This window comes from Amblyomma maculatum, chromosome 5, assembly GCF_055883805.1.
Source record: "Amblyomma maculatum isolate TAMU_Amacu chromosome 5, ASM5588380v1, whole genome shotgun sequence".
NCBI lineage: Eukaryota > Metazoa > Arthropoda > Arachnida > Ixodida > Ixodidae > Amblyomma > Amblyomma maculatum.
In genome coordinates this window covers 24,375,839-24,447,927 of record NC_139348.1, presented here as the reverse complement: position 1 = coordinate 24,447,927, position 72,089 = coordinate 24,375,839, and the positions used below count along the sequence as shown (strand labels likewise).

The window sequence follows — 72,089 nt, the reverse complement described above, 5'->3', positions numbered from 1 at the left end:
ATGGCGGAACGAATCACTGCCACATCGGCGCAACTATTTGGGCCGTGACCCCTTTTCCCAAGCATTTCACCCCAGAAGAGCCGAGCACCAGGCCGGGGGAAAGCTTGTACCCATTTAAAAACCGGTGGGTACCCGGCGGCACTGGGGATCGAACCCTGTACCTCCCGAATGCGAGGCGGATGCTCTACCACAAGGCCACCGCTTCGGTGGCCTTGTGGGGAGCTAAAATCGACCCCTGGGGTACTCCAGCGCTCAACTGCCTAGGTTGGCTTTTAATATTTCCGAGAACTACTACTTGGATTCGACCGTGCAAATAATTCTCAAGGAAAGTTAGGAAAGGCCCTCGGAAGCCATAGCTATGAAGTTTACGAAGTAAAATTTTATGGTTTACGGAGTCAAAAGCTTTTGATACATCTAGAAATAATGCACAAGCGAATGCACTAATTTCAAGAGTACTGTTAAGGTAATCGGTTAATTCATCTAATGCAAATCTAGTGCCACGCCCACAAGTAAATCCATACTGATTAGGCGACAGTATGTTGTGCGCATCAATAAAGCTCTGCATTACGTGAAAAATATGCTTTTCAAGTATAAGAGCAATGCACGAAAGTATCGAAATTGGCCTGTAGTTTGTGACAACATTGACCTGTCCGCTTTTGAAGAGAGGAACTACAAGCGCTTCCTTGAGGCCAGGTGGAATTTCTTGCGTGGTTATAATGTTATTTATAATTGCTAAAAGAACATTCTTCAGAGCCTCAAAATTTCTGCGAAGGACGTCGACAGACACACCATCTAATCCAACCGAATTGTGCTGTTTTAAGTTAAATAAAATATAGCGAATATCATCCTCGGTACACTCAGGCAGGAAGGCAGACTCAACTACCGATTGTGGCATACAATAACTAGCCGTATTACCGGACAAACTTGCTGCAGTAGACGAAAAAAAGGAATTAAATTGGTCTGCTAACGTTATAGATGGTGGACCGAAATTCTTGGCAATAGTTACGTATGCGCCTTTCCGGGGACGATCCCTTAATTCGTTAACCACAGACCAAGCCTTGGACGGGTTATTTCTAAATTCAGAAAATTTACCTTGGAAGTGCTGTCGCTTGGCACCCCTAAGCACAGCAGTGACTTTATTGCGAGCCATCTTATAAGCTTCACGAAGATACTGATTATTAGGTGAGCGACGACAACGCGCCCAGGCTAGTTCTTTTTCAGCTATGGCGGTTAGAGCATTTCCATTTATCCACGGGCATCCCGGCTTTCGTTGCTTTAAGACGACTACGTTTTTGCAAGAGTGCACTGTCTGCGTATAAACGGCAATAAAAGATTTATAGAGGTGACTGACAGGAACTTCTGCTAGGAATGATTTCCAGTCGTAGCGTTGCAACAACGAGTCCAGCTTTCTTTTATCAACAACCTCTATCTGTGATACTGGGTTGTTAGCCGCAGCATGCTGAGACGTTAGAAAGCTACACCCAACATAGAAGTGATCGGATAGCTTTTGCTCAATAATAAACGGAAATACCTGGTCGTTTTCAGTGCGAACGTTGACGTGATCTATGCATGAAGACACAAGTGATGTACCCAAAATTTCGACACGTGTGGGAAGGTTGATAATAGATTCTATCCCAACGTCAGCAAGCGTGTTCAAGTAATCAGCTACAATGTGTCGTTCTTTCTTCAGCACGTCATAGTTAACATCACCTATCATGCATACGTGACCAGATGGAAAAGCAAGTAGACGCAATTCGTCCACAAACTTTCTGACACTTTCATTTGGCGGCCTATAAATAGCGAGCAATGTGATGGCGAAAGATTGTGTGTGAATACGAAGGGCTAGCGATTCAGCACTTGTGAAAATTATGTTTAGAGGACTTGAAATCCAACCATTTTTAATGAAAATGGCAATTCCACCGCCACCGCCGTCCTTGCGCGTCAAAAAAAGATTGTGATAACCTTGGAGTTGAAAGAGACCAGTATGTTCCTGCCCAATATTAATTTCAGTTAAGACGAAAACATCAGCTATATCACGTACTGCACCAGCGTGGACACAAAATTCATTCCAGTGCTTGCGAATACTACGCACGTTTACATGAAAAACAGTGAATGTGCCTTCACCTGGTTTTAAAAGAACAGAAAAAGAAGGAAAGTCTAGAAATTGTTCGCACGAAGCCATGAATCAAGGAAAAAGATTACAACGGACAAAGCAGGGAATAGAAGAGGTCAGACTAGCCGAGACAAGTCACAAGGGCTCATTATGCACACAACTGGGTCGCCCTCCTTCTTACGGGCATAAATTTTGCCATGTTTCACCCATACGAACTTGAATTCGGCCTCCTTGGCCTTAGTCTTTGTCTCCCAGAACAGTTCTCTGTTGTATTTCGTCAAGTTTTCGACAAAGAAAACCGAGGGCTCATTTTCCTTCGCCAGAGATTCCAGTTTCTTTCGCTTTGCCAGCCAGCTGTCACGTATGCCCGCCGAAAGGAAGCGCACTAAAACTGGAGCTGTTTTGCTCTTCCTGGGCAACCGGTGCACAGCTACTACATGACCTGGCAGGAATGAATCAATGCCCAGTTGAGCGGCCAGTTCAGCAACATGTATATTCCATGTTGACAAGCCATTCACATTGGCAGAACATTATTGCCCAACCTATGCAATTAGGGTGCAATGCTGGCTAGCCATCACAGTCCATCGAACAATTTTGAACAATATAATGCAATATGTATACACTGTTGGCAGGTCGCCATGATAGGCGGGTCACTATTGACGAATATATGCCAACAGTTATTTATTGCTGACAAGACAACCATAATGGCCAGACAATATAACCAATTTATGCCATTATATGTGCAATGCTGGCCAGCCATCACAGTCCATCAAACAATATTGACCACTATAAACCATGATATATGCAAAGTTCGGGATGCCACCAAAGCTGGTGGGGCAATATTGACCAATGCATGCCAAGATATATTCAATGTCAACAGGACCACCATAACGGCCGGGCAATATTAAGCAAACTATGCTATGATGTGTCCAATGCTGGGTAGCCATCGCAGTCCATCAAACAATATTAACCACTATAAGCCGATTTGTATACATTGTTGGCAGGTCACCATGACTGTCAGAACAATACTGGCCAATGCAAGCCAATATATATTCAATGTTGACAAGACAGCCATATTGGCAGAACATTATTGCCCAACCTATTCCATGATATCTGCAATGCTGGCCACCCATCAAGGCTCTTTAGACAATATCGACCAGTAGAAACCAAGATATTACAATGTTAGGAAGCCGCGAAAGTTGGTTGGACATTATTGAGCAACAGTGTTAGGAAGCCGCCAAAGTTGGTTGGACATTATTGAGTACTGTATGCCTAGATATATTCAATATTGAGAAGCCGTTGTTATTGGCCGGAAATTATTTACCAGGTTATACCATGGTGTGGAAGATATTTGCAAGCCATTGTAGCTGGTTGGCCAATAATCACCATGTTGTCTCATTGTGTTCAATATGCATGGGCATTATTGACCGCTGTTTGCCGGTTGAATGTCAATAACGGATATGGGTGAAGTTCACTGGGCCAAAAATGGTTGTTATAGCATGGCTGCGCATTATTGGTAGCTCATTGGCACCAATGGGCTACTTGTGGGCCAGTAATCCCCAATTAATGCCCAATATTGGGCCGATGGCTGGTGCTGCTTGCGAGCGTCGCTCTCACCACTCGAGCCACCGCTACAGCTCAAAACATGTCCTTGCGGCGCCGAGGCAGAAATGGCTAGAATTTTTGTTTGCTTCTGAAACAGGCTCTAGAAGTAATGTCTAGAGATAGGAAGCATGCAGTGTGGGTCAGAGAAATAACTCAAGTTACTGATATGCTAGTGTAAGTCAAGAAGAAGAAATTGCGATGGACCGACATGTAGTGCGAAGAGAGGATTACCGATTGTCGCTTAGGGTAACAATTCGGGTTCTAAGGGAAGGAAAGAGTGTCAGAAGGCAGCAGAAAGTTAGGTGGGTGGATGAGGTTAATAAGTTTGCAGGTTTCAAGTGGATGGAGCAAGCACAGGACCGGGTTAATTGAAGGAATATGGGAGAGGCAGTGGTTATAGTAAGGCTGAAGATGATGACGATGGTGATTATCTTTATCACTAACTTCTCCCATTCCAAGCCTCTGAGTACCTCCACTAAGCAAGCTTTGAATAGTGATACGAACCACCAGAGATGAGCTATGCCGCAGCACTGCCTAGATTGCCCCCGCGGCCTGAGATGCCAAGCTCTCTTCGCTTCTACCCTAAGCGCCAAAAAATGCGATGACTTGAAGTCTTCTAACAAAAACCTCTGTCCTTTCACTATGCTAAGGCCGGCCTCTTCTTTTACCACTGCCCGTACAGACGGATTGGCATGCGCGGTTTCGTCATCGACTCCACACGACCTCTTTCTTACGAAAGAAATCGAGAACTTCCAGCATAGCAGAGGTAATGCAAAGTCAAGCCCTATGTGTCAGTCCCCGTCGCCGCGCTGCCCATGAATAACATCGCCAGCAGCCTTTATGAGCTAGGAAGGTCCCCTAGCATCAGTAGGGCAAACTTTCGCTGTCATTGGATATGAGGTTGTTTCATGGCGAAAACACCAAGATCCTCCGCCGACGATGAGGAGTAACGACACTACCGCCATAACGCCAACTAATATTATGAAGGCGTCCACTATGATCACGCGGCCTGACTTCAAAGTGACACTGTGACTCAAAGACATTAAAATGGCATCCCTCGGCCATGGTTTCAGTACAAGACTAAGCTTATATAGAACACCAAAATCAACATATCGAACACACCGAAGAGAGGAGCAAGACACCTTGAAGTTGTTGCCGACCGTCGCCCAATTGCCGACTACTCTATCATCAGTGAATAGTGTGCCCCAAGGTCAAGCACTAGACCACCACTTGGGAATGGACTCTGATCACTACCGCTGGTAAGAACCTTATTACGACATCGCAACCATGTACTGCAAGGGCCAAAGAGCAATGGTTACTGTAAATGTATGTATTTATCTACCACCTTCGTCGTCCTACAGCAGTGATAGCGTGACATTATTTTGCATGAATTTTTTTATTGTGCATCGGGGGATTATCGACCGCTAATTTAAGTTTATTGGGCTCTCGAAAGGCACCTCCTACGACAACTTCGAAGCATCACGTCGCTCAAATTATGTTCGATGGAGATTCTGTCATACCATCCCGGTTGAGCGCGTCGTCTGCGTGAGTACCGATGACATCGAAACTAAAGGCGTCGCCGAGGGAAACAATCAGTTACTACTGGATAGAGGACTGGACACCGCAAAAGGTGCATGTCCACTTCCCGAATGAAGGTCGGGTGCTGTTAAGAAACCTCACTGAAGAATAATGGCATCTCAACAAGGGCACAGTGGCCAGTTTGCTCAATGAATTCGTAGACGTCCAAGACTAACCTGCCCTCTCCGATAAGCCCGCGGAAATCGAACCTCACCAAGGCCATCAGTTCACGGTAGGTTTCAATCTAGCACTTGCCCGTGGCAAGCAAGACCAGATGCCGACCAATCTTCAAGTAGCAACTAGCAGTTATTTTCGTCAGCTTTGAAAATACGATAATCTCCGCTGGCCACGCGACACATGGGCACAGACGAGCCCGCCATACGTTTGCACCAAAGTCCCAACCGTGTATCCCCGCGAGAATTCCGGACAATCCAAATTAATCGGAGGAAATGCTTCGCGACGACATAATCCAGCCATCATGATCACCGTGGTGGCACCAGTCATTCCTGTGAAGAAAGACGGCCTGCTTCCCTTCTGCGTCAATTACCACCGCTTGAACAGCATAGCGATGAAAGGCGGTCGACCCCTTATCATCGCATCGACGGCACACTTGAGGGATTACGTATAGCTGATTACTTAATAACAATAATATTAATAACAACAATAACAATAATAATACTCTATTTTTCCTTTACTACGAGGAAAAGAAAGGAGCAGCCGCTAAAAATCTGCTTCGAAGTGTGTGCTGATAGCGCCTGTGCCGCGTCTGAAACATTGTCTGTCCGTGACGTCACTGGTCACATGTGTGCTTGCTATATAAGATGCTGTTCGCGTGAAATAAAGGGTTGTTATCGTGCCGGGATCGGGGCAAGTCTCAGTTCCTTCCTGCCCGCTACACGGGCGCGCTCGGCGTCCGGCTAGGGACCGAACGCGACATGGTGTCAGAAGTGGGATCCTCTGGCGTTTGAGAGGCGTTGCCTTAACTTCGTCAACGGGCGCCATGTCAGAGGACAACGCAGCCAAGCCCTCCCACGGAATGTTCGCGGTTCCAGCTCCGCCAAGGTTTGACTTCGACCGGACGTCCGAATGGCCTTCTTGGATCCAACTCTTTGATGACTACCGCTTCGCCTCGGGCCTAAATGAATGGAATGAAGAAGCGCAGGTCCGGACGCTACTTTATACGATGGGCAGGCAAGCAAGAGAAATCTTCTCTACTTTTTCATTACCCGAAGAGGAACAGAAGCAATACGAAGTCGTCAAAAAGAAGTTCGACGAGCACTTCGTCGCCGCAAGGAACCTTGTTTATGAGAGCGCGTGCTTTCACCGTCGCACTCAAGAACCTGGAGAGTCAGTCGACCAATTCGTTACCGCGTTGCACACGATGGCGGACCGGTGCGACTACCAGGAAAAGGAACGCATGATTCGCGACAGGTTCGTGGTCGGCCTCAGGGACGCTAAGCTCTCTGAGTCGCTTCAAATGGATGCGAATTTGACTCTCGCCAGCGCTTGGCAAAAGCGCGTTTAAAGGAGACCGTCCAACGACAGCAGCTGCAACTGCGAGGAACCGGCGACGAACGCTTGGTAACGGCGACCGGCAATCTTGACGCGGTCAGCAACCAAGGGCAGCCCAGAAAGTATTCTTCAGGACAGCACTCGGACAGCTCGTCAAAGAACTATTCATCTGGAATACAAGGTCCGCGTCCCAGAGTCCAGTCCTACCGACCGGGCACCCCCGGGTCATGCCCCAACTGCGGTCAAGGAACGCACCCCAGAGCCTCGTGCCCGGCAAAAGCAGCCAAATGCAACTACTGCGGTTGTTCCGGACACTTCGCAGCTGTATGTCGAAAAAAGGCTGCACGTGATGGAAAGAAGGTACAGCTTTCTTCTCTCCATATGGACAAGGCGGCGTTCTTCGTTGGCGTAGTGAACGGGGAGTACTCTAATTCTCGGTATGTACAGGTCGTCATTAACGGCACTCCGGCGTTCGCTAAAGTTGATTCCGGTGCCGAAGTTTCTGTTGTGCCCTCGACGTTTCCCGGTTTACCTACCAGGCTAGAAAGGTGCGACCTAACCCTAACAGGCCCGTCGAATGAGCCACTGAATGTTTTGGGAAAGTTTCATGCCACTATCCAGTGGAAACAAAACACTGTACAGCAAATTGTGTACGTGGTCTCACCATTACGCTCCGTACTTTTGGGTCTCCCAGCGCTTGAGGCTCTGGAAGTTATTAAATTTGCGGACTCGGTCAGTAGCGCAACAGCCGTCGAAGCTTCCTACCCGCAGCTTTTCAGTTGTCTAGGAGCGATAAAAGGAGAATACAAAATTAGACTAAAGCCGAACTCGACACCTTTTGCAATTCATGTTGCGCGTCGCATAGCCTTACCCTTGCGTGACCGAGTTAAACAAGAGCTCGAGCGTATGGAGCGAGATGGCGTGATCCGCAAAGTAGAAGAACCAACCGAATGGTGTGCAGGAATTGTGCCAGTACTCAAACCATCTGGAGCGGTTCGTATTTGCGTTGACTTGACTCAATTAAACAAAAGTGTACTTCGCGAACGCTATGTCATGCCGACTGTGGATGATAGCTTCGGTCTTTTAGGTGGTGCGTCTGTGTTTTCGAAGCTGGACGCCAACTCTAGCTTCTTTCAGATTAAGTTGTCGCCCGAATGCCAGTTGTTAACTACGTTCATAACGCCAGTTGGGCGATACTGTTTTCAAAGACTGCCGTTTGGAATAACGTCGGCACCCGAGATCTTTCAGAGGAAAATGTCGCAGATACTTGAAGGAATCCCAGGCGTGATAAACCTAATGGATGATGTGCTCATTTTTGGTAACGACAAGGCTCAACATGACGAACGCCTGCGTCTAACTTTAGATCGTCTCGCCAGTGCCGTTGTTACGCTAAACAAAGAACAGTGTGCCTTTGGGGTAACTGAGATAAAATTTCTTGGCTTTGTGCTTAGTAAAGATGGCATCAAGCCGGATCCTGAAAAAGTTCGTGCTATCAAAGAACTGGCGACGCCAGCTAACGTGTCTGACGTTCGACGGCTGCTCGGTATGGCTAATCATCTGGCAAGATTCATACCAGATTTGGCTTCGAAAACGGCGCCTTTACGTCACTTGCTTTTGAAGGGTTCCGAATGGACGTGGGGACCAGCCCAAGAGCAAGCGCTGTCGTACATCAAAGACGTTATCTCTTCGAAGCGCGTCATGGCTAACTATGATGTAAATTACCCTACGATTCTTTCCGCTGACGCGTCATCATTCGGTTTGGGGGCCGTATTGATACAAGTTCAACCAAACAATGAAAAAAGACCTGTTGCATTTGCGTCACGCTCGTTGACGCCTGCCGAAACCAGATACTCTCAGATTGAGAAGGAAGCGTTGGCAATGACTTGGGCGGCAGAACGATTCGAAGGGTACATCAAAGGTCTTGAAATTGTGTTTGAAACCGACCACAAACCACTTGTAACGTTGTTGGGAAAATCACCTTTAGATCTTTTGCCTCCTCGTATTCAGCGCTTTCGCATGAGACTTATGCGGTTCAGCTTTACGGTTGTGCATGTCCCGGGTAAGAGCCTCGTTACTGCAGATGTATTGTCTAGAGCCCCGATTGAGGGAAACCAAATTGATGCTCATGCGCTGAGTGTTGGCGAAGTCGCGAAATTCGTTTCGGGCTGTTTGACAAATGCCGTCGAGGCTAGCCTTTTTGAACGAGTCAAAGCTGAACAAGCAGCCGATGAAGTTTGTCAAGCTCTCACAAAATTCAGCCTGGAAGGCTGGCCCAAGTTCTCATCGCTGTCGATGGTGTTGCGTCCATACTGGCAGGAAAGAGCAACGCTGACAGTCGCTGAAGGCGTGCTACTCAAAGGTGTGCGGTTAGTGATTCCACAAAAATTACGCGCAGAGGTCTTGAGGCGCTTGCACGAGAGTCACCAAGGAATCGAGAAATGCAGAGCTCGAGCCAAAGAGTCCGTATGGTGGCCTGGATTGAGTTGCCAGCTGAGAGCGTTGGTAACTGATTGCCCAGTGTGCGCGGAACACAGGCAACAAAAGTCGGAACCAATGATTCCGACAACCACTCCACAGCGTCCTTGGCAAAAGCTAGGTGTTGATCTCCGCCATATTGAGGGGAAATGGTATTTGGTTGTAGTAGATTATTTTTCTAGATACCCAGAGGTAGCCTTGCTATCTTCGACAAAAAGTGTCACTGTCATTATGCACCTCAAAAGTATCTTTGCAAGACATGGCATACCAGAGGTTGTCATCTCGGATAATGGAACACAATTTGTATCTCAGGAATTCCAGTCTTTTGCTCGCGACTATGGCTTCCGCACTGTGACGACGAGCCCCAGATACCCTCAGGCAAATGGGGAAGTAGAAAGGATGGTCCAAACAATTAAACGGCTGATTATAAAAGCTAAGGACCCCTATCTTTCGCTGCTAGCGTACAGGGACACCCCAGGGCCACTGGGAAAAAGCCCTGCAGAGCTTCTGATGGGCAGGCGGCTACGCACAACAGTCCCTGTCCCTCCCAAGAGCCTTCTGCCCCAGAAAGTGAGCCTGAAAAAGTTCAGAGATCGCGATGTAACCATCCGACAGCGGCAGCGTAGGTACTTCAATAGTCGTCATAGGGCTCTTCCGCTGCCAGCCCTCAAACCAGGAGCGGAAGTATGGGTGACAGACTGCAAAGTGAAAGCGCGAGTCCTACGTCCTGCACAACGTCCGAGGTCGTATGTAGTTAGAACTTCTACGGGTGTAGTTCTAGAAAGAAACAGGAAATTCCTGGTGCGCTTTGTTTCCCAGCAGAATGACTGCGAGGAAGGAGGAGGTAGCTATGAGTTTCCGCAGGCATATGATAGTCGGGTAGAAATGGAACAGGAAACTAATCCATCTAAACCGAAGGCACCTGCCGATCCATCCGATACCCCCTTGCCACAAACTAGCCTTCCTGGATATAGAACACGATTTGGCCGTCATGTCCGACCGCCAGACCGATATGGGTTCAATGACTGCCTGTTATTTTGTTTTGAGCATTGGTTGCATCCATTAAAAAGTGTTCATCCTTTGTTGGTGGCAGTGCTAAGTTTGTTGCAAATGCCAATGTATCTTTTCAGAGAAAAGGGGAGATGTGCTGATAGCGCCTGTGCCGCGTCTGAAACATTGTCTGTCCGTGACGTCACTGGTCACATGTGTGCTTGCTATATAAGATGCTGTTCGCGTGAAATAAAGGGTTGTTGTTATCGTGCCGGGATCGGGGCAAGTCTCAGTTCCTTCCTGCCCGCTACACGGCCGCGCTCGGCGTCCGGCTAGGGACCGAACGCGACAAAGTGAAGCTTGACGGGGCGGCTACCCCAGTATATGACGGCATTTCACAGCAGAGAAGTCACACCCACATAGTGAATAAACAATGAATGGAGAAATAATTAGACTACAAAAAAGCACTAGGTAAATCAGGAAAAACACATAAATATAACACAGACACGCCGCAAGACAGAACACCTAATTTAAAAAAATGCACACATGTGTTAAACAACCTGCCAGATAATGTATTATCTTCCAGCACGCGGAAAGAAGTAAAATCTTATATCTTTGATCTGTATGTGTAATTTTGTTTATTTCTTTCTTTGTTTTTCTTTTTTTTTTATTTTTTTCTTCCCCGTCATTTCTTACTGCCTTTCTTTAGTTTTTAGTTTGTGTTTTGTGCAATTGACTGACTGTGCCACCCCTGGGCTTGCTCCATTCTGCCGAGCGCTGCCCCACAAGCCCATTGTTGGCTTGGGCAGGCCCGTACTTGTATGTAATTTTTTGAAATAAATAATATATATATATATATATATATATTCATAAAAACATTTCGCGGAAACATTTAATGAGAGGAAGAGAGAAATCTTGACCACTATTATGAAAGTATTGCTTTAATATGGTAGAAAGCCTGATACGATGCTTCTACCTGCCATAGTTCGTCCGGCACGCTGTAACGTGCCAATGCTCCGACCGGGTTACGGGTGTCATATGTGTTTATGTTTTCTTGAAGCGCTGCTATAAGTGTTAGTGTGTTGTCTTCTTTACTAATGCCTTCTTTGTATAATCGCAAAAGCCTGTTTATACAAAAATGTTACGTTAACCATTTTTAGCTGCTTAAATATATTTAGCTGCTTCACATCGACGTGCCTGAATAGCGGGTATTTGCAAATTGAGATCGACGAAACTGATTGCGAGAAGACAGCGTTCATAACACTGTATGGCCTATTTGAGATTAAGGTGATGACAATCGGCCTTTGTTCCGCTCCAGCGACGTTTCAACGAGTAATGGACAACCTGGTAGGGGCCTTGAAATGTCATATTTTTCTGGTATACTTAAATGATGTCTTCTCAATCAGTCAAGTCCTGCGCCCTGATGGCAAATGTTAAGAGAAGTGCCACTTCGCCCGCGAGGAGCTGCCTTCCTGTCACATCGGTAGCTGGGATAGTGTTCGCCAAGACGTGAAACGAACACAACAGCCAAGGAACATTTTCCACAACCCGCCGATACGAAAGCCGTGCCGCAAATTACAAACGCTGATGTGACTTTTAAATGGGCCGCGCTAGCAGAGGCTTTCAAGAGCTTAGCCCATGTCCTCGGGCAGTGCGACTAGGGTTCTCAAACAAAACTTCGTACCGACACAAGCAGCGCTGGCCTTGGCGCTGTTCTCGTTAAGAAAATTGATTGATAGAAAAATGCTATCGCGCACACATGGTGTTCACTGCCGAAGAGTAAAGCTAACTATTCGATGAGAAAGAAACTCTTGCCACCGTCTGGGAAAGAGAAAATAACGCCCACTCTTGTACGGACTACCATACAGGGGAGTGAACGGTCGCCATGCTTTGTGCGGGCTCGCGAACATAGAAGATCCCTCCTACCGCCATGCTCGATTGTGCCTGCGCCTTCAGGAATTCGATTTGAGGGTGTTCGTCAAATCTGGCAAAAAGCATGCCATCGTAGACTGCTTATTATGAGCCCGCGTTGAAACGCCTCGGAACGACGACAACAGAGACGGCTTCTTGGGACTGTTAAGAGCCAGCAGCTTAGCGAACAGCAGCGCTCGGATCTAGAGCTGCGAAATCTAGTCGATTGCCTAGAAGGAAAGACTGATGCTCCTCTGGCTGTGTTCAGGTGCAGTTGTCGTCAATTGCTTTGCACAATGACGTTATTGAGGAGAAATTTTCATCCATCAGGACCACACATCTTGTGCCCAAAAACCTCAAAGATGATTGCGACCACTCCGCTACCATCCAACAGCAGGGCATCTGCTTGCAGGTACGTTGTATAGACGCCAAAAGTGTTATTGCCGACGGTCATCTGCCGACGTCATCTATTACGTTATAAAGTGCCATGAGTGTAAGCAACGCAAGACACCCTGATGAGCCCTGCCGGGCTACTGAACATCATACCACTCAAGACTAAGCCCTTTAAAAATATTGATGGACCTCCTCGGTCTCTCCCAAATTTTATCAACTGACAACGAATAGATCATTGTGGTTACCGTTCGCATGACAGTACGCTACAGCAGACTCACTACTTAATAATCACCAGAAGTTGCAAAGTTTTTTGTGGAAGGAATTTTTTTACGACATGGTGCTGACAGAGGAACAGCAGTTACGAAGCAGCTCACGCAAGCCGCCTTGAACTAACCTAAACGACCCATCGGGAAACAACCGCCTATCAACCGCAGACGAAAGGATTGACAGAACGTCTGAACAAAACCATCACACACGTGATTGCCACCTACGTCGACCCTGGACACAAGAATTAGGACACCATAGTGCAATATGAGATCTTTGTCTAAAATATTACCGTCCGGGAAACTACCAGTGTGACCACGTTCCAACTTGTCTTCCATCTTATGACCATATTCGACGCAATGTTTCGTACTGCGCTGATGAGACAACCGTGATGTCGCCACCCAGCTTCTGCGCGCCGATGAAGCTTGCCGACTCACCCGGCTGTGCATCAAGAGCATCAACGAACGGACTCCCGATGCTACAACTTCCGATGAGGAGATTCAGAGTACAAGCCAGGAGATCAAGTCAGGGTATGGATGCCGACTTAATGTCATGAATTGAGTGAAAAGCTCCTAAGGCCGCCCCTCATGGCGCGCTTTTCCCGCGGCAAACTTAGCGAAAAGCCGCCCGGTGACGTGTCGTGGATCGCCGATCAAACCCGAATCAGATATCTGGGACGGTGTTTGGGCGATCTGCTGCTCCCCAGAGCTGGCCAATGTCTTACCAAGATACTCTGTTGGGCGAGTTGGTACTTATTCATTATTAATATAACCAGCGCGAACACGAAAACAAGGGACAAGAAACACGAAAGCCACAGTACATGCGCTGTACTGTGGCTTTCGTGTTTCTTGTCCCTTGTTTTCGTGTTCGCGCTGGTTATATTAATAACTGGCCAATGTCGTCTGATGGTAGCACTTGCTGCATCACCGTCGCTCCGTAGTGCCGGCTGCAGCTCCAAGTAGTGGGCGGCGACAATACGAAAAACGGCATAAAAGTGTTAATATTTAGTTTTTTTCGTACATAATGAGCCGAATGTCAAAACTGAGTCATTCATGATCGCTGAGCAGTACCGGGTCGCTGGTGGAAACGAAAGCTGCAATACCAACAAGTTTCTGTTCACAGCCAGCTGCCGCCGTTGCGGCGCGGCTGGTCCGACCCGCTTGTGTGCCACCTCTCCTAAAATGTGCGGACAAAATTAGTCTTATTTTGCCATTACTCCCAAAGAATTCGATAGAACGTTAGGCAGTTTCATCCTTAAACTATTTCCTATTGCACTGATGAATTTCATAGCGCCGTTTCATGTGTAATCGATGCGCTGCAAAATAAGCCTAGCGACAACAACGGAGTGTTGTGCCTTGGGATTATAAAAATAATCTTGATTTAAGCTGGATGCATGTGCGAACGTTGATGCCGTTGTCGCGCTCTAACACCACACGAGCTGGTCGAGAGTTTGAGTTAAGTTACATTATATGTAGGGGGCGCTGGTGATGAGACAAATTTGAAACATGCCCTTTTTTGCTAGGACTGTGCAGTAGAGTTCTTGCATAAACACGTAGGCTTCAGCGATATCTTGCTGGAGGAACGATTCGCCTTCCAAAGCGTGTTGTGACAACTTGACGGGACACGTTGGTATCGCAATGCTGGTAAAGCTGACTACCGCAGGGAACGTAGTGGTAGTCCTCAGGTGTTGCGCAACGTGACTGCCAAAAATCTGGCCTAATATGGAACCGGTTTCTCCTAAAGTGGCCTCCATCCCTGGACTTTATTACGTACGATCGTGGTTGTGGGCCAACGTGGACCACAATTGGAGGCTTCCATTTGTTGTTTCGAAGAAAGTAGACATGTTAACCTTGAGTCAGGAAAGACAGTGATTTCATATGTTTGCCTCCATGAGGGCGTTACTGTCTTTGGCGAGTTTGAAGCATGTTTGGGCTGCACTGCAACCATCATACTTTTTAGTAGCTGGGGTTCCACTGGCTTGAGCGCTCATATCTTGCAGCCCATCAGAAGTGCTGCTGGAGAAATTGTTGTCTGTTGGCATGTCCCTCATTTCCATGAGAACAGGATACAGGTCACTGCCATATTTCAGTGCTTTGGTTAGACTGTTTAACTGTTTGCACGGGCCATTCTATTTGACCACTGGACTTTGGTATATATGACAAGCTTGGGTTGAAGGAAATGTCCCAGCTCCCGAGAAAGCGCTTTAACACTTCAGAGTTTAATCGTGGTCCACTGTAGCAGATTATTTCCTCTGGCGTAACAAACCGAGCAAATTCTTGTTTCAGTATGGTGATCACTTTGGCAGCTGAGGTATCTGTGATCTGTTAAACCACAATGTACGTGCTGAAACAATCAACTGTAAGCAAGTAGATACAATTATTGAAGTGAAAGAAATGAATGGCCACCATCCGCCAAGGCCTGGTGGGAATCTACCTGTTCATTAGAGGCCCTCGTTGATTTGAGCGCTGATGCTGCTGACAGAGCTCGCAACTGGTGACCATTTTATCAAAGACTGTTGATTGTAGGCCAGTGCAATGTTGCTCACGCTTTATTTTCATTGCAACAGTGCCTTGGTGTGCTGTGTGAAGTCTTTCAGGGTATCTTAGTGAAAGGACGTTGGAATGACAAGGCGTCTTCCACGTAAAAGGAGGCCATCTGATAGATGGAGCTCTTCTTTAGTCTATTAGATGCATCAACATTTTGATGCCTTGGTCACCAATTCTGATCATACTGGGTAACTTTCTGAAGAATTGGATCTTTTTCAGTTGTGACAGGAAGCTCTTGCAGCTTTGCAGTTGAAGCAGTGATCAAACTCACCACTCTGCACTCTTCAAAATCTGCTTTGTCAGCGTGAAGGGATGTGGCTAGGGTACGCGAAAAGACGTGTCCGACTGTAAGGCGCTTGCCTGGCACATGTACAAGATTAACGTTGTACCTCTGAAGACGCAGAGGTAGACTTTGCAGTCTTGGAGTGATTGCATTGAAATATTTCTTATAGAGACCAATCAGCAGTCTGTGGTCAGTGTGCACATTCACGGGTCGGCCATATATAGAAGTGAAAGGGTTCACAAGTAAACACTATTGCAAGAAGTTCTTTCTCTATCTGTGCGTAGTTTCTCTGGGCTGATGTCAGTGATGCGGAGGCATATAGAACTGGCTGTTGGGTTTAGCACCACTGCAATAAGTCCGTATGCACTAGCATCAGCAGAGACGATAACTGGCTCTTTTGAGTTAAAGTACTTAGGGACCGGTGCCTCAGCAAGAACTCTCTTGAGGTGGTTAAAACTCTGTTAAGGCTTGCGTCCCAGTACCGTGCTGCATTATTCTTTAGAAGGGCTCTGAGCTGGGCGGTTTCCGTGGCTGCAGTAGGAACAAACTTAGCTAAAAAATGTGACCATGCCCAGAAACCTGAATAGCTCTTATTTGTTATTTGGTAGTTGGTGCTTTCATCGAAGTAATAGCCTGGAGTTTAGCTGGATCAGTCATGTGGTGTTAGCAGGTGTCCCAGGTAGACAATGCTTGGAATAGCAGCTTATGTCTTTGATGCATTCAGCTTAAAGTTATGCTGTCGTGCTACCTCTAGTACCTTAGGAAGCTTTACATTTTGTTCTTCATTTTTCCTGGACGCAATAAGTATATCATTAAAGTAGGCTCGTACATTCTCAATTCTTGAGAAGATGTCCATGGCTCTCTTAAATAACTCTGGCGCACCCTTAAGTCCAAAGGTACATCGAAGAAACCTGTACCGTCTCTAATGTATGAATAATGTACACAGCTTAGAGCTGTGCTCATCGAGGGTTAGCCGACAGAAGGCTGACTTAGCATCGAGCACATTGCACCCGGTGCAGTTTCTCATGTTAGCAAGGAGCTCATCCTGCGTTTTATGCGGTAATACTCGCATTTGATTGCATCATTTAACTAACTTGGGTCTAAACACAATCGCAAGGTGCCATCCTTATTCATGACAATGACGAGTGGAAGAACCCAATCTGTTGGTTCTGTAACTTTTTTATGACGCCTTTTATTTCCATGTCATCAAGGTCATGCTTTATTTTGTATTGGATGGCGGGAATCTCCCTCGGAGCTGTGATGATAGGTACTGCTTTGTAGTTGAAGGTGATGCTGGCCATTCCTAGAAGTTGACCAATGCCCTCTAAAAAATCACTGTATGCGTCTAAAATATTTTGCATGCTGCACAGTGGTGAGCCTTTCTTGTCTAGAACATCGGGCTTGCAACTGCTTGCGTGCACACCACTTAGACGAGTGATCAACTCTAAGTGCTGGTATGCAGATGCCCCTAGCACTGCAAAAACGTCTTTCTGACATGGTATGCCAGAGTATGGACCTTGCCTTTACTGGTGAATCAAGTTGGCGCTCACCGAGTATTGGCATTTCTTTGCTATCATACGTTAAGACTTTAAAATTGGAAGAGGTGAGCTTTGAGTGTTGCTGACATCTTTTGAGCATACTCCAAGGAATGACATTTGCATCAGCTTCTATGTCCAGCTTGGAAACAACATTCAACCGATTGATGTTGACTGCTTCTGTCCATTCTGCGGCTGCATAACGTCTGTGCACTGTCAACATGCTAAGGCACACTGCATAGACGTCCAAGAGGAATCTGGTTAGATATTTAACAACGACACTCATTTCTTGAGGCACGCGTACGCACTTTCTGACGACATACAGAAGCAAAGTGACCAAACTTGCCACAACAGTAGCAATGGCTACTATATGCTGGTCAGTTCCTTGTTGGATGATTGGTGCCACAGCTTGAGGGCGTGCGGCAAGAAGTATGCAGTTTCCAGGTAGTTGCTGCATGCAGTGTAAGCTGGTGCGATGTAGATGGGCTTGCCTCGTGTTTGTGCGTAGTTATGAGATAGGCGATCCACTGTAACTTCTCCCTGCCTGTTTTGTACATCATGCACATACTGTTTTGAGATTTCAGCAGCTTTGCAGGTTGAAATTATTTTCTCCAGCATGAGTTTGGGCTCTCTGAAGAGTCATTCCCGTAGGGCATCGTCCATGATCCCCGCAATGATACGGTTGCCCATCATGCAGTTGCACTTTCGTGCCTGCAGTTTCAATGTGGTTGTACCCGGCTGCTGCACCATTGTGTTAAATAGCACGGTTGCTTGAGTGACGTTAGTGACGTTCTTGTGGTAGACGTAGCCGGTATAACAAGCAAAACTGTTTATTTATACATAACCGTTTTCGCCCTGCTTGGCGCGATCGCCCATGCCGGGGTCTCCCGGTGGTCCGCCTGGTTAGCTTGCCGCTTGGGGCGCTGTGTCAGTGGCGCCCACTGACACAGCGTACAGGTATTTAGGTACAGGTATTTAAATACCTGTACCTAAAAAGCATTGACTCACAATGGAGGAAAATAACTAGGAAACTAACTAGTAAGTATGCTAGTAACAAGGACGGAGTAATAAAGAGCATTAAGCAAGAGGTGAAAAACACAGAAGGTAAAAATTGGATAAATTCGATGGAAAAGAAACAGAGCGTAGAATTATACCGAAAGTGGAAAATGCAGATCAGGAAGGAAGATTTCTTTGATAACTCAAGAGGCAGTGCCCTACTTTTTGAAGCTAGATTAGGGTGCCTTAGAACACGAGGCTACAAAAAGAAATTTAACTATGGAGATGACGCATGTGCTCTATGTGGAAACTCCAGTGAAACAATTGACCATATTATACTCGAATGTAATGGTATCCATCCGGAAGTTGGTGCAGGCGCAATCACTGTTCCTGAAGCTCTGGGGTTTAGAGATAACAGTGGCCGGGTGAATAAACAGGCGGTGGAAACTAACAAAAAACGACTGGAAGATTGGTGGCTTAAAAGCAGAGAAGTGACATAATGTTAGTAATGTAGGAACAAAATTTAATAAATAGAATGGTGGTTTAGTTAACCATTCTAAATCAATAATTAAGATATAGCGAGAAAAATGAGCATGATAGCTACTTTCAAAGGGACGCTCCTATATTCCATCCATCCATCCCAACCCACAACAGTTCTTATACGGCATATACGAGTCATTAAATTGCTTTATGATGGCCTTCAGCGAATCTTCTGCCTGGGCCTCCAGAAGCGTTTGCTAGATAGGTCGTGCTTTTCTTGCGACGTCAGGTTTACCTAATATTCTATTGCGGTTTCAGACCAAAAAGGCTTCGCGCCATTCTTTCCATTCAGTTGCTGGGTTCTCGCCGGGCGTGAACGGTGGTGGCGGTTGAAAAAAGGGATGTAATGGCTGTCACAGGCGTTGTGGAGCTTACAGCTGCTGTTCTTGTTACTTCTGGCCTCTTCTGAGACCTTGTTATGACTTGGTATTTTAAAAATGGACTTTATTTAAGCTCTGTGCACGCGCGAACTTTGTTATTGCAGCTGCCGCATTCTAACACACACACGGGCTGGTAGAGAGTCTATTTAGTTACATTATATGCAGGTGGCGCTGGTGATCAGACACATATGTAACAGAGAGCAGCACACGGCGGGAGCGCTGCAGTCCGCCGCTCTAGCTGATGGCACCGCATTGGTAAGGTCGCGTCATGCGGTGCTGCGAACATTGCAATATTGATTACTTTGATGATGAATCAGAAGCGGGACCTCATTCGACGTTCTGCTCAACAACATTCAAAAACCTACTGCAAAGAGGAGACGCGCCTGTAGTACGCCGTTGCTGATCCGTCAGAGGTACTCGAAGGCTGTATACGTTCGCTCTCGGGTGCCATTTAGACACTGCATATTTGATATGCTGCTCTTGAAATATGACTTAGTGGGAAAAGTGCGCTGTTGAAGCGGACCAGCTCGTGCATATTTCTCACTTCGCCGCCAATACGCCTGGCACCAGTCGCTAGTTTTTTACTTCATGTTGTACGGCATGGCAACAGTGCATCGGTGATCCGTCGCGCCGCATGAAGTTCGGAAAGGAAGTTCGCTCGATGTGGGTGGCCCTTTACAGAGGTACGCCGAAGAATGTGGTGCTTGTAGGACAAATTTGCTTTTCTCGTGTCCTGGAAACTTTTGTCCGCAGTAAGGTAAACATTTTTCGTGAGCACGAAATCTTCAGTATATAAAGACAAAAATATTGCATTCCTTATTATTAGTTGAACAGAACGAGGTCGGTGGGGTCTAGAAGAAGTGGTCCTGAAGAAGCATCATGATTATTTTTGTCTTTGTATACTCAAGATTTCTTATTCACCTAAAATATTTAGCTTACTGTGGACAAAAGTTTCCAGGACACGAGAAAAGCAAATTTGGCCTACAAACACCACATTCTTTGGCGATTTCTTGATTTCACAAACTGATGTCACAACATATGAGTCAGACTTTCAGACCGTTTAGTATGGTCTCTGGACACCGGATAACAGCAGAGCTTTTGGCTTTGATTACTGATTACGCGTCCTGGAGACTTTTGTCACCAGTAGTACTTCAGCCCATGCAAAGTCCTACGTCGCATCAGTCAACTCCACAACGAGTAGACCCCCGACGGCAGGACAACCTTTCAGAGGGGCCACGCGCGTCCAGAGATCGTGAATTTTGTTCGCCCTAAGCCCTATTACTTGTGCTTAAGGCTAGTTATAATAATAATAATTGGTTCACAGGAAGGGAAAGCTGCAGTATCTTTCACACTTGTGTCTGTGGACACCTGAACCGCGCCGTAAGAGAACGGAGGAAGGTGGGAGTAAAAGTGGAAAAGGAGAGAAGGAGGAGCCGTAGTGGAAGGCTACAGAGTAATTTCGACCACCTGGGGATCTTTACCGGCGCTGACATCGCACAGCACACGAACGCCTCTTCGTTTCGTCTCCATCGAAACGTAGCCGTCGACTTCGGGATCGAACCCAGTTTTTTCCGGACAGTAGTCGGGCGCCTTACCAACCAGGCAGGGCACTTAAGGCTGGTTAACGTCTAAAATTTTAAGTTTATGTTTTGCCTTGCCTTTATTTTGTAACATCGGGGCGACGGTTTCTAAAGGGTGTGGGATTCTCTACGGGGCTGCGGCTCCGCTCTCAGAGCAAACAACGCTCCGCTAGCTCAGACCACAGTGGTGACCCCCAAAAACAACACGAACACCGAGGACCAAAGGGTAAACCGCTTTAATGATTTTCCTCGGCCGCGCACACGCGATCAACCAATTCAGTTCACCTGATGCCAGTGCCTGCTTTTCCGGACGCGTCCGCACTGCTGGCCCGTTCGGTCCGCCCTCCTGAGGCCACACACCACCACACCCACACACAGCGCACGCCTCCCTCGCCACAGCAGTCGAGGGAGAGAGGGGGGGGAGGAGGCTGCCACGAGAATTGGAGAGGAGATGCAGCGCCTCACCCTCGCCGCCTCGCTGTAGCCAGGAGGGGAAGGAGCGGTAATAAGTGCCTTTCCACACCCCTCCTACCTTAATCAGGACGCCTCTCCCGCACGCGATTACAGATCGGCCAGAAGGTCATCCATCTCGGCAAACTCCATGGCAGGCCCATGCACGGGGTCCGCGTCGTTCAGAAACACAGGGGCCCGTTGTTGCAGGCGGCGTCCACTGCTGGGCGCCCGTCGGTGTGGAGCTCTGAGGCCTTGTGGCGTCGTTTAGAGCAGCAGCCCTCCACACTGGCCGCAGTATCTGGCACCAGCATCAGGTGCATTCCCGAGTTCGGGAACGCCTCCTCGTGGTCCCGCAAGGTGCGCCCGCGGAAGGGATGGGGCACGGCGTGCAGGGGAAGCCTGGCTTCCACCTTTCGCTGCACCTTCCACGGGGCGTCGCTGCAGTAGGTCAGCGGCGGCGATCCCCCCTCCTGGGAGGTCCACGTAGCCACGCTGCGGTGGTCCCCAGCCCGGCGAGCGCCTTGGTGTGACGACGATCGTTCCTTCTGCTGGCGGTTCAAACCGGCGGGGTCCACCCGTTTGACCCGCGCTGGTGTTCTGCGAGCGTGGGCTGCTGCGGGCTTGCCCTGGCTGGGCAACCCGGCTGCTCTGACGGCACCGGCCATCCCTGGATCGCTGGCCAGAGGGACGCCGACTGCCGTCCACACAGGCCCTGCCGCTCTGCTCTCGAAGAGGTGCGTTCCTGTTCATCTCCAACCCGAGTCTAGCTGGCGGGCCTCCGTCTGCGAGCTCCGGGATTGCGCTGGGAGGGTCGAAGTGCACTAGCATTTTCTCGCCCTCCCAAATGTGATATATTCGTTCGATCTCGAATGCGAGCTTCTCCAAGAACGAGCTCGAATTTGAGCTGTTCCGGGAACCACCATATGACTGCGCAGACACTGGGCTGCCAGACTAAACATCACCTTCGCCGCTCATCGCCGCCTGAACGCAGACAGCGTGGCCCATGCGCCCGACAGCTCAACAGCTCGAATGCGAACTGTGCAAGCAAGGACCGCGTTTGAGGCCTGCATGTGCGCTCTCACGCATGCGGCTTCAACGATTTCGCTGGCTGCGGGTGTTATAGCGATGCCGCCGGTAGAGACTGCTCTCAGCATCGCCCGTCTCGGCGCTCTCCAGAACGCGAGGCGTTTCAGCTTCCGCAGCATTTCTCTGGAAATACTGCTTCAGCTCTCCCACATGAATGGGTCCGCTTATTCGGCCCGAGTGCGGGTCTTCCAGTCGGTAAATCAGGCGCGACTGTTTCTCTGCGATCACAAAGGGCCCGACCCATCGGGGCGCAAGACCTGCCGCGAATCCCGCGGATGCATCGCTGAGAACATGATTTCGCCTCAGAACCGTGTCTCCCAACTGGAACTCAAGGTCCCTGTGGGCTTGGTCGTAGCTCGCCTTTTGGCTTGCCCTGGCCTTCTCACGGCTGCGGCTCGCCTCCTTAATGGCATTTGCCAAACGCTCTCGTAATCGCCGTGCGTAGTCGTCGACATTGGCCTCGATTTTGCGAACATCGTCCGACCTATGGGTCAGGACCGTGTCCGTTGGCGTCTTCAGCTGCCTAACATGAGAAAAGCCGGCGTGAAGCCGGTCGAGCGATTTACACTCGTGCGCAGAGCGAACGATAAGGCGTCCAAGTGCTCATCCCAATTATTATGCGACCGCGCATATGCGCCCAGGAGCGGCTTGATATCCCGATTGCGGCGCTCGCTCACGTTGGACTGGGGATGATAGCACGTGGTTTTCTGCTGCCGTACACCCATTGCCGCGCACGTATTACGAAACGTCTTCGACGTGAAATACGTCGCGTTGTCAGTTATCAGTCACTCTGGAAAGCCAAAACGACAAAACACCTCCGGCAGCTTTCCCAAGATCTCCCTGGCAGTAGCTTCCCGCAGCAGGTACAGTTCTGCGAAAGTGCTGAAATGGCACGTAACGACGAGCACGTATTTGCACCCCTTTTTGCTGCGCGGCAGTGGCCCCATCAAATCGCACGCCAGGATTTGCCATGGCTTCGTGCTCATGATGGGTTTGAGTAAGCCAGGTGGTTTGACTCCTCGAGGCGTCCTCTCTTGGCAGATGTGGCATGTTCGCGCGTAACGACATACGTCAGCCTTCATTCCGAGCCAGGTGGCGAACCGACAAAGCTTCCGCCATGTCTTTGGGGCGCTCCCGTGACCGTCGGTGTCGTGATAGTGCAGTATAGCGGCGCGGCGCACTTTGCGCGGAATCACAACTTTAAAGCACTCACTGGAGGCTGCTTGTAATCGCACGGAAGGAACTCCTCCCTGAACAAGCGTCGAAAGTCCGACATAGTGCTCGCTTTGTGGCCTACCAATAGGTACCACCGGGCGGCTTGATCGACGAGTCAACTGGCAAAGCTCGTCTCAGAATATTGCTCTCGCTCAGGTCACTCGCAAGCTCATACCGGCGCAAGGCCAGTAGGAAGTCATTTGCGCTCTGCGTGTCGCTGTAGCCACTGTATGTCGGTATCGGTATGCCGATCCGAGGGCCAGGCGAGTGCGCCTGCTTCAACAGCTGTTGCAAAGCGGATGCGAGGATGTTTGCGGCGTCTCCCTCCGGGTGACATACTGCGCGCTCACTAGCCATCGGGTGTGATGCGCGAGCCGCTGTTGCGGGCGTTCTCCAATCGGGGCCAAGGGGCCATTCCGACTGAATACCGGGGGCAATAAAGCCTTCGCCAACAGGCGGTAGCTTGAGATGCAACTCGGGATCTCCCGAAGCTGCGTACGCTGCGTGCCTCTCCGTCAAAGTACGGGGAGCACTCGCCGCATTGGCGGTTGTATACGCAAATTGGCCACCGGGCCAGCCTGCGTGCGCAGCGGGTGAAAGGAGCGAAGAGTAGCCACCGCTGACGGGCGAGACTCGTTTGGCGAACTGCATTGGCAGTTGCACCTGTTACATGGCGGAGCAATTGGGCCTGGAAGCCACTGCCACTGGGCACGGGCTTCGGAAGCTGGCCGGGAGTTCCCGGCGCGAACATACTAGCGCGAGCAGCATCGGCGGGTGAGCCAGGGGACACGTTCAAAAGAACGGAACTTCTATATCCACAGCCATCGGACCGTTCGGGCTCGATGTGCTTACCGGGAATGCCCGGCGCAACGTTTCGGACGGTAGCCGCGCCTGCGGCATCATGCAACACGTCACTGACCTCCCAACATCGCATCGGCGGTTGGATTTGATGTAGCTAAATGGCTAATGCTCGAGATCTCCCGAGCTTGGCCGCATACGTCGGCCAACATCATTAGGTCAGACAGCCCATGGCGAGGGCTGGTCATGTTGTTCACACAGAGCTAGCTTTCCCCGCTGGAACGCCAACAGGGACCACCATTGGTGCGCCAAAATGCGGGATTCTCTACGGGGCTGCGGCTTCGCTCTCAGAGCAAACAACGCTCCACTAGCTCAGACCACAGTGGTGGTCCCCAAGAACAACACGAACACCGAGGACCAAAGGGTAAACCGGTTAAATGGTTTTCCTCGGCCGCGCACGCGTGATCAACCAATTCAGTTCACCTGATGACAGTCCCTGCTTTTCCGGACGCGTCCGGACTGCTGGCCCGTCCGGTCCACCCTCCTGAGGCCGCACACCACCACACCCACACACAGCGCACGCCTCCCTCCGCACAGCAGTCGAGGGAGAAGGGGGGGGGGGGGAGGAGGCTGCCACGTGAATTGGAGAGGAGATGCAGCGCCTCACCCTCGCCGCCTCGCTGTAGCCAGGAGGGGAAGGAGCAGTAATATGTGGCTTCCCACAAGGGAAGTATTGCCGCCAACACTAACATATATTTCTTGCAGCTAAGATTATTTGTTTATTTACGCTCAATGCGGGCACACATCAGCCCAATAGAGTTCGTTCAGTTGAACACCAGCCTTCGTTTGCTGTTTTCGTAATCTTCAGCAATAAACCTCTCCCTGTTCGCAAACAATATCACATCACGGAGGCACGTGACGAAGACGCGCGCTGAAGGAAAACCGGCTTGGTGGGCAAAAGCGTCCTTTCCAACCCGGTCTCCCTGCTGTAAGGAGCGTCGGGGAGCTGCCCGTTTGTGCAGTTTTTACCTCAAATTGTGCGTTAGCCGTATTCTGATCCGGCACAATATGCAGCACTAGATAGTCTCGGTAAGCATGCAATTATTGGGAAAACAATACTACTCTAGGTTTCGAGTCTTCAGCATAGCGCGGCCGCACCCACGTGAGGCTGTGACGTCACACCCCACGTGACACTAGGGTGAGAGCTGGACTATCAACTCAAGTGGTCGGCGTAGCGTGGTCGCAGCCGCAGCGCAGCGCGTGACGTCACATCCCACGTGACACAAATGCGAGAGATGGACTTGCAGGAGCTGCAAACTTGGGTCTCTCGTTTCACATGGGACGGTTATTTCAAAATCATCCTGCTATGACACTGGCAGTCACGTTACCCCTATAGGCCACTAAGGCACATTCATATGGCTTGGTTAAAGCTGGGCTTTATATGTTTGGTGAGCAAGAAGAAAAAGAGAAGAAGAAAGCTCGGTCAACCGTAGCTAATGCTTTCGCTCAATATTTGGTTCAGCAGCGTTGAACAATTGTAATTTTTTTTAATGTTCCTTGAACTGGCGCGCCCCGTTGCGGAAGATGTGAAGTCCTACTAAACGCTTGAAACGCATAGGACTTACGCATGCTGGAAAACGGGTCAATGCAGGCCTATTACAGGCATGGGTTTTTTTTTTAATATGTCCTTCATAAAATCGACTGCTGGGCCAACGAATCGTCAGCAGTTCTGAGTATAGTTCTGAGAAAAAACAGCAACGCACGCGCGAGATAATTTGTGTTTGGTTGGCTGACTTCCCTCCCAACTAAAGACACATTCAGTTTGTGTTGTGTTCGGCCAGATGAACAAAGTATATTATTGGTACTTTATAGTCGGTGAGCGTGCGGGAAAAATTATTTCTGCTTGTTGTGTAATTCAGTCGCCTAATCTGTGTTACGAAGAAGCATAAATTTTCCTTCCTGAATAAAACGCGAATGGGTCCCGCGGTATGGGAAGTAAGGAAGCGCGTTTTTATACCATATAATGATATTCATGCAAAGAATACTAATATTCATAAGTGCACGTAAATGATTACAGTAAAACAGCTTTTCGATTGGGACACGACAGCTTTTGAACGCGCTATATTCTGATTCCGTCTAGGTATGCGGCTGTACTTCAGCGATCATGCCGATGGCATGACCTCGCAATGGGAGCGGTATTGTGATAGAGCTAGCTCCTTCAACATTGCCTGCTGAACTGGAATAAATTCTATGGCGAGCGAGATTCTCTCAAAGCGCTACCATTGATCGCACACCGTCCGTGCCTTTTAGAGTGCGATCGGTTAGCATTCAGTACTACTCGCTCGGAAGGGTACTAAAGCCAGCTAACGAATGATTGTTCACTCTCCCAAATATGCTAGAACGCAGTAGTATACCCCCCAAAAAGCGTGCTTACTGTCAAGAACAGTACCAAAGCCTGCCAGCGCATGACGTTTGTCACTTCACTTTTCCACAGCTGAAAAACACATTTGGGCGCTTCTAGAACGGAAGAAACACATGCCGCTGGCCTTCTTCGGTTGAATATCGCATCACACCAGGCGAGGGCTTGACGGTATTGAAAAAAAAAAGACACAGCGAGTTGTCACGAGACGAGACGAATTCCTCCGCACCACGCCACCAGCAGCCGAATGTTTTGCCTACCAGGCCAAACCACACGGCGGCCAGTCCCTTCGCTCCTCCTCCGACACGTCATTCGTGCCGTATGCCAGCAGAGGTCCATAGGCGACAATATCAGTCTGGCATTGATACCTCATGTAAATTTAGGAGCTTTATAGGCATTGCCGTAGCGTCCGCAGGTAACGAGAAACAAGTCTTTCGCCTCTTTTCACACAAATTACAACTCACGCAGTGTTATCGTCATGAAACCTGGTACATGCAAAAACAACTGCATCACCCGCACTATCCGTGACGTATAGGGCTGAGGCAACTGCATGCCACTGTTGACGAAGCCACCTATCATGGCTTCTCGTTAGGTAACAAAGAGGTCGATCTCCACGTCGTTCACGTTGGTTCGCGAACCTCAGTTTCATACTTTTGCCTCAAAGAGAACTTGCCACGGCAGCCCTGAAAATCACGAACCTTGTACCGGACGGAGGGAGGCGGGTGGGTGGTGAGGTCCATATGCGCTAATCTGGCGCCTCCGAGAAGAGGAGGGCTTGCTTTATCAAATGGTAAAGAAATATTGCGTTTATGGTGCTAAAAGAGGGCTTTTGCCGAGAGTGGACTGAGAAAGTATTTGTATATTTAACACTTCTTGGAGTACTTCAACGACGATAGCAAAAATTTTACTACGAGCATTATTTTATTAAGACGCGCTGCCAAGTTAAGATTTTTGCACGCTGCAAACATTACCGACACCCTAACATTTCATTGTAATGTAGCCTATTTACGCTTTTCTCAGCAGACGGTTACACATGACTTTTTAAACCTTAGTGTAGTGTTTGTTGAACTAGCGAAGCCGAGTGTTAAAGTCGCACCAGGTCGTTCAGACATCCGGCGTTTATCGCACCATTTCACCGCTGTGGCTGAAAATGTTTTTTCATAATACCATTAATAGAAGACGACTTTGAAAACTCCTGGCAGTGAAACAGTTGCACAACGCCATTGGGCCATTAACGAATGACCATTTGTTACAGTTTTCTGTTTCAGATCGCTCTGAAGGAAGTGTTAATGATCGCAAAATTTTCCTATAACATTTCAGCCGTACCAGAAAGGAAAACTATGGTAAAAATATCCCGCTGCCAGTGATGATGCTTGCCGAGTTCTTACACATGCAAGAACCCAGTGTGCAACTGAGCGACTGAAGAAAACCAAACTAAATATTGGAAGAAAAAAACATGCGTCAAAATTTGAGTTGCCAAGCAATCTCGCGTTCCTCCACTGTCCTCTGCACTGCACTTGCTCCACAACACGCAACAAAGTCAAACAAAAACACGATAAGCACAGCTATGCTACGAATAGAAAAATAGCATGTCCAATAAAGTGTTTCCTTCAGCAAGCGCCCATTGAATTTTGGCTATCATAATCGATATGCGCATTTTTGCTTTCACTAACTTATGCAAGATGCGCCTTTAAACCACCATGCGTGTCAGGTGGCGTAGCAGTTATTTGGTGCATTCATTTGGGATTAGAGCATACAAAATATACGTTTGAAACTTCTCGCCAATACATTTTGAAGCACGTTGACTCATTACCTTAGAAGCTGTGCGATTATATAGAACGTGGTTATTATTACCTACGTTAGGTGGTGAATACAAATGGTTTGAATAAAAGCATTGCGGTACACACGCAGCGCATGGCGAAAGGCTGCGGACATATCTAATCGCCTTACCGCACTTGCACTTCTGAAGCTATAAAGCAGTAAGTTTACTTAGCCAAAGTATCCCGATAATCTAATGTTAAAAATCAAAGGGGCACAGTAACGAATATGCTTCTTACCCACGAAACATACGCGAAGCACTTTTTGTGATATCGCCATGACTAGACGAAGCAGTCAGCTATGAGGATCTCTGGTCACGGAAAGAAAATGTTCATTTCAATACTCTGAGCTCTATTTCTCATTAGTTACTCTAAACTGCGTTATGATCTGATATAATTTGTGCAGCAAATTGAACTTACCAGAGGTAGTAGCAGCAACAGAATACAAGATCAGAGTCATGAATCCAAGAAGAATGAGAACGCTGGCAAGAATCACGTAGACCAGGGATGAGCTGACTTCGTCTTCGCCGTCTTTGTCGAATAACCTGTACAGATGAAGCCGGTATATACTGCCAACGCTCATTGAGTCCAGAAGTCAACAATAAAGAAATACTATATTAATATAAACAAAACGAGACGGATAGCTTATTCAGGAACACTGCCGTCGTTTTTCATCTGCGTAAAGGTGGCAGCCCTGCTGAAAAAATTGTAATGTTCCGAAACCCTCTCATATGCAAAGAGCCCAAGAAAAATAATTTGCAGTGTCGTCATTTTCATGATGTTTTCGCTGTGAAAGTTTGTGACAAATCATTGCAGCCAACTCCAACGGCTGGTAACACAGCCAGACCCCTAATCTAGTTCGCTGCCCCGCAAACTGGAGATCCAGCTGCAAAGCGGCAAGGTGCAATTGTTATTGGTTTGCGAGATACGCAGATGCCGTCGCGGGAGCCATTTTGTGGTGCACAACACAGCTTAGTTCAGTGGCGGTTACACGGTTATGTGTGCCCGCAGCCTTTCTGCGTGCGCTCTGTGTGCGCCCCAAAATGACGGCCACTCTGACGTAGGTGAACTTCCTATACCTCATCCTAATAGAATGGCAAATGGCCCAGTGTCCAGATGATCGCGATCGACTCTGGCCCAAAAAGCGAGAAAGTAAATATGTTAATTATTGGAGTGCCCTCGCAAAATCACACACGTGTGCACAGGACGATAAAAAACAAAAAAACGTGTAACGAACTGTTACATATTTCAACCAAATATGGATCTCATTACCAAAGACTACCTGTACTGCGCCGGCGGCAATGCACAACTTTTCGCAGTATCATTGCAATTCTTCCTACTGCTCCGATGTAACTGTTGCGACTTCTATGCTTATGAACGCTTGTATTGGTTTTCACGCTTGAAAGAGTAAGAATTACAGTACGTTCAGCCAAGCCGTATCCTCCTGCCTAGATTCTATAGTTGTCGGCATGAAATGCAAACATAACATTGAAAAACACGGACCAGGTATTTGGAGCCGGAAATTCCCTGTTTCCGCTCCATATGTTCAGCTATTTCGTGTTGGATGACAAGGACAGCGAAGCTATACCTTAACAAGCTAAATAAATGAGAATTGAAGGAACATCTGAAACTGGCCAAATATTTTTCCGCTGATTTCGAATCATATTCGTCTTTAAATTTCTCAAAATATAGAAGACCACGTGCTCGCTACAACTCTCACGTTTGACAACATCATGCATGCGTCCCTCGCATTTAAATATCATAAGCTTGATGTTTCAAAAGTATAACGTTCAACACAATGTGAATGCCGTTATGAGATTCAGATTAGGTTTAGAGAAAATGGCAAAAAAGAGAACACATTCATGAACTCCAGCGGAGTGATGCATGGAAAGGAGATATTACCGTCCCTTCTGAGACTCGAAGGTGGTAGTTGATACCATATCGGCTTTTTTGGAATATAGGCGTTAGCGACGTATCCGATTGAAATGTGTGGGCGGGCGCTGCTGCTAGACGTGATGCACGAGAAGATCAGCGTCTCCGAAGCAGTAGCCTGTGACATTACCCGGCTGTTCGTGCCACCGCAGCGGCATCGCTTCAATGAATTTTTGGATTTAAGTAATGTCGTAATTGCTCCCTGGACTTTTTCCTTTACGTTTTTCGGATGATTTATTTGTTTCATAAATTCCTGGTTTCTTGCCAACCACTAGCACACACCAGCACACATATCTCTAAAACAAGCGGTTGCTTGGTTGCACACACACTCAGAGTTCGGAACTCTGAGGGTGTGGTAAAGTTTCTTCGGGATGATAATCCAAAGTCGTGCACGGTGTTCAGTGTAGAAAGGGTAGATTTGTTTCATTCTCTTCGCCATAACGAATTGATGAATGCTGTTTTAAAATGTATAACGCTGTATAATGATGAAGAACAGTTTATTAGAAGGTGTGGCATTTCTGTATCTAGCTTCCTCGAGTTGCTCTCTTTGTACCTGAGGGCTATGTTCCTTGAATGGGAAGGAAAGTTCTATACCCAAAGAGCGGGTGTTTGCATGGGATCTAGGGTAGCGCCTATGTTAAGTGATATTTTTTTGTCCTTTGTTGATCGTGGCATTGAAAATCACATGTCAGGTATGGCGCTGCGCATATTTCGATATGTTGATGACTTCCTAATTTTTGCTGAAAAAACTAACTTTTCAAGGCGCATGACTGATGTACTTAAATTGTTTAAAGAAAATGCTCTTGGTCTAACGTTCACCACTGAGGTCAACAGTGATAGCAAGCTACACGTTTTGGATCTGCGTTTGACTGTTGAGACGGGCCATATCTGCTGGGAATACCTACCTAGGGTAGAGAAACCATTGTTAAATTTTAAATCGCATCACTCTAAGATACTAAAAACAGGAATTGTGGTCTCATCTCTGATGTCTGCTTTATCAAAATCTTGTGAGCACATGGTAATCGGCAGCTTCAATGATCAGATTGGAAGACTCAAGGCATCTGGCTACCCGGATGATGTTTTGTTATTGGGTTGCAACAAGATAGCCAAAAAGCTTAAAAGTCCAGCCTTGGTACCCTGTGCGGAAAAAGGAAAGGAAAGGAAAAAGTTTGCCGTTCTGCCTTATCTACACCGCCTGTCACACAATCTTCAAAATGTGGCAAAACGATATGGCATAGAGGTTGTTTTTTCTGCACCTAAAAAACTATTTGTGTTTGTGCTATTTTGTTTGTGCTACTTTGGAAAGAAAAGCTGAGCATCAGAACAAACATGAACCAACATGCGGGGTTAAGCATGAAACTAAGTATGTGCCGTGTGCTGAAGGTGTAGTCTATAAAATCCCACTGTCCTGTGGACAAGTGTACATTGGGCAGACGGGGCGGTGCATTAATACACGTTTGAAAGAGCATGTAAATAACTTAGACGCTAACAAATCTACTAATCTCGTTGACCACGTCCGTAACTGCGAATCTTGTTATCCTTCACTGCACTATTCTGATATCCTTTATAAACACCAGGCGCGCTTAACACGTGAGATAATGGAGGCCTACCACATGAGGAAAAAAAAACTAGGTTATGTGTTAGTAAGCCATCCGTTTATCTACATGAGTGTGAGATTGCGTGTCTGCATCCCACGTAGCAACACGTGTTCAGTCTTGTCCTTTTTTCCATATATTGTGTTCCCTCTTCAATAAACTTTCAGTTGTGAGTCAGCGCTCGTCTTGTGTTCCTTTGCTGGGGTGTTCGTCTTTCGCGCTGTTTTTCTATCCAATATGTTACACCAACTCGCCCGTTTGGCTATAGTGTTGTAATAATTGTTCCTGGTTACATTCATTTTCTAGCTGCGTGCTCTAATGCATATTAATAAAGCTTCAATAAAAAAATTCTACAGGGCACTTTGGACCACTAAATTGCTATGAGGCGAAAGCAATAATAGCGCGGTGGATCGTAGCCCTACCCTACGGCACCTCGATCACCCTTTCTTCTTTCACTCCCGCCTTCCTCCTTTCCTTTATGGCTGCACAAACGCCTCCTAGACATCTGGGTCTGTTTGTGTTTGCTATGTACTGCGGCGTTCGAGGAAGCGGCAAATGAAAGGTGTAGCAAGGACGCCCGGCGGGTCAGCTTCGTATATGCATGGTTTGGTTTTACAACTTCTATTTCCACCGGAAATGGGCGTCCGCTTCCCCTCTCTCCCGGCACGCATGCCAGGGACGACGGGGAGTCATGCGCCCGCTAATTAGATGCTGGTAGGTAGCTCCACGGCCGGTCTCCAGGGAGAGCGCGCTTCTCTTCTCTTACGGCCTCTCCAATGCGGTCTGTTTCCACCGCCCGCCGCGCCTCGGTTGGGTCGCCACAGCCCCACTGCTGCTAAAACCCCTGAATAATTTGAAAGTAGCGACACTCTCCTCCACTCCGGCGTTTTCTTCCTCGAATATCCTCACCCACCGGCTGCGCGAGCTGCACACGGCAAGCTTTTTTGGGCATCGCTTGCTCGCCGTCCGGACAGTTGGCTGGCACATGCGCGCGCTCATAAGTTCGCACTTTTTCCACACTCTGTTATTGAATAAAATCACGAGTAAGACATGCGAAACGCTTGACTACCACGAGCCACATAAACTCAAAAATCCTTTTGAGTTTTCCATATCATCTGTCTCAACACGGCATAGTATATGAAGCTTAATATTTACAATATATTTGAACATTCTAGAATATTTTCAGCATACCAATTGTTAGTTAAATTTAGATTCACCTCGAACTAATTTTCGTGGAAGTACAGTTTATGAAGTTGCTCACGAGTGGAGTTTTAGTAGTGGGATGTTTGCTGGGAACAAGCTGGGACATTTGCTTTGATGGCCGTCCTAAACTTTTTCGTTAAGGTTCAGTCTGAGTTTTGCACCGCGCAGTGCACATGCAACGACTTAATCTTGTTTTGTAGTTGAGAATTTTCGCAGCGGCTTGAAAACGAATATGAACTTTTTTCTATTAAGCATGAAACGCCTTTAGGTCCCGCTGTCGGCGACCTTGAGGTGATGTCGAGCCGAAATCGAGAGCCAAAGATCCGCGCTGCGATTTCCCGTCATCCAAGGAAAGTGTCTGCACCCCAAAATTTGGCCCTCTCGACCACTGAAATTTGGATTCAACTTCACTGAATTCGCCATACCCAAATTATAGATAAGACATCGGTTTTGGCCACATTCGGATGACGTCAAATTCAGAGGGTTCCTGGGGCTGCATTTTGCGGGAGGTCCCGAAATTAGGACGCAACTAGTGAATTCGCCATATTCAAGTTAGGCTAGACACCAATTTTCGCCAGATTCGGACAAGGTCAAATGTTAAGGGTTTAAAGAGAAATTTTTGATGTGCGGATATACATGTGTTTGTGTTTGTCGTTATTGTGTTCTCTTGTCCCGTTTATCGCGCTGTAGATATGGAACATCGTCACCAACTCGCCCAACAACTGACCTTGTCGGATATACAGTTTTGCGGACACGTTCTGTGAACGAGTTCTCTATACGCTTTCCTGCGACATAAGCCTAATAATGCTTAATAATTTCCTTCATTGCACGCGTTATCGTTGAAAAGCGAGACCTAGGTTCAGAAATTAAAGCGGGTATTGTATGCGAATGTATGCGCATTGTATGCATCAGCTGTCGATAGCACGTTGAGCGGAACCATGAAGTGAAAACAATAACACTCATAACGACGCAAAATGATCAGTGGATTAAGTGAGATTGCCAGATTAGTGATGCGCTTGCATGCAGTTTCAGTATACAAAGTCGCTTGTACCCCGCAGAGATGGGCAGTCTTCGTCGGCGTAAAGTTCTAGCGGCCGATGTTGTGCAACCACTTTTTTCTTCTAACAGTGTCTTTCTTGACGCTCGGAATCGCGAAAAGAACAAAGCCTTTTTCACGCCTGCTTGTGCACTGAAATTCGCAGCAACTGAGCATAGTGCTGCACTAAAGGAGCGCGAATAACGCGAAGTGCAAGCGCGCAAATCAGGGTGCCTGGTCGTGGCAGCGGCGGCTGCCCAAAAAATGTCGCCGACGAAAAATGAAAACACAAAAAGAGCGAACTTATCGCGCTCTTTTCCCGAAGACTGCCCGCGGAGCCAATCACCGTCCGATGGGAGAGGTGAGATAAGGATCGGCGAGGGTGCGCTGCGCGGCGGCATAGTTCACAGAAAGTCGCTACTTTAAAATTATCAAGGGATTTTAACTGCTGCTCCTCCGCCACAGCCGTTCATGCGCAAAGGAAACGCACGCTCGCTTTTAGCTTCGCCCGCGTCGATTGCAACCGGCAGGTCCTGACATTTCGCTCCTTATGGTTTATGATAAGGTCGTAATCAGCATCGAACATTTATCGCGTGCGAGGAATAAAATACACTCTACAATCCACTTACGCGCACACGCGCCTTCGTCAGTGCGGCCGTGCATGGTCGATTGAAGCTTCGGGTACACTTAAACATTTTTTGCCCCTACGTTTTGTACAAAAATAAATTTACCAGGCTACGCAATGTGTCTGAATGTTTTAAGCAGGTGTAGCGCGACCTGACGTGAGTGCATGGGGAACTGTTGGGTGGAGATTCTGTCAACCGCTACTGTTTTCGTTTAGATCAAGAGTGGCACCGGCGAAAATTCATGACGCGTCTCAGATTCAGAGTAAGGAACAAAAATTTATTCATATAGTAAAAATGTCACTTGTCTAGTTGGTTGGGCTGTTCTAGCTTCGTTCAAAACATAGTCTCACGACTACTTTTAATCAAGGAAATGGGCATAAACAGTTAAGCAGAATCGAAACGAGCGGCAAAAAATAAAAAAAATTGTCCTTCAAAGTTACACAGTGAACTACATATTCATCAATTCATCAAATGCAACCTGCGTCTAGAAAGTTCAGTCTCAAAATCTTCCTGCACGCCTTGCGCACATAAGGAGCTGGTCTCTCGGTCTTCTCTGTAACTTTCCTGGTATAATTAATTGAGAAGAAGAATTCTGGGAAATTTTTCAAACATCAAAGAAGCGGACCTAATAACATGGCTGTTGTCAATTCCTTTCGGGAGTGTTTAATTATCAAATGCTGACTGAATCAGGGTCTTAAGTACTTCGATAACATTTGTGTAGTAGGTGCACGACAACTTTTTCGAAAAAAAAGCTTGTCCAATAGGGCAACAAGCTCTGGTTTCGGATAATGCAGTCCACTAGAATATTGTCCTCGTAGAAGAGCATACTACATGGGTACTTATTCATTATTATTATAAACAGCGCGAACACGAAGACAAAGGACAAGATAAAAGAAAGCCACAGTACAAGCGCTGCCTCACTACTATGCCAAAACCCTTTACTCCAAGGCCCAGAAAATAAAACATGAAGAAAACGAAAAAGTCACGTGAAACAACCCCTGGGTTCACCTGCTGCAAAAAAAAATCACTTAAAAAAGACACCTCTTTGCTTGATATCACATTGCCATTCATGTGAAATAATGAAGAAGCAGAAGAAGTGCACTCCTAAGTTTGACTGTGTTAGGATTTTGTATCGCCACAAAGAGAAGATGATGAGAGAGATAAGCAAAGAGGTGTCTTTTTTAAGTGATTTTTTGTGCAGCAGGTGAACCCAGGGGTTGTTTCACGAGACTGTTTCGTTTTCTTCATGTTTGTTCTTCATGTATCACTCCAGGGCAACGGTCAAGGATTGTCGCCATCATTTGAAATGCTGCCGGGGCAGAAGCCAACCCCAAGCAAACTCTTAAAATGGAAAAGACCGCCATTAGTGATGAAAGCGGTCAGATGCCTGCTATCAGGGTGCAAAAAAACCTGATGGTAAGCGGAAGCCAAGTCAAGTTTTGTAAAGTGTGTAGCGCCTACCAAAGCGTGAAGCAGCTCTTTTGTTTTGGGTAATGGGAAACTGTCTGGAACAATAGTTTTGTTCGGCTCTCGAAGGTCTACACATATCCTGATGCTACCATCTTTCTTGTCAACAACAACAATGGGGGACACCCATTCAGAAGCATCGATACGCTCGATGATGTCAAGGCTCAGTAACCTCTGAAGCTCCTTTGATACTGACGACCTGAGAGATGGCAGACGGCGAAGCTTGGAAGCTAGAGGCTGCCGCCGTTCCGCGTCTTGATGCGATGGATGGACCCCTTTGCAAGCCTCACCTCCGGACTGAAAAGCGAACTGAACTCATGTGCTAAGGCTGGCGGCAGACCTTTGTTGCGAGGCTGCTCGCTTGACGAAGGGGAAATAGGACGGGATAGCGGGACATTGACAGTCGGCAGCGGATCAACGGACATGTGCGCGCATTTAAGATCAGAACCCTCAATGCGAAGATCCAAGGCTTGAATTCCGTCAGTACCGATCAGACAAGTTCCTCGGTGAACAACATAAAAACGTAGTGAAGCTGTGCGGCCTTTAAACTGAACGTCTGCCTGGAAACAACCTAGCACAGAAATCGGCCGTTGAGAGTAGCGGAGCAGGCAAGAGCAGAATGCTCTGAAAATATCGACTGTGTTCTTGCTTCGACAGAATTGAAAAAGATGACCCTGAATAGACAAGAAATGTCAAAGTGACATTTGCGACTTGCACTTGAACATGAATTCCACAACGCGCGGAACGTTGCAAAGTCAAAACCTACTCAGCACTGCAACATGACGAAACACCTTCATGTAACTCAACTTCACGGACTCGGCCTTGCATTTGAGTTCGTTTGCGGTTGCATACTTTTTGAAAGTGGCCCTTGAGACCGCAAAATGAACAACTCTTCCCATGCGCTGAAGCGAAGTGGTCCTGCGAGCCGCATCGGAAACAATGTGTTCAACTAGAGCAGCTACGCCGTCCGAGCTCCTCGTTAACCTCTGCTGAAAGGGAGCTTCTGCCTGCGCATTTCTTTTTTTCGAAAGATTTGAGGATGGTTTATAACGCTTCCGGAATGAAATTGACTCGACCGAAGCAGAAAGCTCCTTAAGTTCTTCCGCTGCTCGCTCAAACTGAAGTGCAATTCGAACTGAATCCTCGAAAGACATTGTGGAACCCTCGAGCAGTAACCGCTCACGTACGCGGTTGGAAGCTACGCCAGCAACGAATTGATCCCGTAGGGCATCATCTTGCGAAGCAAATGAACAATGTGCGGCAAGCACCCGTAGAACGACAACAATGACATGAACGGACTCGCCTGTGTTCTGGCTGCGGCGGTGAAAAAATGGCGCTCGACGATAACGTTGCACGACGTCGAAAACTGCTGCCGTAATGCGGCGAGTGCATAGTAGTATTCGTCAGGAGTCGTATCGGCGAGGGCGGCGGCGCTTGGCGCTGACAGTGCTGCTGCGGCGCTGGTCTCTGCATGTAACGTCTGATAAACACGCTGGCCCTCCGCCCCCAGACAATGCAAAAATTTGCCTTGCGTTCCTCTGGCTTGAATGCGGCGGCTCCGCGTGCCACCAAGTACCCGTTGAACGTCTGCTCCCACTGCCCCCATGGCAATGACAGACGGCCGGGCGTTGTTGTGCCAGTGGATCCCGCAGCTGCCACCAATGTTGTGCCGGTGGGGTTATCACACAGTAGCCCACCGTCAACAGGGTTGTGCCAAGGAGTTGGTAACGCAGCGCTCATCACCCGTTTCGTGAACGAGGGCTGTCAACTCCCTGGGTGGTAGCGATGAATCCGAGTCGGCGTTGGTGAGATGAAGAAAAGGCCTTATACACTATTTACAGGTATTTAAACAACGAGTTCGGCTCTGGCGCCGAAAGCTAACATAGCCATACGCGACTGTTCTCGCGCAGCGACGGCCGGGGAGATTCCACCGCGTCCGCACTGTCAGGGGGCGAACTGCTTCCGATGGACGCTCGTGACGAACTCACACTCGGAGTCTCGAACGGAAGCACTTGAGACTCCGACGCCGAGAACCGTTGACGCTCAAAATGGTCCAATCCGACGGCAGCACTTTCGCAGGGCCAATGGAAGAGCTCGCTGCGCTCTCGCTTCAAATATGCCGCGGGGCGAGAAGTGGTTCACCGTCAGGGCCACGGCGCTGGGCTGCCTGGACGCTCAGCTCATGTTGAAACACGTCGCTTCTCTCCTTTTGGTACGGCTCGCCTCCAGTGCACTAGTGCTTTGCAGAGAAGTATCCAGAGTTTGTGAAGGAGGCGTTCGCCGAAGAAGTTTGGCGTCCGGCTGAATTTCTGGGCGGCTTTGGCCTGGCACAACAGCGTCCGAAAGAAGAACGGTGGCGGAGCAAGGCCGGTGAAGTTCAGGGTGGCGGTCCCGGATGGTGCGGCGGGGTTGGGGCTAGGTTCAGAGCATCCTCGTCGCCAATGTGATGTTTTCGAAGGTGGAAGCAGAGTGCAGTTGTTCCGAACGAACACAGCCCGTTTATTCAGACATGCACTCATATATATAACGAATAACAGAAACGCCCCTTGGGGAATAAAGAATTCAAACCGAAAACGAAACTAAATATAACAACCACCTGCGCCTATATAATCACAGATTATTTGGCTGCCTACCGCAACTACATCAAAGGGCGAATATGTCTCCAGGATGCCAGAATATTGCAAAATCATGGACACCCCGAAGAAGACAAATGCCTCGTCTGGACACCGGGACATCAAGGCATGGAAGGGAACGAGTGCGGCCATGTCGCTACCCGAGCTCTCCTCCCCCGGGACTCGACCCCTCCATCCTCCATCCTCCATCCTCCAAACCCCTCTATCCCAGCCCCCTGACAACGTACGCGGAGAGGTTACAGCACTGCAAACTGTCTACAGCAGACTGGTTACAGCACTGCAGAAAATATCCACCCCCAGCCAGTGGGCTCTCCAAAGGGGAGGAAGTTAGATGGAAACGCCTACAGAAAGGTGCATATAATACACCAGACCGTTTAAACACCATACACCCCGAGGTCTGCGACCCCAAATGTAAATATTGCGGGGAGAAGGCAGGCCTCCACCACAAGGCGTGGACCCGCCGACACAATCCTCCAGATGACCCAAATGCAGTGCCAACAATTGAGGGTTGGGAGGCTGCCCTATCCAGCTCTGGCCTAGAGTCCCAAAGAACCCCGTGACACGCGCACAGATAGCAGCGGCAGCCGCTGGAGTCCTGGACTAGGGACCCTACCTACACATCCCCCTCCCTTATACAGAATAAAGTTTTTCACTCACTCCGCGCTTCGTATCAGGGTATCCCAGACGTCTCTACTTGTTATATTTTGTCCTATCCCTGGGGATTGTGGGCACTCCCAAATTACCGCAGCTTAGGGACAATGATTAGAGCAAACAATGTGCAGGGAGAGGGGCCCTCGTATATGCATGAATCGCCGGGTGACGTCATGACCTGTCGTCGCGGCACGTCGCGCGCCGCTAGTCGAACACAGTGAGTATTTCTTTGAACGCATAAGTTCACCGGCGTTATATATTTCGTTTACAGGGAAGGAAAGGCGCAGTAACTGTCACCCGCGGAACCCCGCTATCATTCTCATGGTAGACAAAGGGAATTATGAAGAGCGTTTCACGATCCGAGGCGTGGCAGAGTTGGTAAAGAGCTGGGCAGAGGGTCCAAGGGATGGAACTTCGATTCCCGGTGGAGACAAAGTATATTAGTTTATTTTAACTGTAGCTCTCGAAAGCTTGACACCTCTGCTGACAACCTTATGTCGACAACGACGATCCATTAAAGGGTATCGCCTGAATAAGCCCGCCTCTAGAGTCACTGTGAAATAATTTTTTAGTGAATAGTCTTTTCATACTTCGATACCCTTGCATACTCTATTTTACTCTACAAGATACATATGCGCAGTGCATGCCAGTGATGTGTCACACCGACCGCTCCTAATGACACCTGTACATGCATGTATCGACGAGCTGCAATCAACCGCGCAGCTTCTATCAATAAAGTTAATTCTGTTCTGGCATATCCTTACTGTAACATGGGCTCCAATGTGTACCGCCTGTTGGCCCTTCAAGCAATGGCTTGAAGTGGCTAATCACCAGTGAAAAGTCAGCAGCTCAGTCAAACCGACCAGCTTTTCTGCATGTCATCACGAAGTCCGAGCTCTTCCTGAAGGCTACCGAATCGACCAATGAAACAAGGGCGGAAGCGGCTAAGACAGCTCTGCTGCTGCTATTTGCTGTGGGGGATGCTTTTAAAGTATTTATAATGTTTATAATTTCTCTCTTTCTGCGGTTGAAAGCAAACGCCCTATGCAACGTTTGTGAGAAGTTTGAAGTTTACATTTAAGAGCAGCAGAATGAATTCTGCGAGAGGTATATGTTTCGCCCAAAAAGCCAGGCTGAAGGCCAACCCTTTATTCATTTTTACGCGAACCGCAAAATGTAGCCGAGAGTAGCAATTTCGAGTCAGTGAGCGACTCAATAATCGGGAAACACATTGCATTCGCCCCACGTAACCAGAAGCTCTGTTAGAACGTGCTCAGAGTGAACGCCATTATGCTGCTTAAGGCAAAATAGAATTCCATAGGGCTGGTGGACGGCTTTTTTGAACTATTGGCCGTTTATCCTAACTCTACATAGGTTTCAGGGGGTGACAGTATTTTACTCAGAGAAACGGAGTTTGCAGCCGCCCCTTGATTGATCTATCTTAAGTGATATCTACATCGCCCATTACTACTGACTGCTCAACTAGCAGCTTTCTTCGTCAGCTGCTGTAAATGAGTTTAGTCGGTGAATACTTAATCTTTTTGGTTAGTAATGAATCTACTTTCGCTAATGCAATTTCAGAAGTGCTTTCTTATGAAGAGTGCCTCGTGCCCTTTGCTTAAAACCATGGGATACCCGACAGTGGATCTTTACGCTTTCTTGATCTAAGGCTATCGAAGGCACAGAACAACCTTAGTTGATGGTAGGAATAGAGAGAGGGCATTTCCCTGTTGCCTTACAGTTGGGCTCACTCCAATATTTTTAAGAGAGGCATCGTGGTCTGTTTCATGAATGCCCTAATGAGAATTTGTGCACACCATGAGGCCAAGTAAGAAAGGCAGAATCTTCGGCTGGTTAAATCAGGCTACCCCGAGTAGCTGCTGATCTCGTTAGCCGGCTCCCTCTAGAATAAAGGAAGAGAGTGAGGGGAATGCTATCCCAGTCAGCCAGAGCAAGGTTGCTGTGGTGCCTTGCCTCTATACGTTTTCTCACCGGGCATCTCCGCGGTTGGTGAACTGGTTAGGGCGCTTGACTACTTGTACCGAAGTCATCATCATCATCATCATCAGCCAGAATATACCCACTGCTGGGCGACGACCTTTTTAATATTTCTCCTTTTAACCCGGTTCTGTGCTAGTTGCATCCACTTGATCCCTGCGAACTTCTTAATCTAATCCGCCCACCTAACTTTCTGCCGCTCCCTGCTACGCTGTCCTTCCCTTGGAATCCAGTTTGTTACCCGCAGCGACCATCGGTTATCCTCTCTTCGCACTACATGTCCTGCCCATGTCCATTTCTTATTCTTAAATTCCACTAGAATGTCGGTAACTTAAGTTATTTCTCTGACCCACTGTGCACGCTTCCTATCTCTTAATGTTACCCTTATCATTTTTCGTTCCATAGCCCTCTGGGTTGTCCTAAACTTAAGTAGAACTCTCTTGGTTAGCCTACACGTTTCAGCCCCATAGGTGAGTACAGGCAAGATGCCACTGTTGTATACTTTCCTCTTGAGCGATACCGGTAAGCTGCTAGTCATAATTTGCGAGTGCTTGCCAAATGCGCTCCATCCCAATCTTATTCTTCTTGTTATTTCCTTTTCATGGTCCGGATCTGCGGTTACTACCTGTCCTAAGTAGACATATTCGCCTACTACTTCCAGTACTTCGATACCTAATTTAAACTGCTGTTCCTTCCCGAGGCTGTTGAACATTACCTTAGTCTTCTAGGTCATCAATCATTATTTGCAGTTCATCCCCCGAGTTGCTTAGCAAGGCAATGTCATCAGCAAATCGCAGATTACTGAGGTATTCTCCATCTACCCTTATCCCTCCCTAACTGCTCCCATTCCAAGCCTCTGAATACTTCCTCTAATCAAGCGTCGAATTGTACTGGGGAGATTGTGTCTCCTTGCCTAACACCTTTCTTTATGGGAATTTTGTTACTTTCTTTATGCAGAACTATGGTTGCTGTGCAGCCATTATATATATCTTCCAGCACTTTCACGTATGGCTCGTCTACCCCTGATTTCGCACTGCCTGCATCATCGCCGAGGTTTCAACAGAGTCAAATGCTTTTTCGTAATCAATGAATGCTATGTATAAGGGCTGGTTATATTCCGAGCATTTTTCTGCCACCTGATTGATGGTATGGATATGATAGATAGTAGAGTATCGTTGCCGAAACCCTGCTTGATCCTTTGCTTGATTGCAGTCTAAGGTTGTCCTGATTCTATTAGCGATTACCTTAGTAAATACCTTACACGTAACAGACAGTAAGCTGATTGGTCTGTAATTTTTAAGGTCCTTAGAGTCCCCTTTCTTGTGAATAAGGATAATGTTTGCATTCTTCCATGGTTCCGGTACCGTCGATTACAACAGGCACTGCGTAACAGGATGGCCAGTTTTTCTAGCACGATATCCCCCCCCGTCCTTTAGCAGATCTGTAGTTATCTGATCCTCTCCAGCTGATTTCCCCCTTTTAATAGTTTCTAGTTCTTTCTTGACCTCGTCCTTCGTCACTGATGGAACGTCTGACTGTTTTTTCCTACCACCAATCTCATTACGGTCCTGACTACTTTGGCTACTGTAGAGTTTTGTATAGAACTCCTCGGCAACTTTGACTATCTTGTCCATATTCGTGATGACGTTGCCCGCCTTGTCTCTTATCGCATACATCTAGTTCTTGCCTATGCCCAATTTCTTCTTTACCGCTTTAAAGCTTCCCCCGTTGTTTACAGCGTGCTCAATTTTCTCTATGTTATACTTCCTGACATCGGCCACCTCGCGCTTATTGATTAGGTTTGATATCTCGACCAATTCGATCTTGTCTGTTGGATTGGAAGCTTTCATACTCTGGCGTTTCTTAATCAAATCTTTCGTCTCCTTAGACAGCTTACCAGTATCCTCTCTAACTATCCTACCGCCTACTTCTACCGCGCATTCCGTAATGATATCTCTGAAATTATTGTTCCTTGCTTCTAGGGTAATGTCGCCATCCTCGGTTAGAGCTGAATACCTATTCTGTAACGAGATTCTGAACTCTTCTGCCCTCCCCCTCATAGTTAATTCGTTGATGGGTTTCTTTCCTACTAATCTGTTGCGTTCCTTCTTCAGATTTAGGCTAATTCGGGACCTCACCATCCTGTGGTCACTGCATCGCACTTTCCCGATTACCTCTGTATCTTGCATAATGGCGGGGGTTGAACACATTATGAAGTCGATTTCATTTTTAATCTCCCCGTTAGGACTTTTCCATGTCCGTTTCCGGTTATTGCGTTTGCTGAAGAAGGTATTCATGATTCGTAAATTATTGCGCTATGCAAACTCAACTAGAAACTCCCCCCTGCTGTTCCTAGAACCAATGCCATAGTCACCTACTGCCTTGTCTCCTGCCTGCTTTTTCCCTACCTTGGCATTGAAGTCGCCCATTAGTACAGTATACTGCGTCTTTACTTTCCGCATTGCCGATTCTACATCTTCGTAGAAGCTTTCAACTGCCTTGTCATCATAACTACATGTAGGTGCATAGGCCTGTACAACCTTCAGTTTATACCGCTTATTAAGCCTAATTACGATGACTGCCACCCTCTCATTAATACTATAGAATTCATCTATATTACCCGCTATATGCTTATTGACAAGGAAACCTACTCCTAGTTCTCGCCTCTCCGGTAAACCTCGATAACACAGTACATGCTCATCCTTCAGTACAGTATATGCCTCATTTGGCCTCCTAACCTCACTAAGCCCTATGACATCCCATTTCGTACCCTCTAGTTCCTCTAACAGCACTGCTAAACTAGCTTCACTAGCTAGGGTTCTAGCATTAAACGTTGCCAGGGTACGTTTCTAATGGCGGCCTGTCCAGCGGAGTACCGAAGTATGCCGGATTAAATCCCGGCCGTGGCTGCCGCTTTTTGATGGTGGCGAAAAGCAAGGCGCATGTGCTCTGTGCGATATCAGTGTACGTTAGAGAACCCCTGGCCGCCTAAATTTCCAGTGCCATCCACTACGACATCTCTTAAAGTCAGAGTAGTTTTGAGACATTAAAATCTAACAGTATTAAAAGTATCGAACATAAGGAACCAACTGTCCGTGTTGTGTTCTCGACGGCCGAGAAGCGTATCCAAGCTTGCTTGAAGAGTGAATGCACCAGCCTTGTGAGAGCAGCTAGCCCGGTTGCTTCTTTCATGGCTGCACCTATTCCCTTCTCCAGCCCGCTATCAACGGCTGAAAAGGCGTATCTACCTGCTTTCTGGTGGTATTTCTTCTTTCTGGTATGCTTTCTGGTATTTACATGGTGGCTAAACTCAAGTTCAAAACAACCGCCATTCTGTTTTATTATATGAACTAATCTATCATCTTCGGTTTTTTGTTTTCAGTTTTCACATTAACGCGGTCTTGAGGAGAAACGCTCAAGTTTCGGTTATCGCCGCTCATTTTGTGAATGATGCATCCGACGTCGCGCTTTCATTTACTCAGGGGCCCTATACTCGACACGCATGGCCGCTGATCGGCGCAATATTGTATCTCTAATTGGTTCTCAGAATTGTCATGTGTTTCACCGCACCTGGTGTTTCAAGTCTATGGCGCGAAATTTTGAGCTGCGGAAATGGATATCTGTGGTGACATAAAAAATAAGGTAACCTCGAAAACGGATTTTTGCAGAACTATTCATGCTGCCTGCATGGTAAATATTAGTAATCGTGTAGGGAAAAACAAGCGTATAGATAGTAAGTAACTTCGTTATTTGTAAATAGCTTTTCACATGCATCGCCTGTCCACTTAAGCATGCATGCTTGTATGCCAACCGAGCAGTCTAACCCATATACCACTTATACGCGCAAACATACAGCGCTGAACTCCACCTTACAAAATATTTCAAGGTACTATAAGCAGTGGAAAAAAACTAAAATGGAAAATTCTTTGACAATGACAGCAATAAAAAAGAATATACATCATCTGTATATATAACATCGTCTGAATCTTTATTGTATGTATTGTGTCTCTGTATACTCAAGAAGAAGTATAGACTCACGTACTGCTTATAAAAAAAACATTTAACACAACACTTTCTGCTTGCAAGCGAGCATATCGCGAATCCATGCGATTCCTCCCCCCGCCACCGAATCACAGGCACCGAGCGGGTTCTCTTCATATTTAAGGATGCACATCCACTGCCGCAATCCCGCAAGGCAGAAATCAGGAAGGCAAAGCACCCCAAGCGCAGTCAGTCGAAATAGAGAAATCCGCAAACAGCACTTGATCAGAAGATTAAGGACATGCATACAATAAAGACCCCATCACATAACACCCAATCCTAACCCTACAGCAACTATCATTACGATCCATTTTGAAACCGCGCAATACGACAAGGGACCGGGAAGAAACCAGCAAAACAAGAAGGAATCCGGCTCGTGTGTCAACAAAGCCTTGGTCAACTTGACTGATAAATAGTGAATATCTGGATAGCATGATCTCCCGTTCACGCCTGCGCACCAGTGTTACTTGAGGATGGTTTGTTAGATAACAGTATGGTTGCCATGAATGTATAAATGTGAGGCACCGAAAAACTAGTTGAAGTCTTGGTCCTGGTGGTTTCTTTCACAACCCTTCATTTGCGCGGTTTCAAAATTCATCATCATCATCATCATCGTCAGCCTGACTATACCCACTGCACGGCGAAGGCCCCTCCCATATTTCTCCACTTAACTCGGTTCTGCGCTAGCTGCATCCACTTGACTCCTACGAACTTCTTAGCCTCATCCGCCCATCTAACTTTCTGCCGCCCCCTGCTACGCTTTCCTTCCCTTAGAATCCAGTTTGTTACCCTAAGCGACCATCGGTTATCCTCTCTTCGCACTACATGTCCTGACCATGCTCATTTCTTCTTCTTAATTTCCACTAGCATGTTGGTAACCTGAGTTATTTATCTGACCCACTCTACACGCTTCCTATCTCTTAATGTTACCCCTACCATTTTTCCTTCCATAGCCCTCTGGCTTGTCCTCAACTTAAGTAGAACTCTCTTGGTTAGCCTCCACGTTTCAGCTCCATAGGTGAGTACAGGTAAGATGCAACTGTTATATAATTTCCTCTTTAGCGATACCGGTAAGCTGCTAGTCATAATCTTTGAGTGCTTGCCAAATGCGCTCCATCTCAATCTTATTCTTCTTGTTATTTCCTTTTGATGGTCCGGATCTGCGGTTACTACCTGTCCTAAGCAGACATATTCGCCCACTACTTCCAGTACTTCACTACCTAATGTAAACTCCTGTTCTTTCCGAGGCTGTTGAACATTACCTTAGTCTTCTGCATATTGATTTTCAAGCCTGCCTTTCTACTTTTCTTGTCTAGGTCATCAATCATTATTTGCAGTTCATCCCCCGAGTTGCTTAGCAAGGCAATGTCATCAGAAAATCGCAGATTACTGAGGTATTCTCCATCTACCCTTATCCCTAACTGCTCCCATTCCAAGTCTCTGAATACTTCCTCTAATCAAGCGTCGAATTGTACTGGGGAGATTGTGTCTCCTTGCCTAACACCTTTCTTTATGGGAATTTTGTTACTTTCTTTATGGAGAACTATGGTTGCTGTGCAGCCATTATATATATCTTCCAGCACTTTGACGTATGGCTCGTCTACCCCCTGATTTCGCACTGCCTGCATCATCGCCTAGGTTTCAACAGAGTCAAATGCTTTTTCGTAATCAATGAATGCTATGTATAAGGGCTGGTTATATTACGAGCATTTTTCTATCACCTGATTGATGGTATGGATATGATCGATAGCAGAGTACCGTTTCCGAAAACTTGCTTGATCCTTTGCTTGATTGCAGTCTAACGTTGACCTGATTCTATTAGCGATTACCTTAGTAAATACCTTATACGTAACAGACAGTAAGCTGATTGGTCTGTAATTTTTAAGGTCCTTAAGTCCCTTTTCTTATGAATGAGGATAATGCTTGCATTCTTCCATTGTTCCGGTACCGTCTATGACATCAGGCACTGCGTATACAGGGTGGCCAGCTTTTCAAAATGCGTTCTCATACTATTCACCAACTCGCCCGCCTCGTTATATTATAGAGCAACTGCAGGACTGTGTATGACATATTGCCGCGCAACCTTCAAAATTGTATTTTTTCTTTGCAGCCGCCGGCATGCGACCCTTTCACTCGGATTCCGGCACATATATCGATTCTGTAATTTTGGTTATTCTCGATGTCACGAGACGCACCTTCATCGTTTTCTTTGTCGCGCAAGATGCGCCGAGATCTGTCTCGAAGGTTCCGGTCACTCGCGTATGTTTTTATATTATTCCAGTTCGGGCTAGTAACTGTTTGCGACTGTATCTAGATGGTTCATAGCCGCGGCAGGCATTATTTGTTCGATGACCGCCGAGCACGATTGTTGCTATCGCCGCCGCTGAATCTCTTAGTTCTTTTGCGGGCGCAATTCAGCCCAATAAAGAGTTTCTTTAGTGCACTCACCTACTCTTGTCACTAGCACGTGACATCTGATGGAGGTGCTGCCCTTGATCCTTCAAGGGAAGACCTCAGCCTTGTTCCTGTCGCCCTGGGGGACCAGTCACCGAGCCAGCTGCCGACTTCAAGAGCTCCAACCCGAACACGATCTGCTGCCTGACTCCTTTCGATCCCGAAAGGCATCAACTTTGGAAATGACCCTGTCAACAGCACCAGTTGTCTTCGTCCAGCCCAGGGAGCCCCTCATCTTCTAAGGACTGCCCACAGAAGACACGGATGACTGAATCAACCTTTTCGACAGTGTGGCAGAACTGAACGGCTGGAAAGACGTTGCGAAACTCAGGGACCTTGAAGGATCTGCCCCTATATGGTTTGAAAGTCAAGAGGCAGCTTTGAAAGATTGGAAAATTTGCAGGACTGAATTTTTTATGGCATTTGCAAGCATCATTCGCAAGAACAAGCCCAGGCTCTAATTAATTCAAGACTTCAACTCCCAAATGTGCCTGTCCGGATTTACGTCGAGGAGAAGAGGCACATCTTTCGCCGCGCTGACCCTAGCATGACTGAAGGTGAGAAAGTGAAATGTTTAATGCGAGGGGTTAAAGAGTCGCTATATGCAGGTCTCGGCAGAAATCTGCCTAACACCGTGGCGGAATTTGAAACGGAAGCGTGTACCATCGAGAAGGCGTGGACACCCGGATGCTCCACTACGAGTGATCACTTCAACCGGACTACTCAAACCACTATCTTAGCGCATCTGCAAGCGGAGAGAACCTTCGGGACCTCATCCGGGAGGTCGTCCGAGAACTCCGCGAGTTGCTGCCACCAACCGAACGACCGCAGGTGGCGACGCTTGAGGACGTCGCCCGAGGACTTCGCCCGAGGACGTTCCCGAGCTATCTTCCTGTTCCTCAAAACCGCCCCTTTGTCCCCGCCCAGCAAGCCTACCAACGAAATGCAAGCCGCAGAAAATGCGATGCCTGGAGGTCGTCTAATAACCGACCATTATGCTTCCACTGCGGTGAGGCCAGCCACATCCTACGGCACTGCACTGCATCGGCCTCCGCGGCGTCATCATCGACGCCCCACGACGCCATCCTGGCGAACGACCTGAAGAAATCAAGAACTACTTGTGAAGAGCAGAGTCACCAAGCCGTCGGTACAGCTCTTCAAATACAGTCGTGAGCAAAAGTGGTATAAAACAGTCAACGGGTGACGAAGCTCAGTAAAACTGCATCTAAATGTCTAGCGACAGCGACAGTGGCACATGCCTGTAAATAAAATGGGGCCCCACCACTATTGTCTTTATTCCAGATAGCTATTGCTAGTTCGCCTTGCAATGCAATTTTTTCGAGCACCGCTACCAGCTGGGTGTTGTATACCACTTCTGCTCACGACTGTACAGCACCCCATTTTCGTCGCCAGGCCGCTAACTATGATGCGCGACAGAGGAACTGATAAAGGTTCGTCTCGCGACGTCGAACATTAACAAAGAGTACAGAATAGGTACGCGTGCCAGAATCAGAGTGATAATGCTGCACACCGGCTGCTGCTAAAAACAGCAAATACAGTTTTGAAGGTCTCGCGGCAATATTTTATAAAACCTCGTTTGGTCAGGAAAAATAAATTTTCTGCCACTTATCAGCAAAATAATTACGCATCAGCGGTTCTTTCTTGTCTCCGATAACTTTCTTTCGATTAATTTCGACATGAGCATGAATAAAAATGTCTAACGGCATTTTTTTGGCGCTTGTAGACTCCGAAGGCGATGGAAGCCTTGTCAGCGATGACGCAACGATGTTAAATAAAGCTGTGGATATAATAAAAGTGACTGGGTGCATAGCCCAAGCTGTGTGTAAACTTTCTGTAAAGCGGACGACGGATTATTAGAGCCTACGGCTGACAGCGCCCCAAGGTTCTCAATGCGGATTTTCAGAAAATAGCAAGGAGAGATAAGAATGCCTTCCTGAACATACAGTGTCAAGCAGTTGAGGACAACAGCCAATTAATGAACACAAGAGCTGTGTATAAGACAATCAAAGATATCAAAGGAAGCTTCTGTGCTAAGCTGGGCGTGATAAAGGACAAACGAGGCAAGGACCTCACTGAAGCCTCAGAGATAAAGAAGAGGCGGCAGGAATACACAGAAGAACTGTACAAGAAGGACCCGGATGTGCAAACCCAACATAGGACGGTTGTTATTACTGATCTCGAGCCGGGCATCCTGAAGAGTGAAGTTGAATGGGCCTTAGCCAGCCTTGCTAAGAACAAAGCTAGCGGAATTGATGGTATTCCAGCTGAGTTGCTTCAAAACCTCGACCACGACGCTGTTAACACACTGCATACATTATGTCAAAAGATTTGGACAACCCTGCAGTGGCCACAGGATTGGAGGAGGTCAGTTTACATCCCCATTCCAAAGAAAGGCAGTGCCAAAGATTGTTCCAGCTACCGCACGATCGCGCTTATTTCGCATGCTAGCAAGGTGATGTTAAAAATCCTGCAAGGTAGGCTGCAGCAGTATGTGGATCGGGAGCTTCCGGACGAGCAAGCTGGGTTTCGCAAGGGCAGAGGAACTAGAGACCAAATTGCCAACCTTCGCTGGATCAAGGAAAAAGCAAGAGAGTTCCACAAACCCATTTACTTCTGCTTTATTGATTATGCGAAAGCGTTTGACTGCGTAGATCACAGCAGATTGTGGCAAGCTCTCCAAGAGATGGGAGTTCCAATTCACCTCATCTGTCTCCTCAGGAACCTTTATGAAGGGCAAGAGGCCACAGTCAGAACTGGGCATGGTCTTACTTATTGGTTTCCGATTGAGAAAGGGGTGAGGCAAGGCTGCATACTGTCGCCCTGCCTATTTAACCTATATGCAGAGTGCATCATGAGGAAGTCTGGTCTGGACGAGTCTTCAGCTGGAGTGAAGATTGCTGGAAAACGTATCAACAACCTTAGATATGCGGATGATACCACTTTATTGCAGAAAGTGAAGTGGAACTCAAGAGACTTCTAATGCGCGTACAAGAAGAGAGTGAGAAGTTTGGGCTTAAACTGAACATTAAAAAGACGAAGCTCATGGCGTCTTGCCCTATCAAGTCCTGGAGCATCAATGGACATGAAGTGGAAGCTGTGACAGATTTTCTGTTCTTGGGCGCCATGATTACCTCGGAAGGAGACTGCAGCCATGAAATTAGGAGACGCCTGCTTCTGGGAAAGAGAGCAATGGTTAGCCTTGACCGCCTAGTAAAGAGCAGAGACATTAGTCTGCCAACCAAGATCCGTATAACCCGTGCTATGGTCTTTCCAGTTGTGATGTATGGATGCGAGAGTTGGACTGTGAAAAAGGCTGACCGCCGAAGAATTGACGCGCTTGAATTGTGGCGCTGGTGAAGACTCTTAAGAGTTCCTTGGACTGCCAGAAGATCAAATCAGTCGATATTGTCGACCATAAACCCTGACTGCTCATTGGAGGGTCAAATTCTAAAGTTAAAGCTCAGCTACTTTGGTCATCTGATGAGAAGAGAGGAGTCGCTGGAGAAAGATTTGATGTTGGGAAAGTTGAGGGTCGCCGGAGAAGGGGTAGGCAGCGAACGCGATGGTTAGATGGCATTCTCGAGTCATTGCAGATGAAGCTATGTGATGTTAAGAAGATAGTGAGAGACCGGAAAGCGTGGCGTGACATGGTCCATAGGGTCACGAAGAGTCGGACACGACTGAACACCTGAACTAACTAACTAACGGCTGACAGCTCTCAACGAGCGCTTGAAAGTTGTTTACTATCTCATGACTACTACTACAATGACATGCATACTAGACGTCTAATCGCGAAGAATCATTTCTGGTCGGCAGCGCTGCACAAAGAACTCGAGCGACGAAGAAAACTTCAAACGCGAGCACGCACAATACACGCAAGGAAAAGAAGACATCGCAAGTCATGTTTAAATAAACGCTATCGGTAACGAAATGGTGCAGGCAGAGGCAAACCCGGCATGGTTCATTCCAGCTACCGAGCGTTCCTCTAAAGAGCTCCCCTACACATGAACGGATTTGAATACAGGCCTATGACTTCAGTTAATTGAATGATGCAGTGGCTGCTGCGCAATGTCGCTGAAACGGACGCCTGTGCGACGAGGCAGATAGCCCGACAGGAATTAACATTACAATCGCGAAAAGAAAGGCATTCTTATTAAAAAACAATTGGAGGTTGCTTAAACTCTTCACTTCCCCTTAAGCATGAAATGCGATAGTACCTTTCCCTTCTTTTTCTTGTTTTCTGTTTTATTGCACGATATTGCGCGAAACCTGCAAAACAGTATTTGTTGTTTTTTAACAGCCGCCGGCATACAGGCTTATCACTCTGATTCTGGACCACGTATCAGTTCTGTAATCTTTGTTTGTTACTGCTCGATGTCGCGAGTCACACCTTTATCAGTTTTGTCGTAGCGCAAGACTCACCGAGATCTGTCTGGAAGGTTCCGGCCACTCGGGTGTCTTTCCACAATGTTCCAGCCCGTGCTGGTAGCTGTTTGCGACGTTATCTAGATTGTTCTGTGCAGCCTTTAAATTGAGCGTTGCCGAGTGTGACGGGTATTCTTTGTTCGACGATCGACGAGCACGTTTGTTTCTGTCGCCGCCGCCGAGTTGCTTAGTTCTTTTGCGGGCGCAAGTCAGCCCAAATAAACAGTTTCTTTAGTGCAATCATGGACCCTTCAATTGTGTCGTCGACCTCGTCACCACTACGTGACATCTGGTGGAGGTGCTGGGTGCAGAGGAAGCCCGACGACTCGCACGGCTGCGTATTAAAGACCAACAGCGCACCGACAGCCGACGATACAATTTACGACGACGCCACGCAGAGTACAATCCAGGAGACCACGTGTGGGTTTGGACACCAATTCGCCGTCGCGGATTAAGTGAAAAGTTGTTGCGTCGATACTTTGGGCCATATAAAATCCTTCGCCGCGTCGGACCCCTGGACTATGAAGTCATTCCCGACGGAACATCAGCATCACAACGGCGACGCGCACGCCCAGAAATTGTACATGTTGTACGACTGAAGCCATATTACGCGCGTTAAAGAATCTGTGGTGTTTATACTTTGCAGTGTTTATGTTTAAGTTTCTTTGTTTTGAAACATCGAGGCGATGTTTTTTTAAGGGGGGAGTAATGCCGCGAAACCTGCAAAACAGTATTTGTTGTTTTTTAACACCCGCCGGCATACAGGCTTATCACTCTGATTCTGGACCACGTATCAGTTCTGTAATCTTTGTTTGTTACTGCTCGATGTCGCGAGTCACACCTTTATCAGTTTTGTCGTAGCGCAAGACTCACCGAGATCTGTCTGGAAGGTTCCGGCCACTCGGGTGTCTTTCCACAATGTTCCAGCCCGTGCTGGTAGCTGTTTGCGACGTTATCTAGATTGTTCTGTGCAGCCTTTAAATTGAGCGTTGCCGAGTGTGACCGGTATTCTTTGTTCGACGATCGACGAGCACGTTTGTTTCTGTCGCCGCCGCCGAGTTGCTTAGTTCTTTTGCGGGCGCAAGTCAGCCCAAATAAACAGTTTCTTTAGTGCAATCATGGACCCTTAAATTGTGTCGTCGACCTCGTCACCACTTCGTGACAATATAGTGCAGTACTGGCGCACGTGCTGCTACATTGCGCACACCAAAACACATTCTCTACGCGCTCCTCTAGCACGCTTGGACCAATGAGCCTTTATTGTTTGTGTACCATGCTTATTCGGCAAGTAGTAGGCCCGTATTAAATGTTAGTGGATATTGTAATTGCGGTGCGACAGTGCCTCCCCGCACTCAATGGTGCGTTGAAAGTGCGGGCAGTGAGATAATCACTTTGAGCATGCGCACTCGCGATCCGCTGTTACCCTATTTTACTTCCCGATAAAATAAATAATATTTCACCATGAAAACAAGATGCGACTGCGATTTGAAATGCATAAAACTGACCCCCTCGACAATGCACCGAGTGCGCAACTCACATGCACTGCTCTTCACAGCGGGTGCCTTCCACAGAGGCGCTCCTCACTGCCATTACTTTTATACTTTTTCATTCTTGAGTATAGCTACTTCGATATAGTTTTGACCAGCTACCTTCGATAAGCGTTTACCGAGAAAACGGGGTAGAAGCGCCTGCACAGATAATACACCATGGGAGGGCGACGTCTTCAGTACGGCAGTCTAGTTCAGCAGCTCTATCACCAAGCACGACGCACACAAGACGAATGGCTGCTTTCTCGAGTAGCGCGCGCGAATCCTTCGCGGCGTGCCCCCAGTCAGAATCATGTGACGGGTGCTTCGGCTCTCATAGACCTTCTGTAGCCGCCCTCTCCTAACGGCTGCGTAGCGTCAGCGTTTTTTTGGGGGGGTTCCTTCAGGACCAGATGTTTGGCGAACACGTTCTCTCTAGCGCGCAAAACAAGCCTTGCTAATGTCAACGCCGAAGAATCGCCCGGAAAATGCCTCATGCGTGCCAATACTTAATACAGGCCAGAGTATAAAGAAAAACTCATTCTCGCGGAATTAGGAGAATTTTGCTCAATAAACCGCTTCGTTGAACAAACTTGAATTATTTTTAATGTTCAGCACAACAACTTATAAAGTAATCTATTCTGCAATGTGTTGAAATTACCCCGCCTTTCGCAGAGCGTCGCTACATTTCACGCTTGGCTTCTAGACATCATCTTCAGCGAAACCGAAACAAAACTGCCCAATGTTGGAAGGCAATTCAAGTCTAGCAAGCTCCTAGAGCGCCTCTTGGGGCCTCAGTCGTCTCATGTAACCTGCAATAAACAGATGTCGTTCGTACTCTGTAACGAAGGGGTCTGATTTTAACGAACGCGACATAAATACAAGCTGGTACCAAAACCCGGATTCTACGCAGCGACCAAATGAAGATAACTGACTGTACTCGACGGTGACTAATCAGGAAGGAAGGGGAAATTTCTACCCCGACGCTGCCGCCCAGTGCTATAGGCGTGCGTGCAGCGACATCAACCGACATAAAGCGAAGAGAACGGTTCAGCTCTTTGGTATCAGGTGACCCGACTCAGTTCTGATATTGACTCCGGCATGAAGAGACGCATGTGTAATGAAAAAAAAAAATTGCTATGGTTTAGCTTGTGGTTATACCCGGAGTTACGCAATAGGTATCTGCATGGCTACGCTTAGGTTCGGCTTGAAAGTAGACATGACGCTTTCACATAGTAGTTTACTGCATGGTTTCAGCTGTATGCCGTCGGGGGCACTTTTGACCACTAAAGTGTGACAAGTGAAAGAGTCTGTTGCGTGGTGATCCAAAGCCCTCCACTGCGACATCTCTTTGTTTTCACTCCCATCTTTGTGATGACGCGATAGCGTAAGCTACAAGCCAACATATAAAGCCCTACTTTAACCGAGCTATATGAACGTGCCTGCGTGGCCTAATTATAACTTTATGCAAAGGTTTCTGCAGGCTGATTGTGATAACACCTTCCCATATGAAAGGAGAGACCCGAGTTGGCAGCTCCTGCCAATGTAATTCAAGAAGACCGAAGTCCAATTAGTACTCGGCCATGTCAGCTGTCAGCTACCGCCTCCCACTACTTCCTCTTCCTCCTCATCCTCTCCTTCCTCTTCTTCTTTCTTCGCTCTTCGGACAGGCACCGGACAAGCATGGCGAAATGGCGAAACTGTGTCCAATGTAGCTCCCGCTACAAAAGTCAATGTTTTGTTGTCAAGAAAAATAACTCAATCTTTCAGTGGACACAGAAGCATGCATCTGTATCGGCTGCTCTGCGTGCTGCTTTAATTTGTACAACAGTGCTGGCAAAGCTAAGAGAACAAAGGTATACTCGAAGGTATCAGAAATTGGGCAGGATCTGGAATTTTACGATGTCCCCAGAATAGCTAGTGACCTGTTTCCTACGCATCGCGTAACATGGCTAAGTTTAGCTGCGAACAGTTTCAACAGTTAGAAAAAAAGTGTTATTAATACGGACCATCACCCACTCCTAGCTAGTGCAGCAAAATTAAGCTAGCGATATTCCGCCAAGGTCTCAGCGTATTTTTTGCGCTTTTTGGATTAAGATTACATCATACAATTTGTACCAGAAAACGAGTTATTGCTGGCCGACATGGCTATCAAGGTCATCGTCGAGGAATCGACGGATATCGCTAATTCCCAGACGAACCAAAGATTCATGCTCTGGGGGTAGACACGGATCTGGTGAGCAGAAAAACAATAAATCGTGTAGTTGAGGCCCCTGCAAGGGGGCTTTATCAGCAGTGAGGTGTATGTGATTTGTGAGATAACTGTGGTATGGTCAGTAGCATGAAGCCATTCGCCAAAAAAAATGTGATATAAGTAATCAAAGTAACAATCCAAAGTCCATGAGGGAGGAAACGCTTCAACGTCTACATGAGGGTCATTTGGGCTAAAAGGAAATCAAGAGCTCGAAAGCTAATATTCTGACCCGCACTCAGCCGCGATATTGAGATGATAAACGGCTGTGCTGTCTGCCAGAAATCCGCGTTCTAACAATACCGGGAAGCGTTCTTGACGCGGCCAACACACTGTTATGCCTGGTACAGAGTCGGCGTAGATACAATCGATCACGGTGTTAGTGTTCATTTGTGCGTGTACGATGCCCCCACAAACTTCCCAGAAATTGAACTCAAGGACACTGCAGGTCACATTGTTATTCTCAAATTGAGAGCCGTCTTTGCCCGCTATTTCATTCCAATGACCGACCACAGTCAGGAATTTTTTAAACAATTTTCTCCTTTTGTATCCATGTATGAGTTCAGGGATGCTACATGGAACAATGAATTTTTACAATCTAATGAACTTTCTTTAAAAATGGACTCAAATTGTAACACAATCTTAGAAAAAACGAGGAGACAGAGCAAGACATCTGGTAAAGACTGCATTCCTACAGCTCAACTCCACTTGAGGATGGTCATGCATCGGATGACCACCTGTAAGGAAGAAGACGGCGCAAGCCACTTCCGGATATCAAGCGACCCCCAGAGACCACTGTCTAATCGCAAACAGTGAGATGCTGGTGGTAACTATCTGCCGAGCCTCAAGGAAGGAGACATGGTTAGAACTCGTGACAAATGGTAGACTCCCCACCCGCAAGTGATTGGCCATGTCAACCACGTTAATACCAGGGTGCCTACTGAATACAACCTGCTTCGCCGAAACATAAGGCACTAAAACGCCACGCTGCAACCATTTGCGCACAGCCTTACTGAAAGTGACGAGTCCGACAGCGAGTGCGAGCGAGTTGACGACCAGGTTGCGCCTTTGTTGCCCCCCCCCCACACACACACACACACCTTTCTTTGCTCCTTTCTTCTACTTTTGAATATGCCTTCTTTGCTCGGTTTTCATGTTCTTTTGTATTTGTTTCACTCGTTTTCAGCACCTTCAAGATTCACCGTGCAGTTTCGCGTGTTTCGTGGCATGAACGCGTCGCCACTGTTATCGTAAGTGCCGTTGCGCATGTTTACATAGACCCTCTTAGTGTTTGTTTGGCAGTATAGGTGCGTCTGATCCATATAAGTAAAGCATTTTCAATAAATCTTGGTCGTTCTACCGTCCTGTCGTTTTCGCAGTTTTAATGTTATGATGCTCAACTAGCTCGCCTATAGCCACGCACATTAAAGTTGAATCAGCAACAGGGGTTTATCATCAAAACTACCTGCTGTAATTTTTCGTTCGCAGTGTCGACAACGCTTGATTTTTTGTAAGAAAGGTCCTTGAAATTTTTTTATTTAAACTAATGAGCACAATTTAGTTCTGCTTAATTGGCATAGCTGCATGTCGGCCTCTTAGTACAAGCATACGTATTAGCACGTAGTCCTAGCTTAAATCAATATGCGAGAAACCACACGAAGTGATTATAAACTCATGTTTCCCGAACGTACAAGTCAGCATTACGTAGACTTTCCGGTAACATCTCTGACTCCCACAGATACAGATCTGGGGCTGTGGTCCCGCTCCCACCTAAAACAAATATCTAAATTCATCTCAAAGAATGCCTTGTTGGCTTGTTGGTGATGACGAATTTATTTTAGATAAAAAGTGCGTATCCATCTTTTCACCTTAAACTTAGTACGAGTAATTCCTTCATAAAATGAAATTTATTTGATGCATGTTTGAACCAATACTTTGTATTATGTAGGATATCTTATTCATTTCCCTTTGAAGTGTGATAACACGATTCATGTGTGCATAGCGGGGTGTTTCAAATCCACGCGTGAAGTAATGTCTCATCTAAATCACGACCAAGAGGTCATGAGTACAACCTCCAGGTTTCCGCTTACCGAGACCATTTATGCTCTCATTACCATGTAAAGATAATGGGTGTGGACTTGAATACCTACCTCACGTTTATCAAAATCTCATATCAATTTGCAATTCCTTAGTATACGTTTCGAAAGGTGCATGATAAGTCTGAAACATGACTTTGCAATGATATGTTATAAAAGCACGAGCTTTTCTTTTCATCCTCATCATCATCAGCCGGACACTGCCCCTTAATGGCAAAGGCCTCTCTCCTAATCCTTCAATTAAGTCGGCCCTGTGCTAGCGGCTTCCGCTTGTCCCCTGCGAAACTCAGCCTCATCCGCCCCCTAACTTTATGCCGCCCACTGCTACGCTTTCTTTCTTTGGAATCCAACTTGCTACCTTCGGTGACCATCGGTTATCCTCTCTTCGCCCTACATGCCCTGTCCATGCCAATTTCTTCTTGACTTTTACTAGAATGTCATTAACTCGAGTTATTTCGCTGACGCACTTTGCACGCTTCATATATCTAAACGTTACACCCACCATTTTCTGTTCCATAGCCCTCTGCGCTGTCCCCAACTTATATAAAACCGTTTTCGCTTCCCTCCACGTTTCAGCCCAATAGGTGAGTACAGGTAAGATGCAACTGTTGTATGCTTTCCTCTTCAGCAATATCGGTAAGCTGCTAGCCATAATGTGCGAGTGCTTGCCAAATGCGCGCCATCCCAATCTTATTGTTCTAGTGACTTCTCTATAATGGTCGGTTGCGTGCCTACTACCTGTCATAAGTAGACATATTCGCTACCGCTTCTTCTGTTTGGCTACCTTTTTCAATCTGCTGTGCCTTCCACAGGTAGGTAAATAGTAGCTTAGTCACCTGCATGTTGATTTTAACGGCCATCTTTCTGCTATCTACCTGTGTCCTCTCTGACTATCTTACCTCCTACATCTACCACACATTCAATAATAATATCTCTGAAGGTATCTTTCATCGCTTCTATACTGTGCTGCGTTACTGATCTGACCGCTGCTCTGGTCATTTGCTCCGAATTCGCTGGGAACCACCAGGGGTTTATTGGTGCTTTGATAGGAGATTACGGCCAGTTACTACATCAGGGATGCCAAATCCTCTTCTGGTGATGGAGTGCATTTCCGGTCGCTTTCACCAGCATCAGGTCGCATCCCAAACCTGTTTAAGCAATTCCATAGACACGCGAAGATTTTGTTTTTCATGTATCCTGTGGGGAATAGCGCTCCACCAGGATTCAAACCATGCTCCTCTTGCGCGCGAGACCGATATTCTACCTCAATGCTACCGCCTCACTGAACCTCAAACAAACAGCATATGACATAAGAATGATTTTCCGCGTTATATTTATGTCATTTCCTCCGGAAGAGTGGCGCGAATATAGTACTAGCATGTATATTGTTACGGGTAATATCCACAATCTATACAACTAGCGTTGATGGCAGCTCAAATCTGTCTACCCTCAGCGTCGTCGTCTCTAGGCAGTCTGTCCCACACCATCGTCCTCTAAAGCGCGACCAGCAAATACCGCTAGTAACACCATTCCCCTCAGGAAAAGCAGTCCTCGGTGCTTTCTACTTTAGTGAAATAAAACGTGAATTATAGGGCTTGATACGAGACACATTCACAATTTTGGAGGATGGCACTGCGGACAAAGACTTTGGATGCACAGGTTCTACTTCGTATGTGGCTTTGGTCACGGGGCGCAAAACACGGTAGGGGCCTGTGTAAAGGGGCAAGTCTTTCGCACAACCCCACTCGATGGCACGGGAGCCACAGCAAGACGAGAGATACAGGTGTGTAGTGCACAATCAAGGTGGCATTTTTGGGAGCCTTCGGAGGCAGAGAGCCTGCCACGAGCAATCCGGTGGGCATCATGAGCGCGGACGACGGCATCACTGGAGTAAGTATTGGTGGCGCCCGACGTGGGTAGTGGGGTGTGGAAGAGAAATAACGAGTGTCGGCCAAATAGTAGGTAAAATGGATAGCACTGAGCAGTAGAATGGAGAGACGAGTTGTAGGCGAACGTCAGAAAGGGTAGATGAACGTCCCAATCCTGGTGGTTGTCAGAAACATACATGGACAGCATGTCTGTGAGTGTACAATTTAGACATTCTGTGAGGCCGCTGTTCTGGGGATGATGGGCGGTGGTGAATGTATTGCAGACGGAGCACGGAGAATTTCATCAACCACTCGTGAGAGGAAGCAGTGGCCACAGTCAGTTAGCGGTTCGTGAACGGCGCCGTGATCAAAACTCACGTTTTGTAGGTTAGCCACGTCTGGTCGGGATGCCTTGATAATAGCTCACCCCGTAGCATAATCGATGGCTACGGCAATCCATTTGTTCACCTAGGTGGAAACTAGGAACGGCCCAAGAGGATCAACACCAACACAACACTGGAAAACGGAACAGATCAGTATTTTCTCCCAACGCTGACACAGTTCACATGCGGCAACGTAATGCTAGATGGAGCGGTAGAGCCCCGTTCAATAGAAACGTAGGCTCAGGCTGTCGTAAGTGCGGGAGACACCCAGGTGTCCAGCGGTGGGATCATCATGGAACTGTTCAAAAATGGTGGAACGCAGATGTTGGGGAAAGACGAGCATAATGTCAGCGCCATCATGTCGCATATTACGGGGGTATAGGGTGTTCCCATGGAGTAGAGATAAAGCGAAGGATGGATCAGGGTGGCCAGATGTTGTAGCAAAGGATCCAAGCTCTGCTCGTCAGAAATATTAGAAAATGCAGACAGACAAGACACAGGCGTCATCGTCGTAGTCCGAAGGGCTAGGGGAGTGGACGGAGTGACGGGAAAAGCGTTCTGCACCTTGGTGAAGCCGGCCGGACTTGTAGATGACGGAAGAGATATGTTCCTGCAATTGTATAGCCCAGCGGTCCAAACGGCCAGTGGGATTTTTGAGGGAGGAAAGCCAGCACACTGCATGGCGTAGTCTGTTATAACAGTAAAGGGGCGACCAAACAGGAAGACACGGAAATTTGTAATAGCCCAACAAGCGCCAGGCAGTCTCGCTCTATGGTAGGTAGGAGGCGGATGGCATGCACAATCACCCATGTGCGGCCATTTGTCGCTGAGCGAGTATAGCGCCAATCCCATGGTCACTTGCGTCGGTCTGGAGTTCAGTAGGTGCGGATGGGTTAAATATGGACCACGAGTTGGGGGAGTAGTGAGAGCAGCAATAAGCTCCGAAAAAGCTGCAACTTGTTTCGGCCCCCAAGAGAATGAAACATCTTTCTTCAGGTTAGTGAGAGGATGAGTAAGGGCTGCGAAGTTGGGGAGAAATCGTCCGATATAGGAGCATAAGCCAATAAAGCTTCAAATATCGCTGGATGAACACGGAGTCGTAAACTCTCTGACAGCACGAATTAGTCAGGCTGAACGCCCGAAGCATTACCCAGTGACCAAGGACATTGATTTATCGGTGACCGAAGCTGCGCTTCTTGAGTCCGGCGAAAGATGTGGCTGTCAAATGCTGAGGAGAAAACAATTAGGCAATCAAAATAGCACAAACACGTGGTCGCTTGAAGCCTCCTAGCAAAGAGTCCATCATGCGTTCGAAGGTTTCTGGGGTATGGCAAAGGCCAAGGCATGACTTTAAAGTGGTAGAGGCTGTCAGAGGTTATGGATGCTGTTTTTACATGGTCTCCTTCGGCAGAGATCTGCCAGTAGCAGGAACGAAGGTCGATAGGTGAAAAGTAGCTGGCTCCGTGCAAAATATCAAGCACGTCTTCGATACGCGGAATAGATTAAACATCTGTTTTATCTTACTCAAACGGCAGTAGTCATCACAAAATCTCCAAATGTTATCCTTCTTGACAAAAACGACAGGGGACGCCCAGGAGATGCTAGAAAGCTCAATCATGTGTGGGCGATTCCTCTGCCCGTGGGATGCGCAAGACAAATACACAGCGGGCCATGTAACAAACATCTTTAATCTCACGTCCAGAAGGGGATCGTCCAAGGCGGTGCGGGGTTGTCGTCCGGGAGGGCAGCGTCGGCAGGCAGCGAACCGCAGGTCGTCTACGTAGTCAAGAGCCAGGAGCGAAGAGCAGGAACGAAGAGAGCAAGACGGCGGCGCGTGCCTTCCTTTATAGCCCCTGGCGCGGGACCGGTTATCCCCGAATGAGCGGGGAGGGGGAAACAGGCAGCGCGCAGGGAGTATTGGGAAGTGGCGCGCCTTTGAATGCGCGACGCGCCACGGTCCCTGAAATGCGGCGCAGGTCCCCACATCCCCCCCCCCCCTCAGCATCCGACCCGGACTCCGCCAACAGCCGGGCCATGCCCATGTCCGAGCCCGGGTCGGCGTAAAATATGAAGGCTTTTCGCCTAGCTCTGGCGCGATGCCATATCAGCTGGTCCGTGTCAAGGAAAAGCAGCAGGCATGGCGGGACTGTTCCGGCTGGTCCCTCTCCGGCACCGGCCCCATCCTCGGGGTCACAGCGCAGCTGGGCTCGGCCACGGATACGCCTGGCAGCGGCCCTGAGCTGCTACTCTACATCGCTGACCCCTTTCAACGTGGCGCCGTGCTGGATGCACTGAGATCCCTTTGCAGCGGGCGTTTCCGCCCCGGGCCCGCCTGGCTTCCTGAGGACCGTACTCCAGGCCTGGGCAGCAGACTTTAATCCAGACTCGTTGAAGACAGCCAGAATGACCCGCGCTGGTCACAAATATGGGCCACAAACCACTACAAACTAGGGGGGTACCCCCTGTTTAGGTGGCCCTTCCTTGAACCATGCGCTGGGTGCGGTTTCCCGCCCCAGCGACGGTGGTTCATCTGGCTGCTGCAAAATCTTATCAGAATGCATTCTGAAAGAAGCAAGGACGTTAGACAAAGTAGTGCACTACCTTGGCCTTAGGTTATAGCGTCGGTTGCGAAACGGGTTGCTACCTGCAACCCTTACTTTGGGGGAGATCGCTGCATCGCTTTGAGCTTCCCCCGCTTCGCAGTTATCTTCCTTGCGAAGGTGGTAAGTTTTCAAGTCTGCGACGTGCATCGGACCAGCGGTTTCACCGCTCGCCAACAGCAGCAGCTGATAGGTGAGTGGCGTAGTCCGTGCCGTAACTTCGAACGGTCCAACCCACTTCTGCGCTAGCGACGCGGCGAAACCACGCGCTGCGTTACTAAACGGGTGCGTTCTTTTCAGTACAAAGTCGCCCGTGTTGAAAACGACGTGGCGACGACCTTTGTTGTACTGATCCGCTTGCTCCATGCGCGCGACATCGAGGTTTTCACGAGTCGCGCACTGCGCTGCCTCGAGGCGCTCGCGGAGCTTTGCCGCGTATTGCGTAAGCGGAAGGGGCGCGGACCCCGCCGCGTCAAGTAAGGCGTTCTCTAGTGGAAAAGCGATCTCTTTCCCAAAATTCAAGTAAGCAGGTGTCATACCCACCGACCTGTTCACGCTTGTTCTAGTGGCGAAAGCCAGTTTGGACAGCCGTGCGTCCCAATCACTGTGCTGCTCGGTCGTCTCGACCAGCATACTCTTAACATTCCGATTCACTCTCTCAGTTATGCTGCTCTGAGCGTGGTAGGGACTCGTTTTCCTGTGGCGGATTTGAAGCGCCCGACAGGAATCAACAAAGACTTTGCTTGTGAAATATGAAGCATTGTCTGTAATCAGGTCGGAAGGGAAACCGAAACGAGTGAATGTCTCCAACAGTTTCTCCCAAATCCGTTCTGACACAAGTTTACTACGAGGGAAAACCTCAACCCACTTGGAACAGTGGTCCGTTATTACCAGGATATATTGGTGTCCGCGCGCGGAGCGAAGGCGGGGTCCCATGAGATCGCACCGACCACTTGCCACGGATAGTTGCTAAATACCGGCTTCATCATGCCAGCGGGTTTCCCCGCCCGAGGCTTGCCTACCTGGCAAACAGGACATGTACGGGCGTAACCCAACACATACGTTCTCATACCTGGCCAGGTCGCGACACGGCATAACTTGTCATAAGTCTTACTGCCGCTGCCATGGCCTGCCAGCGTTGAGTCATGGGAGTAGTGGAGGAATCGTTTCCGCTACTTCCTCGGAAGCACGACTCGGAAAGGGGATGCAATCGCCTCTTCCTCATCAAGTTGGGGGATGTAGCGGAGCAGTAAGTCGTCATCGCCCAGCAGATACGCGTCGTACTTGCCCTCAGCGTTCCCGGTGCAAGCTGCACTACTCGCAAGCTCTGTCAGCACCCACTGGCATAGACCGTCTGCTTTCTGGGCCTCAATTAGCTCTTCCCTACTGACAGCTACTCCCCAAGACAGATTTCTCTCTGCCTCGCTTCTTAGCAGGCGAGTAGTCGCTGCCACCAGCTGCTGCGCCTTCTCTCTCTCGCAGCACAGCGCGGCAACTCTGTCGCCTCCTTTCTCTCTTTAACTACGCAGGGCGCGACACTCTCGTCCGCCCTCTCCTCCTCTCCACTAGCGGCGACGCCGCTTTCAGCAATGGTGGTCTACGCCTCTTCTGCGCTTCTCCCAGCCTTAGCGGTGCGCGCGATAAAGCATCGGCCACCTTATTCATGCTGCCCCTGTAGTACTCAATGGCGTACGCGCAACGTTGCAACGTCAGCGCCCATCTCGCGAGTCTGCCTGGGGGGTTTTCAGTCTCTTTAACCACGAAAGTGCCTGGTGATCTGTCTGCACGGTGAAATCCGGTCCGTCTAGGTACATGTAGAACTTTGAAAATGCGAACATTATCGCCAGGCATTCCTTTTCGGTCACGGAGTAATTCCGCTCCGCCGATGTGAGCCTGCGGCTAGCGAACGCGACAGGGCGCAGCTTGCCCTCGTGTTCCTGCAACAAAACAGATTGTACACCGGCATCACTAGCATCTGTCTGCAACACAATCTGCTTGTTCAGGTCGGGAAGGCGCTAACTAGTGGTGTTCGCTATCGCTCGAGCCAAGGCAACATAAGCGTCGTTCTGTTCCTTGCCCCAGACCCACTTCAAGCCTTTACGCAACAGCTGGTTCAACGGCCTAGCGAGGGATGAATTGTCGGTAGAAAGCAACAATTCCCAAACACCTCTGCAAGCTTTTCACCTCCGTCGGGCAGGGGCAGTTCAGAATTCCCTGCAGTTTGTCATCGTTCGGTCTCAAAGTGCCATCATCAACCACAAATCGCAAGAGGTTCACTCTCTTTGATGCCAAGTGCACTTTCTTTGGGTTGATCGTTATACCCGCACGTCTCATTCTTTCAAGAACGGAATTCAGGTGAATGGGATGCTCTTCGAACGACTGTGAGAGTATCACGACGTCGTCGAGGTATGCCATCGCGTAGTTGAACCTGGCATCGCCCAGCACGATGTCCATCAACCGCATGAACATGCTCGATGCATTAGACAAACCAAACGGGAGTCGAGTAAATTCGAGTAGCCCGCGGTGACAGGTGAATGCGGTTTTCTGAATGTCACCTTCCGCCACCTCAATCAGCAGGTATCCTCTGCTTGCATCCAGGACTGTGAAGAACCTTGCGTTCCCTAACGCGTACATCACAGCCTCGATCGACTGGAAAGGGTACGCAACCGTAGGCGTCAGTGAGTTGAGCGTTCGATAATCAACACACAGCCTGACCGAACCATCTTTCTTTGGCGCTAGAACCACTTTGGACACCCAGGGACTTTGTGAGGGTCTCACCGCGCCGGTATCTATCTTCTCGTCAAGGGCGCTGTCAAGAAGCTGTCTCTTATGCGCGCTTAACAGCCGCAGGTTACACCTGAAAAGGCGCGCATCACCCGTTTCGATCTCGTGCTGAAGCAAGTCGGTTCTGCCTGGTTTCTCTGTGAAGCAATCCGAAAACGGGAGTAAAGTTTCCACAAGCCTTCGGCGCTGACTACCGGTTCCTGAGAAGGACGCGATAATTGCTTCTAATGGGCTACCATTCAGCGTCGTGGGGGAGCCATCTGCCACACAAGTGCGGACGTTCACGCGCTGGGCGACGCATTCCTGTTTCGGTGCGCTAACAAAGGGAATGAGGGGGGTGAAGGGGCTGTAGCAATAGCCGTTCTCCCCCATGTCGAGCACAATGCCTTCACTCGAAAGAAAATCTCTTCCCAGAATAACTGGTATGGCTAAGCCGGGCAGATAGACGAAGTGATGCCTCCGCTTCCTGCCGTCAAAGCGCGTGACCAAACGCACTGCTCCCTCCGCTTTTGCCGTCCCTGCTGCTAAGCTCAAAGGGGTTTCGGCTGGCCTCACACGGATGTTACATCTACGGCAGGCCTCGAACACGTCGTCACCGACCAGTGATAGCATTGAGCCCGTCTCAACGAGTGCAGAGTAGCTTTGACCAGCTAACCGCACTAGCATAAAAGGGCTCGAGCGCAACAACATTCCTTGCGCTCTACAGGTGAGGGGGACAAAAGCCTCTGGGCCCCCGGGTCTGTCGCCCGGTGACGCGGCGTGGGAGTACATATCCCATTTTCCATTGTGGCTACCACGAAATTCTCCTGCCGACGGCGACAGGCTGGTGTTACCAATTATAGCCGCCAGCGGTCCGCGTTTCCCTGCATACGCCTTGCTTGACACTCTCCTGCCACGTGGCCCGGCTGGTTGCAATTCCAGCAAAGCCGCTCGTTCACCTGCCGCGCGGTCGGGGAATGCCGCGTTCCACGAAGCGGTTGGGGACGTCTTTCCCCTCTCTCCACGCCGGTGCGGACGTCGCTGGCGAGCCCAGCTCGACGCCGCTGCTCGAACGCGTACGGGTCAAAAGCGCGAGGAATCGCGGAGCCTTCCGCTGGCCTTTCCTGCCCTACCGTCATTACGTCTGCGCCACTGGTGCGCGGCGCGGACTCTTGGCCTCCGGCCCAGGCGCATCGCGGCTCTAGCGATTCGGCTGGTCTGGGGGGTGGCTGGTAGCGCAATTCAGCGAGTAAATCCGCCTGCACTACCTTCGCTTCCTGTGCTAGGGCCTCGAGGTTTGCAAAACCACGTCCTCGCAGATGTGGCTTGAAGCGCGGATGGCATTGCATAATCACGCGCGCGACCTGTTCAAGATCGGTTGCCGTGGGATCTGCCCTCTTGTAGAGCTCCTGCATTGCGCGTACATACTCGAGGAGGCTCTCCTCTGGGTGCTGTGTGCGCAACGCTAGCTCCTCAAGCATCCGGCGCTCGTAATCGGGCGGCAAGAACTCGGCGCGGAAGCTATTTGTGAAGTCTGCCATCGACTGGAAGGCCGGCTGACAGCGTCTCCATCGCGCCGCGCTTTCAACACGTGCCACGGCAATACCTGCGCTAGCACCACGTCGTCTGGGGAACCCAGTGCCGTCTGATAATCCTCGAGTCCTTGTAAGAACTCGGGAACTGACTTCACGTGCGTGTGGCCGGAAAAGAAGGGAACCTCAATATTTATCCGCGGACGCGAGACTGTCGCCGCCGCTGCGGCTTGGTTGGCGCTAGCCACCGAGCCGAGCTGACCGGCTAATACAGCTAACATCGTGGTCATGTGCTGCCTAAGCGCGCTGCATCAGGAACCTGTGCGGGCTCTGCCGCATCCCTTGCCGCACTCCCGGATGCACCGGCGTCCGAAGCGGCGTTCCTATCTGCCATGTATTTTCTCGGCGGCATTCTCACTAAACAACGAAGGCCGGCCGGGAGGCGCAGAACAGCTACACGCGCACGACTACCACCTAGCCCGCGTCAGGAGGCTATTCACAAAGGCTAATCGCGGCGATCACACTTCATAAAACTGACATATGAAAAAAAAATTAAAACACAACTCGCCCGACACTAAAAAACACATAACCCAAAACAAAATTAAAACGCTGTACAAACACTACTATACTATACTCCGCGTCATCTGCACACACTATAGCCCTAAACTCAAATTGGTGTCGCGCCTATCATGCAAAGGACCGGCCCGCCGTGTTGCCGTGCGCTGGCACGTCGGCAGAGAAATCGTCCACATGGGGGCTAATTCAGCCCCAGTTGGGTGCCAGTGGTGGGCGATTCCGCTGCCCGGGGGATGCGATAGACAAATACACAGCGGGCCGTGTAACAAACATCTTTAATCTCACGTCCAGAAAGGGGATCGTCCAAGGCGGTGCGGTGTCGTCGTCCGGGAGGGCAGCGCCGGCAGGCAGCGAACAGCAGGTCGTCTTCGTAGTCAAGAGCCAGAAGCGAAGAGCAGGAACGAAGAGAACGAGACGGCGGCGCGTGCCTTCCTTTATAGCCCCCTCGCGCGGGACCAGTTATCCCCGAATGAGCGGGGAGGGGGAAACAGGCAGCGCGCAGGGAGTATTGGGAAGTGGCGCGGCCTTTGAATGCGCGGCGCGCCACGGGCCCTGATATGCGGCGCAAGTCCCCACACATTTCATTCGCCAACGTCTTCTTGACCTCCATCTGAATGCCGCGTACCTCGGCAAGCCAAAAACGATAGGACCGCCTGTGAATAGGCCTGGCGTCACTGGGGTCCTTGCGGTGGGTGATAACCTGTACTTTGACCCAATAGGCGGATAACTAATAAAAAAATGTTACTATAAGTCAGAAAAAGCTTGTGTAACTCCGCGACAAATAGAGGTGGGAGATCAGCTGTAGTCATGCTGTAAGCAGGATCAGGACGCTATGTGGAGGACGAAGGACGGACTGCAGGGACGGCAGTTTGATGACAGGTAGTCAGAGCTGAAATGGCACAATCTGTTAGTGGGGACAGCGCAGAAAGTTAAATGCCTTCCGGCAGAACTTGAGTTGGCAAGCTGAAGTTAAGGACAGAGAGAGTGTTTCAGATCTCATAGATATCAGTAACGGGACATGCGAGATAGTCGCCGTCTGAGACGGGCGGGAATGACATAGAGATGTAAAAGGCAGCTTCAGGAGGAAGGCGGAAGAACTGTTCTGAATGAAGGCGGGTTGAGTGGACGGGATCTGCAGAGCAGAGCGGAACGTCCAAGCGAAGTAGGTCGGTAGAGTAGTGAATAAGGGCAGAGTGGTGTGTTAAAAAGTCAATCCCAAGACTAACGTCATGGGGGCATTCCTGTAAGACGGTTAACAATACTGGGGAATTACGACCAGCAATGGTAACTCGTGCCGTACACATGCCAACCACGGCTACCGGGCTGTCATTGGCGACGTGAACTGTGGACGATACGGTACTTTCTTGAGGCGGCGAAATAAGGAATTGAGAGCGGACAGTTGGGCGCCGGTATCAATATGAGCAGAAACTGGAACTCAATCCCCAAGTACATCGATGCGGTTATTTTGTAGCGCAGGGGTCAGCAGAGATTTTTCGCTCAGGGTCACAACTGCAGCATCACCTTTGGAAGATGCGTTAGATAGGTTTCCGGTAAGTGGGCGGGAAAAGACGATAAATAACTGCGGCGAGAAAGATGAGAACGCGAGCATCAGGCTTGCGGGGATGGCGAACGGTTGGCAACACGAACAGTTGTATCGGGGTCAGCACGGTTCTGGTCGGGCGAGGTGAAGAATAAGGAGGAACATAGTCTCCGTGGCGGTCGATGCAGATGAACGGACGAGATGGCGTGTACCAACGGCTGCGGCAGTGACTGGAGATGTGACCAACATGTGAACAAGTAAAGCAGATTGGGCGATTTGCAAGGATACGCCATTCATTCGGATTGCAGTAACGATATCGGGGTGAGAAACCGGTGTTCAAGGAGCCAGCATCGTCACCAATACTGTGCAAGGTTTACGCGTCACGAGGTTCAGCACCCACACATGGCCTGTCCGAAGCTAGAGTTTCATAGCACCATTTGTTGTGGTGCAGATATGACCACCGCTATGGTTAGATGCTCCACAGCCGCTAGAATTGAATGGTGTAGGTTAATTGGTATAGTAATATTGAAAGTCGTGGTAAATTACTGCACCAGGTAGCAAGTCTTGTATTAGTGAGTGAGTGCATTTCCCAAGCGTTGCCAGGATCACTCCTCACCCTAGTTCCTGGCTACACAGTTAAACATTTGGACAAGGATTGTTTTTGATCAGGTGGAGAACTGCGCGGTATCAGTATTCCAACCACGGCCCTCTCGAACCTCAAGCGAATGCTCACCCGCCAAGCTATCATTAAGGGCCTACAACCATACGTTTCGACTGAGTGGACTAACTTCGTCTGGGCCCAGACGAAGACAAGTCCACTTTCGGAACGTTGGCTAGGCTTGGGAACTGAGGCTCCCCTCAACCCTTGCTCAGTGCTAGTTTATACTGTGCAGCCATCCTGTTTCTCTCGTTCTACCTATACAAACGCGGAGCATTTGCAACTAGGATACTTGTACTCAATTCGGGCCAACCCTGATGCGAATAATGTCTATAGCGACGTAAAGATCGCCAGGTGGTCGAACTTACTCCGCAACCCTGCAATGCGGCTCCTCTTTCTCTGTTTCCACTTTCAATCCCAATTCCCTTCTCATAGGGTGCAGTTAAGGTTTCTTCAGAGCAAGTATGGCAGATACTGCGCATTTTCCTTTCTTTCAACCGATCATTATCATGTCCTGCGCATGCGAGACCGACAGACGCTTTCAGGCTTGGGTCAGCTCGCGACGGACGCACGTTCATGCGCACAGCGTAAACTACCCTTCTCCTCTCCGCGCCGGCGCGCGCATCTACTGGGATGCTGCTATCTTCCTCCTCACTGTAGCGAGCGCAGCGGCGGAACATCTTAGAAACGGCGCAACTGGTTGGCATGGTAAGGACACATGGGCAATAGTTATCTCTGTCCGCCTCTGCAAAATGCAGTTTCAGCAGCCAAGTGTAGCTTTCTCTATTAACCACGAATGCACGATCTATGAAAGAACCATTGCCTGAATGAACGCCTTCTTTGAACAGCTTCTTCAAGAGCAGCGATGAGCTGTCCCCAACTAGTCCAACCAAATGTTCGTTAATTTCTGAAAAGATTTAACTGTTTAGTCGTTTACACTAGTGTTTGGCAATGCATACGGTAAATCAAGCTCAAATTTCTCCACTTACTCAAGCTCGTCCGGAGCATCCCATTTACTGAAGGTGTTGAGATCTGAAATGAACATATAAACATGTTACACTTGGAACGAATCAACCGAACAGATTTTGCACACAATCGTAATTATTAAAAAGTGTACAAGACCCAAAATGCCTACAATGGCAGAAGAATCCGTCGCCCCGTTTGAATAATTTGTTTTATTTTTTGTTTTACACTCGTACCGCAAAAGTGCATTTAATTTGTTTTACGTTTGAAATCGAGACTTCAGCTCTTCAGAACATTCCATCAGTGACGGCGAACATTCAACATGAGCGCACGAAAAGTTTTGGCGGCTCTGCTTGTCTATAGGGTATTGCACAATAAGCGTAAGTTCTTTGTTATTTTTGACGGATTCGCCGCTTACCACCATTACTTTACGTAACATTGGGTTTCGATAAATATATCATGGATGAACACAAATGCCAGAGGACATAACATTCCTCATGTGATGTAAACCATGTCTCACTAAATTGATAAAATCAAGATCGTGTTTCAGTTCACACAGGACCAATGGTATTTAATTGAACTTATTTAGTAGACTTCTGGCGGTTGGATAAAATACAGAGACCAGCTGATGCGTATCGCGATGTTGGGACGATGAGTTTCTCATCATAACCAGTGTGTTGAAGTCTTCGCTATAGCGTCTCGGACGGGACGATCCTGCCGCAAGTAATTTGCGCGGCACGTTTACGGTCCCTGACGGAGTAC

General features: G+C 48.3%; 1 pseudogene; it reads right to left on the bottom strand.

Annotated features, from left to right (window-relative positions):
- Nucleotides 1-37,110: 37,110 nt before the first annotated feature.
- Nucleotides 37,111-39,156, bottom strand: LOC146187874 (uncharacterized; annotated as a pseudogene).
- Between the last annotated feature and the right edge of the window lie 32,933 nt (nt 39,157-72,089).